Source organism: Rutidosis leptorrhynchoides, chromosome 3, assembly GCF_046630445.1.
Source record: "Rutidosis leptorrhynchoides isolate AG116_Rl617_1_P2 chromosome 3, CSIRO_AGI_Rlap_v1, whole genome shotgun sequence".
NCBI lineage: Eukaryota > Viridiplantae > Streptophyta > Magnoliopsida > Asterales > Asteraceae > Rutidosis > Rutidosis leptorrhynchoides.
In genome coordinates, this window is record NC_092335.1 from 56,246,489 (window position 1) to 56,318,577 (window position 72,089).

Sequence of the window (72,089 nt, forward strand, 5' to 3'; positions counted from 1 at the left end):
TTAATGCAGAACCTGTGAAGGTATGCGTAGCGTACTTCACTTTGTCCTCTTCAGTACACTTACTTATGGCAAACACCGATTCAACCTTCTCGGTCCACCGTTTCAATCCGATCGGTCCTTCGGTTCCATCAAATTCCAAAGGTTTGCAGGCAGTGAATTCTTTGTAGGTGCATCCTACACGATTTCCTGTACTGCTAGATCCAAGGTTATTGTTGGTATGTAGCGCAGCCTGTACTGCAGCTATGTTTGAAGCTAGAAAAGTACGGAATTCCTCTTCATTCATATTCACGGTGTGTCGAGTAGTCGGTGCCATTTCCTTCAAAATAGTTAAATGGAACAAGTTAATCATACAGAATATTAAGAGTAGTTAATAGTATTTCGTAGCATAATATGAACTCATTTATAAAAGCTTTTTCTTCATATTAGCGTTTTATAAGTTTAATTTCGGGTAGTACGTACCCGTTAAGTTCATACTTAATAGCTAATATACAATTCAACTACTACAATTCTATATGAAAAACTGATTATAATAATATTTCGTGTTCAAACTTTTATACAATATTTTACAAACTTACAATACCGCTTATTTTACATAAAGCATGAAATATAGCACACAATAACTTTGATACAAGATAGTTGTGAAGATAATTCTAGCTAGTACACAAGTCGTTCAGCAAAGGCAATAAAGACACGTAATTCATACGTCCAGAAACAAGTCATGCATTCTGGTTTTACTAGGACTACTTCCCATCCTTGGTCTTGTGGAACATAACCATTATGGCCGTTGATAAGACAGCGTGTTGTAACGTTGTCAAAGGGACGAGGGTTACGTAATGTCCAACAGTCCCGTAACAATCTAAAAACCTCATTTCTTACCCCAATTACCGACTCCGTCACTTGTGGAAACGTTTTGTTTAATAGTTGTAGCCCGATGTTCTTGTTCTCACTTTGGTGAGAAGCGAACATTACTAATCCGTAAGCATAACATGCTTCTTTATGTTGCATGTTAGCCGCTTTTTCTAAATCACGAAGTCCAATATTCGGATATATTGAGTCAAAATAATTTCTTAACCCGTTGCGTAAAATAGCATTTGGGTTCCCCGCAATATATGCGTCAAAGTAAACACATCGTAACTTATGGGTTTCCCAATGTGATATCCCCCATCTTTCAAATGAAAGTCTCTTATAAACCAAGACATTCTTGGAACGTTCTTCAAATGTCTTACAAACTGATCTCGCCTTAAATAGTTGTGCCGAAGAATTCTGACCGACTTTAGACAAGATTTCATCAATCATGTCTCCGGGTAGGTCTCTTAAAATATTGGGTTGTCTATCCATTTTGTGTTTTTATACTGTAAAATAGACAAGAGTTAGATTCATAAAAAAAAAAAAATACTTATTAATACAAGCAATTTTTACATATATCATAAAGCATAAGCACACTATATTACATATATTACACCACACGAATACAACTATCTTATTCCGACTTGCTTGTTTCTTCTTCTTCGGTTTTGGTTCGTTTTGCCAAGTTTCTAGGGATATATGATGTTCCCCTAATACGAGCCGTCGTTATCCACATTGGTTTAGAAAAACCTGGTGGTTTAGAGGTTCCCGGGTCATTGTTACAACTTAAGGACTTCGGGGGTTGACGATACATATAAAGTTCATCGGGGTTGGAATTAGATTTCTCTATTTTTATGCCCTTTCCCTTATTATTTTCTTTTGCCTTTTTAAATTCAGTTGGGGTAATTTCTATAACATCATCGGAATTCTCGTCAGAATCCGATTCATCGGAGAATTGGTAATCCTCCCAATATTTTGCTTCCTTGGCGGAAACACCATTGACCATAATTAACCTTGGTCGGTTGGTTGAGTATTTTCTTTTACTTAACCGTTTTATTATTTTCCCCACCGGTTCTATTTCTTCATCCGGTTCCGATTCTTCTTCCGGTTCCGATTCTTCTTCTGGTTCCGACACTTCTTCCGGTTCCTCTTCGGGAACTTGTGAATCAGTCCATGAATCATTCCAATTTACATTTGACTCTTCATTATTATTAGGTGAGTCAATGGGACTTGTTCTAGAGGTAGACATCTATCACATAATATCAAACGCGTTAAGAGATTAATATATCACATAATATTCACATGTGAAAAATATATAGTTTCCAACAAAATTTGTTAAGCAATCATTTTTCAAGTAAACAAGGTCGAAGTCCAGACTCACTAATGCATCCTAACAAACTCGATAAGACACACTAATGCAAAATTCTGGTTCTCTAAGACCAACGCTCTGATACCAACTGAAATGTCCCGTTCTTATTGATTAAAAACGTTCCATATTAATTGATTTCGTTGCGAGGTTTTGACCTCTATATGAGACGTTTTTCAAAGACTGCATTCATTTTAAAACAAACCATAACCTTTATTTCATCAATAAAGGTTTAAAAAGCTTTACGTAGATTATCAAATAATGATAATCTAAAATATCCTGTTTACACACGACCATTACATAATGGTTTACAATACAAATATGTTACAACAAAATAAGTTTCTTGAATGCAGTTTTTACACAATATCATACAAGCATGGACTCCAAATCTTGTCCTTATTTTAGTATGCAACAGCGGAAGCTCTTAATAATCACCTGAGAATAAACATGCTTAAAACGTCAACAAAAATGTTGGTGAGTTATAGGTTTAACCTATATATATCAAATCATAATAATAGACCACAAGATTTCATATTTCAATACACATCCCATACATAGAGATAAAAATCATTCATATGGTGAACACCTGGTAACCGACATTAACAAGATGCATATATAAGAATATCCCCATCATTCAGGGACACCCTTCGGATATGATATAAATTTCGAAGTACTAAAACATCCGGTACTTTGGATGGGGCTTGTTGGGCCCGATAGATCTATCTTTAGGATTCGCGTCAATTAGGGTGTCTGTTCCCTAATTCTTAGATTACCAGACTTAATAAAAAGGGGCATATTCGATTTCGATAATTCAACCATAGAATGTAGTTTCACGTACTTGTGTCTATTTTGTAAATCATTTATAAAACCTGCATGTATTCTCATCCCAAAAATATTAGATTTTAAAAGTGGGACTATAACTCACTTTCACAGATTTTTTTACTTCGTCGGGAAGTAAGACTTGGCCACTGGTTGATTCACGAACCTATAACAATATATACATATATATCAAAGTATGTTCAAAATATATTTACAACACTTTTAATATATTTTGATGTTTTACGTTTATTAAGTCAGCTGTCCTCGTTAGTAACTTACAACTAGTTGTCCACAGTTAGATGTACAGAAATAAATCGATAAATATTATCTTGAATCAATCCACGACCCAGTGTATACGTATCTCAGTATTGATCACAACTCAAACTATATATATTTTGGAATCAACCTCAACCCTGTATAGCTAACTCCAACATTCACATATAGAGTGTCTATGGTTGTTCCGAAATATATATAGATGTGTCGACATGATAGGTCGAAACATTGTATACGTGTCTATGGTATCTCAAGATTACATAATATACAATACAAGTTGATTAAGTTATGGTTGGAATAGATTTGTTACCAATTTTCACGTAGCTAAAATGAGAAAAATTATCCAATCTTGTTTTACCCATAACTTCTTCATTTTAAATCCGTTTTGAGTGAATCAAATTGATATGGTTTCATATTGAACTCTATTTTATGAATCTAAATAGAAAAAGTATAGGTTTATAGTCGAAAAAATAAGTTACAAGTCATTTTTGTAAAGGTAGTCATTTCAGTCGAAAGAACGACGTCTAGATGACCATTTTAGAAAACATACTTCCACTTTGAGTTTAACCATAATTTTTGGATATAGTTTCATGTTCATAAAAAAAATCATTTTCTCAGAATAACAACTTTTAAATCAAAGTTTATCATAGTTTTTAATTAACTAATCCAAAACAGCCCGCGGTGTTACTACGGCGGCGTAAATCCGGTTTTACGGTGTTTTTCGTGTTTCCAGGTTTTAAATCATTAAGTTAGCATATCATATAGATATAGAACATGTGTTTAGTTGATTTTAAAAGTCAAGTTAGAAGGATTAACTTTTGTTTGCGAACAAGTTTAGAATTAACTAAACTATGTTCTAGTGATTACAAATTTAAACCTTCGAATAAGATAGCTTTATATGTATGAATCGAATGATGTTATGAACATCATTACTACCTTAAGTTCCTTGGATAAACCTACTGGAAAAAAGAAAAATGGATCTAGCTTCAATGGATCCTTGGATGGCTCGAAGTTCTTGAAGCAGAATCATGACACGAAAACAAGTTCAAGTAAGATCATCACTTGAAATAAGATTGTTATAGTTATAGAAATTGAACCAAAGTTTGAATATGATTATTACCTTGTATTAGAATGATAACCTACTGTAAGAAACAAAGATTTCTTGAGGTTGGATGATCACCTTACAAGATTGGAAGTGAGCTAGCAAACTTGAAAGTATTCTTGATTTTATGAAACTAGAACTTTTGGAATTTATGAAGAACACTTAGAACTTGAAGATAGAACTTGAGAGAGATCAATTAGATGAAGAAAATTGAAGAATGAAAGTGTTTGTAGGTGTTTTTGGTCGTTGGTGTATGGATTAGATATAAAGGATATGTAATTTTGTTTTCATGTAAATAAGTCATGAATGATTACTCATATTTTTGGAATTTTATGAGATATTTCATGCTAGTTGCCAAATGATGGTTCCCACATGTGTTAGGTGACTCACATGGGCTGCTAAGAGCTGATCATTGGAGTGTATATACCAATAGTACATACATCTAAAAGCTGTGTATTGTACGAGCACGAATACGGGTGCATACGAGTAGAATTGTTGATGAAACTGAATGAGGATGTAATTGTAAGCATTTTTGTTAAGTAGAAGTATTTTGATAAGTGTCTTGAAGTCTTTCAAAAGTGTATGAATACATATTAAAACACTACATGTATATACATTTTAACTGAGTCGTTAAGTCATCGTTAGTCATTACATGTAAATGTTGTTTTGAAACCTTTAGGTTAACGATCTTGTTGAATGTTGTTAACCCATTGTTTATTATAACAAATGAGATGTTAAATTATTATATTATCATGATATTATGATATATAATATATCTTAGTATGATGTATATACAGTTAAATGTCGTTACAACGATAATCGTTACATATATGTCTCGTTTCGAAATCATTAAGTTAGTAGCCTTATTTTTACATATGTATTTCATTGTTAATACACTTAATAATATATTTACTTATCATTTAACATAATTAACCAAGTGTATCAATATCTTAATATGATTCATATGTACCTAGTAAGACGTTGTTATAACGATAATCGTTATATATATCGTTTTCGAGTTTCTTAAATTAATAGTCTCATTTTTATGTATATAACTCATTGTTAAAATACCTAATGAGATACATACTTATAATAAAAACATGTTAACTATATATATAACCATATATATGTCATCGTATAGTTTTTATAAGTTTTAACGTTCGTGAATCACCGGTCAACTTGGGTGGTCAATTGTCTATATGAAACATATTTCAATTAATCAAGTCTTAACAAGTTTGATTGCTTAACATGTTGGAAACATTTAATCATGTAAATATCAATCTTAATTAATTTATATAAACATGGAAAAGTTCGGGTCACTACAGTACCTACCCGTTAAATAAATTTCGTCCCGAAATTTTAAGCTGTTGAAGGTGTTGATGAATCTTCTGGAAATAGATGCGGGTATTTCTTCTTCATCTGATCTTCACGCTCCCAGGTGAACTCGGGTCCTCTACGAGCATTCCATCGAACCTTAACAATTGGTATCTTGTTTTGCTTAAGTCTTTTAACCTCACAATCCATTATTTCGACGGGTTCTTCGATGAATTGAAGTTTTTCGTTGATTTGGATTTCATCTAACGGAATAGTGAGATCTTCTTTAGCAAAACATTTCTTCAAATTCGAGACGTGGAAAGTATTATGTACAGCCGCGAGTTGTTGAGGTAACTCAAGTCGGTAAGCTACTGGTCCGACACGATCAATAATCTTGAATGGTCCAATATACCTTGGATTTAATTTCCCTCGTTTACCAAATCGAACAACGCCTTTCCAAGGTGCAACTTTAAGCATGACCATCTCTCCAATTTCAAATTCTATATCTTTTCTTTTAATGTCAGCGTAGCTCTTTTGTCGACTTTGGGCGGTTTTCAACCGTTGTTGAATTTGGATGATCTTCTCGGTAGAATGTAGTTTCACGTACTTGTGTCTATTTTGTAAATCATTTATAAAACCTGCATGTATTCTCATCCCAAAAATATTAGATTTTAAATGTGGGACTATAACTCACTTTCACAGATTTTTACTTCGTCGGGAAGTAAGACTTGGTCACTGGTCGATTCACGAACCTATAACAAATATGTACATATATATCAAAGTATGTTCAAAATATATTTACAACACTTTTAATACATTTTGATGTTTTAAGTTTATTAAGTCAGCTGTCCTCGTTAGTAACCTATAACTAGTTGTCCACAGTTAGATGTACAGAAATAAATCGATATATATTATCTTGAATCAATCTACGACCCAGTGTATACACGTCTCAGGCTAGATCACAACTCAAAGTATATATATTTTTGGAATCAACCTCAACCCTGTATAGCTAACTCCAACATTACTGCATATAGAGTGTCTATGGTTGTTCCAAATAATATATATACATGGGTCGATATGATATGTCAAAACATTTACATACGTGTCTATGGTATCCCAAGATTACATAATATATTAGAATACATGTATAATACAATATAAGTTAGCTAGGATATGATTTGTATAGAATTGTTAATATTTCCCGTAGCTACAAAAATAAAAAAAATATCCAATCTTGTTTTACCCATAACTTCTTCATTTTAAATCCGTTTTGAGTGAATCAAATTGCTATGGTTCCATATTGAACTCTATTTTATGAATCTAAATAGAAAAAGTATAGGTTTATAGTCAGAAATGTAAGTTACAAGTTGTTTTTGTAAGAGGTAGTCATTTCAGTCGAAAGAACGACGTCTTGATGACCATTTTGAAAAACATACTTTCACTTTGAGTTTAACCATAATTTTTGGATATAGTTTCATGTTCATAAGAAAAATCATTTTCCCAGAAGAACAACTTTTAAATCAAAGTTTATCATAGTTTTTAATTATCAAACCCAAAACAGCCCGCGGTGTTACTACGACATCGTATGTCCAGTTTTATGATGTTTTCATGTTTCCAGGTTTTAAATCATTAAGTTAGTATATCATATAGATATAGAACATGTGTTTAATTGATTTTAAAAGTCAAGTTAGAAGGATTAACTTTTGTTTGCGAACAAGTTTAGAATTAACTAAACTATATTCTAGTGATTTCAAGTTTAAACCTTTGAATAAGATAGCTTTATATGTATGAATCGAATGATGTTATGAACATCATTACTACCTCAAGTTTTATGGATAAACCTACTGGAAAAGTGACAAATGGATCTTGCTTCAAAAGATCTTGGATGGCTTGAAAGTTCTTGAAGTAGAATCATGACACGAAAACAAGTTCAAGTAAGATTTCTACTCGAAATAAGATTGTTATAGTTATAGAAATTGAGTCAAAGTTTGAATATGAGTATTACCTTATATTAGAAAAATATCTTACTGTAAATAAGAAAGATTTCTTGAGGTTGGATGATCACTCTACAAGATTGGAAGTAAGCTAGCAAACTTGGAAGTATTCTTGATTTTATGAAACTAGAACTTGTAGAATTTATGAAGAACACTTAGAACTTGAAGATAGAACTTGAGAGAGATCAATTAGATGAATAAAATTGAAGAATGAAAGTGTTTGTAGGTGTTTTGGTCGTTGGTGTATGGATTAGATATAAAGGATATGTAATTTTGATTTCATGTAAATAAGTCATGAATGATTACTCATATTTTTGTAATTTTATGAGATATTTCATGCTAGTTGCCAAATGATGGTTCCCACATGTGTTAGGTGACTCACATGGGCTATTAAGAGCTGATCATTGGAGTGTATATACCAATAGTACATACATCTAAAAGCTGTGTATTGTACGAGTACGAATACGGGTGCATACGAGTAGAATTGTTGATGAAACTGAACGAGGATGTAATTGTAAGCATTTTTGTTAAGTAGAAGTATTTTGATAAGTGTCTTGGATTCTTTCAAAAGTGTATGAATACATATTAAAACACTACATGTATATACATTTTAACTGAGTCGTTAAGTCATCGTTAGTCGTTACATGTAAGTGTAGTTTTGAAACTTTTAGGTTAACGATCGTGTTAAATGTTGTTAACCAAATGTTTATAATATCAAATGAGATTTTAAATTATTATATTATCATGATATTATGATGTATGAATATCTCTTAATATGATATATGTACATTAAATGTCGTTACAACGATAATCGTTACATATATGTCTCGTTTCAAAATCATCAAGTTAGTAGTCTTGTTTTTACATATGTAGTTCATTGTTAATATACTTAATGATATGTTTACTTATCATAATATCATGTTAACTATATATATAACCATATATATGTCATCATATAATTTTTACAAGTTTTAACGTTCGTGAATCACCGGTCAACTTGGGTGGTCAATTGTCTATATGAAACCTATTTCAATTAATCAAGTCTTAACAAGTTTGATTACTTAACATGTTGGAAACACTTAATCATGTAAATAACAATTTCATTTAATATATATATATATATATATATATATATATATATATATATATATATATATATATATATATATAAACATGGAAAAGTTCGGGTCACTACACATACGCTAGTGATAGCACCTTTGGATTCAAGCATATTGTTTATATACTTACGCTATTTATAGCAACCGTGATTTTCAACTTATTATGTCGCGAGTTATTTCATTTATACTTTACAACTTTTGTAAACTCAAACTTGTTGTCGAACCGTTTGGTAAACTAAACTTTGTAAGTCTTGTACGTTTCAAATGAATGCGACATAATTTTGGTCAAACACGTCTCATTTAGGGACTATGACCACGTAACGGGACCTAAGTTAACGGTGCGGTCAATGACGATTTTGGCGGGTCGTTACATCAACCGCATTCTCCTTTTTTCTGGATCCGATCTTGTGCGGTTTTGTTGCTTCATCATGTGATGACCCGGAAATTTTCGACCAAATTTAAACTTGAACTTTATTGATTTCGACCACTATAAGCAAAGTCTGTAATGTTGAGTCTCAAAAATTTTGAACTGTTGCATATATTCAATTGACCTTTGACTGCTCTCGACGATTCACGAACAACTATTTGTAAATAGATACATATATATATTTAAAAATATAAATATATATATTAATTCAAAATATAATTTGAAATATTATATTATTTAGTTATTAGAATTAATTTTGTAAAATAAAATAATATAAGATATAATAAAATTTATTATTAAAATGAATCTATATATAAATATAAAAGTTTATTGAATACATTTATTAATCAATTGTGATACTCGGTTGACGTTTCGTTAATGTTTATATAGATCTAATACGAAATTATGAAGATTTAAAATGAAAGTTGAATCGTAAATTGATTACGAAGATTTTAGGTTTGATAAGAATATTTTTATCTTTTTATTTTAAATTATAATACTCCGTGCATATTATTTGGAACTGAAAATAAATATTAGACGCACCTTTTTGATCAGGTTTCAAACATTTAATGACCAAAATAAATAAATATATTTAATTTAAAAATTTGGGGATTTTTCGAAAGACTTTTAGATATTAACTGTTTAGCAATGGACCACGATATGAAACCCGGATTAAGGTGTCGGCAGACTAATAGTAAATTAATCCGTGATAATTGATTATTAGTTGTGGATCACTGTTGTGTATAGTGAGTGCTATGTTTGTTATTTATCAAATCACAGATTTTATATATACATAGAATTGCATTAGACATACTAACACAAAAACCATCACTTTGATTTTCTTCTACAACCATCATCACTATCATGTCTCCCTGCTTCTACTCTTCAACCTAAACACCACCACCCTGCAACCATCTACGCCACCCACAACCACCAGAGTACCACCCCAACTTGATCACCTTCTATCACCACGAGCCACCACCATCATCACCTTAATATGTTACTTTTCATTTTCTGTTTCAATTTGAATAATCACAACCGACACCCTACAACTCTACTCAAACATCACCTTTTACCAACATCGAGATACCATCACACACTGCTATTTTTGCAGCTATAAACCGCCACCCTAAACTACCATTGACGACTGAAAACACCACCAATACACCACCAGAAACCGTCTATCTTGTAGCTTCCCTTGTTACAGCTGTTCGTGTGCATCATCGCCACTGAACACCACTACGAACTACCATCAACCTTTACACCCTATCTCTCTCTCTTCGATATTGATTAGAAAATCGTCACCACTACCTTCATTTGAGAACCACCACCACTTCAGCCACCATTGCTACTGTTACAGCCACCATCAAACCACAACGGTTACTTATTATTATATACGGTTGTTGCTTCTACACTTCATTTTTTTTTGTTTTCTGTTTTAGGATTTAACAAAACCCACGATGAAACTGCTGGTATAATTCACTGATTTTGCTACGCTTAATTCGTTTCGGTTCCTATCTGATCACAACCATCATCAAACAACCACCATTAACCCGTTATTTATACTTGTTAACAGTCGAAAATCATCACTTTATTGCTCCCCATGACCAAAGAAACCCATCGGTTTACCTCCTGCTAACTTTCTGGTTCAATTCGACACCATCACCATCTTAGAACAATCTATTTGATCAGCATCGAAGAACCACATCAACCACCACCACAACTATCAACGAACACCACCATCACCGTGAACAAACCCTCAAACAATCGAGAACCAAAACCATCAATTACTAATATATGTTTAACGGAACCCTACTGCTGCTTTGTTTATTTTTTTTTATAATGGCGATATTTGATGAAAGATGATGATGGCTGACAATTTCTAAATAGACAAACCCCACTTGAAGATTTTTGAGTCGTTCATTTTTTTTATATTTGGAAATTCTTTGTAGTCGGGTAACATAACAGAGATCCCTTTTGATTTCCTAGTTGGGCCGAGGTAACTCATTATCGAGTAGTGGGCTGTGTTTCATTTTCCATTCGGGCCATTTACACTTGCTTATTGGACTGAAAATTTGATTGGGTTTAACTTGGGCCGAGTACTAGCTTTTTCTGTTGGGCCTATGTGCCGTTTTTTTTATCTGGCCGAGGAGGTTGGGACTGACTCGTTACCAGCTATTTTTTTTGTTACAGCAACGTTTATTTCATTTTTCTTTTATAAACAAAGGAAGTACATAGAATGATGGATGATGATAGTCATGTTCATAAAATTAATAATGATGATATGCACACATCATGATGATGTGAAGAAGAAGATGAAAATGAAACAGAATAGCGGGTTATATATTTTGGGGTGGGTTCGAGCCTAGGCGATGGCATTTATTCCTTTTTAGGCTTGTCTTAAAGGTAGTCTCTTTTATTATTATTATTATTTTTATTATTATTATTATTATTATTATTATTATTATTATTATTATTATTATTATTATTATTATGAACATAAGTATTATTATCATTATTATTATTACCATATTTTTATTACCAGTATTATCATTATTATTATTTTTGCAACAAATAAATATTATGCATATAAAATTATACTTATAATAATATTACATATAATAAACATATTTTTTTTATATAAATATTGAGTCGACTGCAATCGTCGATTTGATGGCGACTTGACTGACTCTTAGAGCCTAAATTAAATTCCAGGCAGGATTTAAAACCCATGGAAATTTGATTCTACCATTTTCATGGCGTCTATTATTATTATTATTTTTTAAAAATAAAACCTTTTTCCTACTTAAAGGCCGGAGGTCCTCTCGGAAGCAATCTCTTTATCCGTCGAATAAAGAGAGGGATGACTTTCTCTACTCTTGAGAGTGTTTCACTCTAGGTGGAAAAATGACTTATCTTTATTCTCGGATAGGGGAAGGATTGTCTACATATTACCTCCCCCATACACCACTCATGTGATATTGGGTATTGTTGTTGTTGTTGTTGTTGTTCATATATAACAAATGATGTATTTTTAATATAATATTAATTAATCATATATAAATATTAATATAACTATATAAATATTAGTCATTTTAAAGATACATACAAATTAAATATATATAATTTAAGATATAATAAATTTGTTCGATTACAAATATATGTATATATATATATATATATATATATATATATATATATATATATATATATATATATATATATATATATATATATATATATATATATATATATGTATATATATATATATGAATAATATAGGTTCGTGAATCCTAGGCCAACCATGCATTGTTCAGTTTTGTAATATGTATTTTTACTATAAAATACAATATGGTGAGTTCATTTGATTCCCTTTTACTCTTTACATTTTTGGGACTGAGAACACATGCGCTACTTTTACAAATGCTTTATTAAATACTTTTGAAATACATTTTGAACTGCGAATACATGAAATGCTTTTATAATTGTTTGATGAGATAGACACAAGCAAAACATTCCTCGAATGAATTATGTGGACGTGATAATTGCCACCATTGAATTATGTGGACGTGATAATTGCCACAATTGATATGAATATTTTTCCCCTGATTATTATTGCTTGGTAACCTAAGAATTAGGGAACATCACTAATTTTGAGAATTAGTGCACGCCTAATTGACGTGAATCCTAAAGGTAGCTACCGGGTTTAACACCCCCACTCAGAATGTTCACTAGACGGAAGGGCTAGTGGGCGTGGTGTTTAGTACTTCGAAGTTTATATGATTATTATACAGACGAGATGTTTTATTTTGGGGATATTATTATGCGCATTATATGTTAAGGTCGGTTACCAAGCTAAGCTATAAAAGAAATGAAAAGTGAATGTTATGTATCGAGAGAATGATTTTATACACATATTATGTGTATGTTATTTTTGTGCACGAGATATGTGTACCGTTACTAAGATTTATGAAAGATGATTTCGTACACGAGAAAGGTGTACTGTATTTAAAAGATATCGCATGTACATTACAGGTGGGTATAGGATTCGGGCCCATTTGTACCATGCAACATTTAAATCTTGTGGTCTATCAAAATGATGAATTTTATTGTTTTATGATAAACCTATGAACTCACCAACCTTTTGGTTGACACTTGAAAGCATGTTTATTCTCAGGTATGAAAGAAATCTTCCGCTGTGCATTAGCTCATATTAGAGACATTACTTGGAGTCATTCATGACATATTTCAAAAGACGTTGAATTCGAGTCGTCGAGTTCATCAAGATTATTATCAAGTCAATTATAGATGCATATATTATGAAAGGGTATGCATGCCGTCAACTTTTGATGTAAATGAAAGTTTATCTTTTAAAAACGAATGCAATGTTTGTAAAATGTATCATATAGAGGTCAGGTACCTCGCGATGTAATCATATGTTATTGTATTCGTCCCTATGGATTAGGACAGGTCGTCTCACTTCATGGACCTCCCTTCCGACCACTGGCATCTCGCCGGTGGTTCGGCCTTACTGCTTTTCGTTTCAATAAGGTACACCGTTCTTACTTCTTATCCCTTTTTCGGTGATGGTTATGGATCGTTAGTCACCTCCGGCCTCACTTATGGCGACCAGGCGGGGAATCTGTGTGTTCTTCATACGGGTTCTTGGTGCTTTTTGTGTTTTTAGGGTGTTTGTTGGGGTTGTTGCCGTTCCTGTGGAGTTGGGTTGGTCTCTAGGTTGTTTTATCTGTTCCTAGCCTCCGTTTTCTTCTCTTCTACGGTTGTAGGCGACGAGTTTCGGCGGAGCTCTATAACCCTCTAGGTCAGACTTCGGGTTGGTGTTGGTTCGGGGTCGATTCGGGTGGCTACAGGTGTGTGTGTTTTTTGTGTTGAAATCTGGAAGTTTTTGGTGGTTGGGCTGCTGTTGGCAATTACCGTAGGTTGGTAGCAGCTGTTAGCGGCCTTGGGTGGTTGTTAGCAGTTGGTTCCGGTTCATGGTGGTTGCGGGTGGTGGTGAACTAAGGTTGGCGACTGCTGTTCGTTCCCATTTGTGGTTGTTAATCGTCGGTGGTCGTTGGTGACCTAAGATGGAGCAGGTGGTGGTTATAGCTGACTCAGGTTTGCTGACTACTTGTATTTGGGGGTTTGTATATGTCCTTAGAAAATGGTGAAGATGACCGGTTCCTTTACGGTTTGATTCTGCATTTGGATTTGTTCGGTTGCCGCGAGTTTTGTTCTTTCATTTTATTTTTCCTGTCGTTAGGTCTTTTGTGGGCTTGATGTTGCCGTCGACGTTGTTGAGTTAGTTGATTATTCAGTGACTGTTTTCAGCTTTTTCCATAAACATATCAAAATATGCTATTAGTGAATTTTTTAACCTAAGATCTCACATATATATATATATATATATATATATATATATATATATATATATATATATATATATATATATATATATATATATATATATATATATATATATATATATATATATATATATATATGTATATGTATCAATCACTAAGCTATTTCTTGCCAACAAATAATACCAAAGATTAAATTAATATTTCTTTATAGAATGAACTAGTCCGGGTCCTGCCCGCGCGATGCGGCTGGGGCTTTCGGCCCGCGTATTCATATTTAACGTAGCTTTATGTATTTACAGAAGGGAAAACGCTCAATGTGTTAAGCGTCGTTGTTGGTGTTGTCGTCTTTACTGTTTTTTAAAATCTGTCCAGTTCGAACATAGTTAGTTTCGTTTTGTTGATAAAATTATATCGAGTCTGATGGTGCTGGCGAAAAAATATAACTCGCAGGGAGCAGGAAGATACGGGCTGTCGTTGTTTGTAGCTTTTTTTTAAAAAGTGTCTGTTTCAACCGTACTTTTTATCGTTGTTCATAAAATTATTTCGAGTATGGCGCTCTTGTCGAAAAAATTTAACTCGCGGCGATCGGAAAGATACGGGCTGTCGCTTTGTTTAGCGTTTTTTGAGAAGTGTCTGTTTCGCGTATAGTTAGTCTCGTTGGGTTCGTAAGATTTTTTCAAGTTGAACGGTGTACTCAGAAAAATTTAACTCGCACCGAGCGAGAAGATAAGACCCGTTATAAATTTAGGTGGAATTATTTTCTTTTATTTTAATAAAATTATATATTTACACTTTTTATCCATGAGAAAGTGTAAAGTTGAGGGGCATTTGTGTAAATATCACCGAAGTTGAGGGAGTAGTTATAATGTGAGTGCAAAATTAAAACTACAATCGATATTAACTAAAACTACAAAAATTGATACAACATTTAGTATGTAAGGGTTAATAATAATTAATTGACACAACATTTAGTATGTAAGGGTTAATAATAATTAATTAATGTGCGAAACACCTACGAATTTATGCATGTGAGTTAGCACTATCTTCGGAATAAAAAATATCTGAACTAAATGTAAATCTAAATTTGTTAATTATTGATTGCTACAATGTTGGTGACCTGCATGATCCTTATATCGTAATTCTTATTCTTAATATTATAAAATGAACTCGTAATATGAACTATAAACTACCTCATACTCAGAGGCGAAACTAGGATTTTTTTGACCGGGGGCAAAAAAAATTTTTTAAACCGTAGCAATTTTTTTGGATACAATTTGAAGATTTTGGGGCAAAAGTTGGAGATTTTGGGGCAAAATTTGAAGATTTTTGGGCAAAAGTTGAAGAATTTGGAGCAAAATTTGAAGGTTTTGGGGCAAAATATGTAGGTTTGGGGGCAAAAAAAAATATCCACCGGGGGCAAAGTCGAAAAACCCAAAATTTTTACACTGAAAAAAAAAAATCCACCGGGGGCGACCCCGCCCCCCCCCCCCCCCCCCCCCCCCCCCCCCCTTCATCATTTTCGCCTCTGCTCATACTCCGTGTATATTAAGATTATTTTCCACGAGTGTAGATAATACATGCAATCAGTGTTGAGCCAACGAACGTACATACAATTTTTATTTTTTGTTTTTTTAAGGGTAATCACCGAGTAAATATAACATACATACAATTTCCTAAAGCTTCTTGGTTAAAAAAAATAAATCTATCAAGTAGCAAAACAAACATAAACACTAAAAGTTTGGTTTGTTAACTATTAGTAAGACAATGTTATACATGGATTATTATTCGATTAATACAATATAGTTATGTACTCGAGACTTGATTAGTCAGCTAAACTGACGCTATATATTATTCGACCATTTCAACATTAAAAGTTGTCCAATCTTGCCAATATATTTTCAACATCATATGTTTTTTTTTACATGTACCATCAATCATCTATCCGTATAATTTTTATTTACCATATTTGACATTGAAAAATATAAATAAGAACTTCGACCATTCTTCAGCAAATCAAATCAAATGAAAAAGGATTTTTAATATACCTACTTAAAACCTTACACAATAACAACAGAACCCAATACTACATGTGTGATGTATGGAGGAGGTGAGATGTAGACAATCATTCCCCTATCATTGAATAAAGAAAAGTCGTTTCTCCACTTAGAGTGATACACTGTCTTCAAGAAGTAGAGAAAGTCCTCCCTCCCTCTCTTCGATGGATGAAGAGATTTCTCGCGAATGGACATTCAGCCAATAAGTAGAACATTTTTTAAATTAAAATATAAAAAATAAAACATGAGACGCCATGAAAATGGTATGATCAAATTTTCATGGGTTTTAAATCATGGACATTCAATTTAAGCTTTAAGTGGCACTTAAATCGCAAATAAATCGATGTTTACTGTTGACTAAATTAATAGGAACCATAAATACACAATAGAAATACATTTCCTATTTATTTATTTAACAACTACTACTACTACAACTAATATGGGCATTGGTAAAGGTTTCAAAGTTTGTATAATATCTATATTTTAATATATATATATATATATATATATATATATATATATATATATATATATATATATATATATATATATATATATATATATATATATATATATATCATAGGATAATTTATTTGATGTAATATACATGGATAATTTATTTTCAAATATAAGTAATTGAAATCTGATTTCTTTTACCAAATTGATATTTGCATATAAAATATCAAGTAAATATAGTAAATATAATTATTAATCTCTTAAATTGACCTTCCAACTGTTGGATATGATACAAACACAAAGCGAGCGGAGCATTTTTAAAACATTACAAAATCATACTCTACCAAGGACCATGTACAAAATTTTTAGCAAACAAAATATAATGAACAAGATAAGTTTAGATTACAACCTTTGTAGCCTTTTGAAGATCGGAGTTGAGAACCCAAAGAAGATTTCCTTTAAACGGTACACACCCAAAGTTCCAACTTTGTTCGATCTATACCTTTTACTTTAACGAATCCTTTCATCTTACTTTCAAAAATCACCAAAACACACCTTATAGAACTAGTTATTTTTAGTTATCAAGAAGAGAGAAAAGAGCAGGAGAGTTCCATTTTGAGATTGCATGCTCTTCTTCTTTTTAAATATGAGATTTGCATGCATGCAAGTTACACATGTCTTTAGATACTATGCATGCATGACACATTAGCTAGTTTGCATGCATGCATAACACATTAGCTAGCTAGTTTTCATGCATGCATGACACTTTAGCTAGTTGTAACTTACATATTAATTAATTTTGGGTTAATGAATTAACTAATTAATTAAACTAATCACAAAACTTATTTAATTTATTAAACCATTAACAAATGATTAATAAATTAATTTCCGATGAGAAGGTATATCAAACAATTAACGATTGGCCTTTGTGTGTGACCGAATATGATACATGGACTTTATATTATTTAATGTCATGGGCATACCTTCGGAATATATGTATCACGGTCAAACTATTAGCCAACCCGAGAACATATTTCCAACACCAACATCAAGTTCGTAATAATCGTTGTCGGTTTTGCCGAAAAATACGGACGTAATTTTAACGGAGAAGACGATTGTAGTTTTCAACGCCGGCGTAGGTCCGACGTGTTACTACGCCGTTGGATGTTAGAAAACGATGTTTAACGAACTGATCGGAGTAGTACTTGTGCATATTGTTTGGGTGTTTTTATGTATGAATTTGAAAAAGGAATTGATGAAGGTTACTAAGACCACACTTAACCATGACGGTCCGTCATGGGATCACTGACTGTCACATCAGCACCTCCTTTCCATCACTAACCCATCACTAAATTACTAACATCCATGACGGTCCGTCATCGTCACACCTTTATTTTTTTATATTAAACTTATATATTTAATAACTTATATATAACATTTAAATTCCTAAAAATTAAAAATTTTATTAATAAAAAATATATTACAAGGTCCTAAAAAATAAAATAAAAACCATTACAAATTCCTAAAAAAAAACCATTACAAATTCCTAAAAATTAAAAAAAAAAGATTACAAATTCCTAAAAATAAAAAAACCTACGAATTCCTAAAAATAAAAAAACATTACACGTTTAATACGACCCGATAGTATCGTCACTCACGTACCCCTCGTTGGTGTGGGGGTAGTCAGGCTGAGGACGAATGCAAAATTGTCGGGTCCAAATACCAATACAATACAACTCGATTCGGTTGCATTTGAGTAAGGATCTCCCGACAATTTCATGCCATTCTTTTTCGGTCGTGATAAACTCGAACTTATCAATTTCTGGATCACACCAAGCAAAATCCGAGGCCTCGAAGTCACCATGTTCGCGTATGTAGTCGATCAAACGGGCCGTGTCCAAGTAGGTAATATCGAGTGACTCGAACAACTTTTTCTGCCCGTCCAAGTACATCTTCCAATCTTCGCTTAGTGATCCTCCGTACCAAACATCCATCGAAATAAGACAACGAGCCATGGGTTTGATGTTTGAGTGTGTGTATTTTTTAACAGAATATAAGAGTGTGTGTGTATTTTATATATTTTTTTTTCGAAAAGCAGAATTAATTAAAAGCACGAGCCCGCTTAGGGGGGGGGACCCCTTACAAGAACACGAGGATTAAAACATGACTTTGGACAAAGACAAAGTCACACGACACAACACAAACGACTAAATTACAAGGCGAGAAGTTGCGGAGAGAGCAACTACTAGCGCTTACATTACACAAAACAAGACCATGGATCCGATATCCAACCTAGCCAATCTAACTTGTGCTTCTTGATACGATTAGAGATCCATTCAAATGACTTGAGTTAAATTTCCATTAGACCCATAGAACCGCTCCATGAAGAGTTAGAGAACACCTTTTGATTTCTATTATTCCAAATCATATATCCGCAAGTCCATTCGATTGATTGCCAAATCTTCGACATAAAGGGGGATAAGGAGCGGTTACAATTCCCACGAAACAATTCATTAATGCTCAAATTTGAAACCGCCCCTAAACCCCACCATTTGAAAACCCGGACCCAAATATCCATTGCGTGCCGACAAAATAACAAGGAATGCTCGATGGTTTCAACGTCGTCATCACATAAAGGGCATCTAACGGAATCCAAGTCTATACCTCTTTTATCAAGTTCGGTACGTATCGGGATCCTCCGTTTTAAAGCCCTCCATATGAAAATAGAAACCTTAGAAGGAACCAAATTATTCTTCAAAAAGCCATCTTGTGGTCTCGATCCATTGTTGAGAATTACTTCATCAATAATGCTTGCCATCTTTTTGGTAGTAAAAATCCCATTGCTCGCTAGGTTCCACATCCACGAATCCATAGCCCTATCTTGTTTGGTGTAAACGTTTAGAAGTGCCATAAGGGAGTCGAGTTCATCTAGTGCTCGACCCAATACGACTCGCCTCCAATTAAAATTACAAGATAACACCCCGTCGTTCCAATTAACTCTGTGATTAACTCGCGCATTCGAATCTTCGTCCAAATGAAAAAGTCTCGTGAACTTATGCTATAAAGGAAGACCGCCAAGCCATTGATCATTCCAAAATTCCGTATCCGTCCCGTCACCTATCAACTTCGTGAAGGAGCCTGCAAAGTTAATACCTATCTTTTCTAACATGACACCTGCACGAACAATGTTGGACCAAACACTACTCACCCCTGTCGGTCCCGAAAGACTTGAGGGGGGGAGTAGTCCGTTAGCACCGTAAATACCTTTTACAATTGAGACCCATAAAGTGTTAGGTTCGATTTTTGCCCGCCAAAACCACTTTCCCAAGAGTGCGAGGTTTTTCCCACCTAGCGACCCGATATTCAATCCGCCTTCATCATAAGGTTAAAGACAATCATACTATTTGACCCACGATAATTTAGACCCGTTACCCGAACCGCCCCAAAAAAAGTTTCTCCTAATACTCTCCAATTTTTTGATAACATTCAAAGGGGCACGAAAAAGAGAAAAATAATATAGCGGTAAACTACTAAGAACCGATTTAACAAGCGTTAACCTACCACCTTAAGAAATCGATCTAGCCTTCCAATTCGAGAGTTTTGAGTGGAACTTATCAATCACCGCATTCCAATTATGCTCATAACTCATGTTTTTGCCTACCGGGAGACCAAGGTAAGTAAACGGAAGCTCACCAATTTTACAACCGAACCGAGAAGCCAACCTAGTAATATCAACTTCCGCAACACCTAGCCCGTATAACATACTTTTATGGAAATTGATTTTGAGCCCCGAAATATTTTCATAGCATTTTAAAATTTTCATGAGATTACAGAAATTTTGATTATGCCATTCCCCGAGGAAGATCGTATCGTCCGCGAATTGTAAGTGCGACATATTGATCTTATCTTTCCCAATATCAACCCCTTTGAACAACCCTTCCCTACATGCCCTTTTGATAAGAAAGTTCAAACCTTCAGCTGCAATAAGAAACAGGAAAGGCGATAACAGATCCCCTTGCCTCACTCCCCTTTCGGTAAAAAACTCATTTGTGGGAGAACCGTTGACGAGTATAGAAATTGAGGCCGACTTGAGACATGCATGAATCCATTTTCTCCACCGAATTCCAAAGCCCATCCTTTCCATCATATCAAGTAAGAAATCCCAACTCAAGCTATCAAACACCTTTTCAAAATTGACCTTAAAAATGAGGCTTTTCTTTTTATTTCGCTTAAGAAAGTCAATAGCTTCGTTTGCCACAAGTGATCCGTCAAGAATGAATCTTCCCTTGAGATACACACTTTGCTCAAAACCAATGACAGAAGGTAGCACCTTCCTAATTCGAAACGAGAGAATTTTCGCCAAGATCTTGTAGAAACAACCTATCAAGCTAATAGGCCGATACTCACCAAGACTCGGAGGGTCATTCTTTTTAGGGACTAACGTAATGAAGGAAGCATTGCATCCTTTCGATATATATCCATTTTCCCAAAATCTGAGGAGTGCACCCATGAGGTCTTTTTTGCTCAAGTCCCAATATAATTTGAAGAATTTGAACTTAAAACTATCGGGTCCTGGCACCTTGGAACAGTCACATTCTTTGATTGCATCATAAACCTCATTTTCAGTGAAAATCCTTTCGATATCAGCTGCATCTGCCTCGCATATTTTGTTAACAGAAATTTGCTCAGCATCCTGTGCTATATGACCGACGGTAACAGCAGGACTAGGCCCTAGAATATTTGCGTGACCAACTTGTGTGGCTGAACTGGGACACAAGGAGTCTGACCCGATGCTACTGTTGGACTGAGCTGGTCAGAAAAAATTGAAATGTCCCGTTCATATTGATTATAAATGTTCCATATTAATTGATTTCGTCGCGAGGTTTTGACCTCTATATGAGACGTTTTTCAAAGACTGCATTCATTTTTAAAACAACCATAACATTTATTTTATCGATAAAGGTTAAAAAAAACAATACGTAGATTATCAAATAATGATAATCTAAAATATACCGTTTACACACGACCATTACATAATGGTTTATAATAAGAATATATTACATCAAAAATAAGTTTCTTGAATGCAGTTTTTACACAATATCATACAAGCATGGACTCCAAATCTTGTCCTTATTTTAATATGCAACAGCGGAAGCTCTTAATAATCACCTGAGAATAAACATGCTTAAAACGTCAACAAAAATGTTAGTGAGTTATAGGTTTAACCTATATATTATCAAATCATAATAATAGACCACAAGATTTCATATTTCAATATACATCCCATACATAGAGATAAAATTCATTCATATGGTGAACACCTGGTAACCGACATTAACAAGATGCATATAGAATATCCCCATCATTCCGGAACACCCATCGGACATGATAATTTCGAAGTACTAAAGCATTCCAAATTCCAGAATGGGGCTTGTTGGGCCCGATAGATCTATCTTTAGGATTCGCGTCAATTTGGGGGTCTGTTCCCAAATTCTTAGGCTACCAAGCTAAAAAGGGGCATATTCGGCTTCGATCATTCACCCATATAATGTAGTTTCATTTACTTGTGTCTATTTCGTAAAAAATTTATAAAATTGCATGTATTCTCATCCCAAAATATTAGATTTTAATAGTGGGACTATAACTCACTTTCACAGATTTTTACTTCGTCAGGAAGTAAGACTTGGCCACTGGTCGATTCACGAACCTATAATAAATATGTACATATATATCAAAGTATGTTCAAAATATATTTACAATATTTTTAATACGTTTTAATGTTTTAAGTTTATTAAGTCAGCTGTCCTCGTTAGTAACCTACATCTAGTTGTCCATAGTTAGATGTACAGAAATAAATCGATATATATATATATATATATATATATATATATATATATATATATATATATATATATATATATATATATATATATATATATATATATATATATATATATATATATATTATCTTGAATCAATCCACGACCCAGTATATACACGTCTCAGGCTAGATTACAACTCAAATTATATATATATATTTGGAATCAACCTCAACCCTGTATAGCTAACTCCAACATTACTGCATATAGAGTGTCTATGGTTGTTCCAAATAATATATATAGATGGGTCGATATGATATGTCAAAACATTTGCATACGTGTCTATGGTATCCCAAGATTACATAATATATTAGAATACATGTATAATACAATATAAGTTAGCTAGGATATGATTAATATAGATTTGTTACCAATTTTCACGTAGCTACAACAAGAAAAATTATCCAATCTTGTTTTACCCATAACTTCTTCGTTTTAAATCCGTTTTGAGTGTTTCAAGTTGCTATGGTTTCATATTGAACTTAATTTTATGAATCTAAACAGAAAAAGTATAAGTTTATAGTCAAAAATACAGGTTACAAGTCATTTTTGTAAAGGTAGCCATTTCAGTCGAAAGAACGACGTCTAGATGACCATTTTGGAAAACATACTTCCACTTTGAGTTTAACCATGATTTTTGGATATAGTTTCATGTTCATAAGAAAAATCATTTTCCCAGAAGAACAACTTTTAAATTAAAGTTTATCATAGTTTTTAATTAACTAACCCAAAACAGCCCGCGGTGTTACTACGACGGCGTATATCCGGTTTTACGGTATTTTTCGTGTTTTCCGGGTTTAAATCATTAAGTTAGCATATCATATAGATATAGAAAATGTGTTTAGTTGATTTTAAAAGTCAAGTTAGAAAGATTAACTTTTGTTTGTGAACAAGTTTAGAATTAACTAAACTATGTTCTAGTGATTACGAGTTTAAACCTTCGAATAAGATAGTTTTATATATATGAATCGAATGATGTTATGAACATCATTACTACCTCAATTTTAGTAGGTAAACCTACTGGAAGTGATAAGAAATGATCTAGCTTCAAAGGATCTTGGATGGCTTGAAAGTTCATGAAGTAGGATCATGACACAAAACAAGTTCAAGTAAGATTTTTACTCGAATTAAGATAGTTTATAGTTATAGAAATTGAATCAAAGTTTGAATATGAATATTACCTTGAATAAGAAAGATAACTTACTATAAATTACAAAGGTTTCTTGATCTTAGATGATTACTTGGAATGGATTAGAAAGCTTGGAAGTAAACTAGTAAACTTGAAAGGATTTTCGAAGTGTTCTTGAAGTGTTCTTCCTAAGATGATTATAGCTTGATTCTTGAAGTAATTTTTGATGAAGATGATGATTAGCTACTGTAAAAATTCGTTCATAAGTGTGTGTGTATGTGTTGAGAGAGAATTAGAAAGAGAATTGGAAGTGAAATGGAGTGAATGATGAGTGGTAAGTGGTGAGTGGTGAGTGGGGTTAAAAAGAGTTCTAGTTAGTTGACTAGTTCATGGTAGAAGTTAAAATTGATTAGTCATGCATGACATAATCAAGAGTGGAATCCCATGCTAGTTCCTATTGGTATATACCCATAGTAAGTACGTCTAGAAGCTGCGTATAATACGGGTATGAATACGACTAGAATTCTTGATGAAAAAAGGATGGGAATGTAACTGTAACCATTTTCGTTAAGTATGAGTGTTTTGATATATGTCTTGAAGTCTTCCAAAAGTATATTAATACATCTAAATACACTACATGTATATACATTTTAACTGAGTCGTTAAGTCATCGTTAGTCGTTACATGTAAGTGTTGTTTCGAAACCTTTAAGTTAACGATCTCATTTAATGTTGTTAACTCATTATTTATTATATCTAATGAGATGTTAAATTATTATATTATCATGATATTATGATATATTAATATATCTTAATATGATATATATACATTTAAATGTCGTTACAACGATAATCGTTACATATATGCCTCGTTTCGAAATCCTTAAGTTAGTAGTCTTGTTTTTTCATATGTAGTTCATTGTTAATATACTTAATGATATGTTTACTTATCATAATACCATGTTAACTATATATAAATCCATATATATGACATCATATAGTTTTTACAAGTTTTAACATTCGTGAATCACCGGTCAACTTGGGTGGTCAATTGTCTATATAAAACCTATTTCAATTAATCAAGTCTTAACTAGTTTGATTGCTTAACATGTTGGAAACACTTAATCATATAAATATCAATTTCATTTAATATATATAAACATGGAAAAGTTCGGGTCACTACAAAAATGGCGGCTGTTACAGCAGCCGAGGCTACCGAGATGCTGGCAGCCTGATCAGTCGAGTGGCCGTTAATCGCAGTAGGCTGCAAGCTTCTTGTAAATCGCATCCTATTTGCAGTCTTTTCCATGTATTGTGATTTGAAGTGCATAAAAACCGCTTGCTTGATAGTGAGAGGATCCTCACACCAAACACCATCAATACTCAAACCCCTAATGTTTCTTTTCGAATGCCTTCTTTTGAGAATCGAATGGAAGTATCTCGTATTTTCATCCCCGTCTTTGATCCACTTAACACGTGATTTTTGTCTTGCCATATTTGATCTTATCTTTTCTTTTTTGAACCATTTTTTCCTTATGTCCGTCCAACCTAACCTTTCAACATCACTTAGCACCCGGTTTTCCTCAATCAATTCCCATTCGGTTGCCTTGTTCTTAAGTTGCTCAATTTCTAAATCAAGATTCCCAAATGTGTTACAACTCCATTCTTTTAACGCGCGCTTAACATTTTTTAGCTTATCACGAAAGATGCAATCGAGCCTATTTCCTTCCACCTAACGATTCCACGCTTCCTCAATAATTTTCTTTGACTCCTCCCCGTCTAACCATTCATCAAACACTTTTGTTAGCTTCGGACCATAGTCTATTACTCTATCTCGTAAGATTATAGGACAATGGTCTGATAAGTTCCGTTCAAGAGCTATAGCCGAAACATTATCCCACATGGAGTTAAACTTTTCGGAGATGAGATATCTATCTAACTTGCTAAACTTCAAACCATTATCGCAAATACGCGTGAACTTTTTACCTCCTAATGGAACATCAATGAGTTGAGTCTTGTTGATGAACTCGTTAAACCACTTTGCACGCCTTTCAATAAACTCACAATTTTTTCTTTCACTTTGATCGCGCACCTCGTTAAAGTCTCCACATATCATCCATGCCACATCGTGCGTACCTATAAAACTTTCAAGACTCGACCACATATTTAACTTATTAGCATCGTCATGAGGGCCATAGATGTTTACAATGTATGTAAGTTCATCCCTCCCTTTCCACCTATCCGCAATTCCAATATAGAAATCACTAAAGAAGGATTGTTCCATCGCAAAGGCATGTTTGTTCCATATTAGTAAAAAACCACCCGAGTTACCTATCTTTTATTTTTGAATAAAGTCAAACTTGTGAGACCCCCAAAACAGACTTATCCAATTCGCATTAACATTATTTAGTCTGGTTTCTTGTAGTGCCACAATACAAGGGTTTTCACGAAGGATTAATTTCCTAAAATCCCCAATTTTACTAGATTTCCCCGACTCGAACCCACGAATATTAAGACAGAAGATCTTCATAAAAAATAAAGGAAACAAAATACAACAAAGGGAGGAACTTAGACCTGCTGGTGATCCGCCCACTCCAGACCAATTCGATTTGCAAAAGCTCCTAATTCCCCACTTCTTCCTGATGAATGGGATTTTGAGACACCACATCCCTCAATGTTCAGAGATCTTTGGGTGGTTGATTGACTGGATTTTGAGCCCGCTTTATTACATTTATCCCTTCTTGGATGGTCTTGAGATTCACTCTTTTTTTTTCCCTCTTTATGTTGAGAGCGAGCAAGGCATTTTGCTCTCATTATCATCGATGAAGCACGCCAATTTCCTATAATCGAGACATTATCATTCATGTTGATTCTGCTTCTACTGGGGGCTTGAATGTTAACCCCATCTTCTCTGATCCCAACATAGTCGACGCTGATTGAATCCTCGATATCATCCTCCCTTGTCACAGTTTTCCTCAATTTCTTCTTCTTTTTTCCTTTTTTATTCGAATTTATGCTATAAGAAGATGAGTCTGGTGTATCACTTTTTGATTCAGGAATTCGCTCATTTTCCATCCCACAATTTGATTCGATTTTATTGTGAAAACTCGAATTCTCCATATTGGTAGATTCTCCCTCAGATGGTTCACCTCTAGGTTTACTCTTGATGGAATCGTTTGATCCAGATAGCGTACAATCATCACTTTTGGGCTTGTCATTCATTATTGGCCCATTATTTATTTCAGCAACTACCGAATTGGGCTCCTCCATGGCTATGGGCCCAACGCAAACTTCTTCATTCCATATATTCTGATTTGAGTTGGGCTTATGATTTGATTTATTTGTTGGCCCATTCTCATCTTCGTCTATTAGGATAGGGTTTTGTGGATCCCTAGGTTGAGCCGTTGTATCAACTCCCTTGCCTGTTGGAATTCCAAAGTGTCCCTGCACGCTTGCTGTATCTTTTTCCTTGGGACCATCGATGGCATCATCATTACTTTTCTCTTTTCCCATGCTGGAGTTAATGAAGGCTGATGCTTCATCTTCCACTGATTTTTCTGATGACAAAGACTCGTCGGAATTTTTCTTTTCAGCCTGGTTATTCACCGGAGATTGACATCCATCGAAATTATCATCTTCATCTAAAGATTTCAGCGAATCTTCATCACTTTCTTCATCATCATCGTCTGAATCCTCTAAACAATCATCCCAATCGCTTCCTTGATCCCTTCCATGTCAACTTCAACAAAATCACTAACCTCTTCTATTACCCTGACATAAAAGATGCTTTTTCCTATTCTTAGATTCACTATTTCATTGATTCGGTTGATACCCCATACATTGATCATTACACGCCCAGAGATAAGGTTTTGATGACCTTCAAAAGAACCATTAGACGTTTCAAGGATTTCACCGCACCATCCAGCAATTTTACAAAATGTATTTTCCTTCCAATACTTAACAGGAACTCCGATAATGGTAAGCCAAGTTAACCTGCCTGAGACGACTTGTGAGTTGTCACCCTTTCTTAAATTAACCATCCATTTTGAGAGACAGTGATCGTCTTCCTTCGTAAACTTATCAATATTCGCATTGTCTTGAAGTAGGATTAGCATGCTAAGACCGCCCAAGTATTTTAATTCGAAGTTCCGTAAGCCCTCACCTTCACATATTGAACGAAAGTTTGTCAAGTATTCAAGTTTCTTGACTTCTCCAATGAAGGAGGATTTTAGTCTAAGGCTGTTGTCTTCTTCATCAGGGGAGATGGTCACTTCTCTTTCCTGCACTGTGTTGTTCATGTCTGCCTTTGCCTTTGTCTTGTTCAGAACCGTTTCTCGAAGGTCTTCATGTCAATTTGAATTCTTGTTTTTGTCCAGGAAATCTCGAAGGTCCTTTGCATGACTAGAGTTTGCTTGATTGACATTGGGCCATTCTTTACCTTTGCCCTTGCTTAGAACTTCATTGAAGCTTCTATCATCTCTTTCCTTCCATACGAACATGGGTTTCTTCATCTTCTCCCTATTGTTATTATTGTGATTTGGAGCCAGCCGAGCCCCACTTGTATCGTTACAACTCTTATTAGCCTCTTCGTGTTTGTCCATATCCTTATCTTTTCTGTCAATAGCCTTGAATATACGGAGCATCATTCCATCGATTTTGATTTCACGCAAATTTTCCAGCATCCTATCTTCATCTTCGAATCCCCCAAATCTCACGAAAGCAAACCTTTTCCCACAATTTAATCTTCTTCTTACCATATAAACATCTTTCACAAGGCCAAAGTTTTTGAACATTCTCCATAGTTCCTCAACATTCCACTCTTCGGGGAAATTGAAAAACATGAAGGATTTAATACGATTATCTATTACCCGCTTGTGTTCAATCCCGTAGTTACAGCTGTAAAAGTTCCTAACTCTATTCGTGCCCGTAGATTTTCTTTTCCTCACTTCTTGCCACACTCCCTCACCATTTTCGTGTTCCCTCTCAAGTGATTCTCTCTCTTGTGTTTCTTTCTCTACCCTCATTCTCTCTCACACACACAGTCTGCACATTTTATATATTGACAATGATTTGCAGTATGTTTGTGTTTGTGTACATATGATGTATATATAGTGAGAAATCGATCTAGCCGTTGTAATTTTTGAAAAATAACCGTTAATTCCATAACGAACCCGTGTTGCAGATTATCAATGGCTAGCAAATTGGAAGGCGGTCTTCAAACGGGGGGGAGCACTAGCTTTGCTAGTATCGGCGTGCTAGGAAGCATGACTCAAGGACGGTTCCAATCACGGAACCGTTACTAGTGCTCTAACGGCACGAAGACATATGCTTTTCTAATTTGAAAGAAAATTTGAAATGCTTAAATGATAAATGCTAGTCAATTACGTGGATATTGAAAGGACCCGTCCTAATCCATCCAGACGAAGTCCATATTGATTATAAACGATTCACAACAGTTGATTACATCGTGAGGTATTTGACCTCTATATGATACATTTACAAACATTGCATTCGTTTTTAAAAAGACAATCTTTCATTACATCGAAAGTTGACGGCATGCATACCATTTCATAATACATCTAACTATAATTGACTTAATAATAATCTTGATGAGCTCAAAGACTCGAATGTAACGTCTTTTGAAGTATGCCATGAATGACTCCAAGTAATTTCTCTAATATGAGCTAATGCACAGCGGAAGGTTTCTTTCATACCTGAGAATAAACATGCTTTAAAGTGTCAACCAAAAGGTTGGTGAGTTCATTAGTTTAACATAAATAATCATTTCATAATTTTAATAGACCACAAGATTTCATATTTCCATTTCTCCTAAACATACGTCCCATGCATAGAGACAAAAATATCATTCATATGGATTGAACACCTGGTAACCGACATTCACAATTTGTATATAAGAATATCCCCATCATTCCGGGATCCTCCTTCGAACATGATATAAATTTCGAAGTACTAAAGCATCCGGTACTTTGGATGGGGCTTGTTGGGCCCGATAGATCTATCTTTAGAGTTCGCGTCAATTAGGGTGTCTGTTCCCTAATTCTTAGATTACCAGACTTAATAAAAAGGGGCATATTCAGTTTCGATCATTCAACCATAGAACGTAATTTCGATTACTTGTGTCTATTTCGTAAAACAGTTATAAAAACAGCGCATGTATTCTCAGCCCGAAAATATAAAGGGTAAAAAGGCAAACGAAACTCACGTATATAATTATTGTAAAACAGTTAATAAAGCATTTGCATGTATTCTCAGCCCAAAAATGTAAAGAGTAAAAGGGGCAATGAAACTCACCTATTGTATTTTGTAGTAAAAATACATATGACGTCATTGACCAAGTGTAGGGTTGGCCTCGGATTCACGAACCTATATCATTTGTATATTTATTAAAACATATAATAGAATTTTATAATTTCAGTTATTAATTATATAAATTTTTATATGTTTGTAGTTATATGGGTTTTATTCTAAATTTCATTAAAAGTATATATATACTGTACTTATATATATTACATCTTATGTTGTATTTGTTTATTTTGTATGTAATTAAAATAGCTAATATCTATACATTTAGTTATATCACTATATCTATGTATATCTATGATTAGTATTAAATGATAAATTCAATAGTTTGTTGTATGAAAGTATTTATTTAACAATATGGTATGTTTGGTATATGGTTTTATTATAATTAGTGTATATGTATTAAGTGTATTTTGTGTCCAAAATATTTATTTGTTAAAACGGGTAGTCTTGGTAATTAATAATGATGATATTAATAATCTTATTACTTCATAGTAATACTTATTTTGATAATAATATTTATAACAATCTTATTATTATTGGTAATCTTGATAAAAATACTTTTGTTAATAATAATCATCATTGTAACTAGAGTTATGATAATAGTAATAATAATAGGTAACTAATACTTGTATTAGTAATAAAAATAATACTGATAATCATAATACACTTAAAATAATAATAATAATATCAATAAGATTAGTAATGATAATTCTAATACATTTTTAAATGATAATACTAGCGATAATAATGTTAATATTCTAAATTATATTAATAATCACTTCTTTAATAATAATAAATAACATAATAACAATAATAACAACAACAATTTATAATAACAATAATAATCATAATAATCATATTAATAATAATAAGGGATAAATGGTATCATTAATAATTATTATACTAATTAGTATAACAATAATAATATTAATAATTTTTGGTAGTGAGATATACCTTCAAAAGCGTTTGTAGAAAAAAATATGCCCTCAACGGGGCTCGAACCCGTGACCTCCCGCTCACCCACACTACCTATTAACCATCCTTCTGATCCGTCCTTTCTGTTTTTAATTCCTATACTTTTCTATATAATTCGATTAGGTTTATGTTCTACCTTTCTTCTTCATTCCAATTTTCAGTCGACCCATAATCAATCCCAAATTCGAATTAATGTTTGTCCAATACATATAAACACTCAGCAAATATATATACATATATATATGGGTTCTCGATTAATAATAATAAAAACGGAAAAAAAAGAAAAAAAGAAAGAGACCAGTCTGCTGTTCGTTGTCGATAAAAAAATAATTGATTTTATAAATGAGAACATTTTAGATAGATCTTTCAATACGAATTGTGTTTCACATGACTCCTATAAACTATCTGACTTCTTAATTAACTCCAAAACATAACAGAACGATCGAATTTTATGAAGAACATAATGTTTGACTTTTTGAGCTTGAACTTTGACTCCAAAATTGGAACCCGATACGAACAATTGAGATTTGAAACTTTCCAGGCAGTTTAAATAAAAGATTTTGAACAGAACTGCATTAATATAATTTTAAATGAAACAAGAATTCGAGGTTTTGGAAATTTGGAACACGTACAGAGCTGCTACTTGTTCTTCTTTCTTTTTTTTGATTAAATTCGCCCATGTATAAGAAGATAATTGAAAAGTATGAATTTTTATGGATGATAGGAGGTCGTATTGTTTGAATAACACTGAAGTTGTTTAGATTATATATGAATTGCAGCCGACAGTTTAACTAGATCAGAAATAGAAGAAAACAAATAAAATTAATAAAGCAGATGTAGATTTTTAACTGATTTTATTTTTAATTGATTGTCTTAAGGTGAAGAGGAATTCGATTTTTGTAGACAGGAAGAATCAAAATCAACTGCAGATGATTTATATGTGTACTGAATCTGATATTGATGTTATGTATATATGTTAAATAATTAATAATTACAATTATATTACAAATAATAATAATAGTAATAATAATAATAATAGTAGTAATAAATAATACTAATTTCCTAAATATCTATATCTGTATATCTCCCAATATATATATATATATATATATATATATATATATATATATATATATATATATATATATATATATATATATATATATATATATTTGTATTTACGTATCACAGTATTTGTATATCTATTATATTTATTTATTTTCTATATAAATTGTAATTAGTCTTAATATTAAATCTAACTATAATAATAATACTCTTAATATTAAAATAAGACAAATTTATAATAATAATATTACTAATGATAATGATAATAATTAACATCAAATGCATAACTAATATATATTGTTAATAACAATAATGCTAATATTATTAATATCAATAATATCAATAATAATACTTTATCAATCTATATATATTAAGTTCACATTTATAATTTATTAATAACATAAATATTGATATTAATATTGGAAGTAGTAAAAGTATTATTATTATATAGTCTAAATTTATATATATATATATATATATATATATATATATATATATATATATATATATATGTTATATTAACTTATGTAATACAATTATGTTATATATATATATATATATATATATATATATATATATATATATATATATATTACTTATGTAATATATGTTATATTAACTTTCATTAAATATTTGTTATTTATATAATACAATTAATAATAATTATACAAAATATATTTTTAACTTGTAATTGCATTTATATACATATACATATTTATTTACAAACAATAGTTCGTGAATCATTGGAAATGGTCGATGTCAAATAAATCTATGTAAACAGTTCAAAAAAAATTTCTTAAGACTCAACGTTTCAAATCTTGCTTATCGTTTAGGAAACATATAAAGATTAAAGTTTAAATTTGATCAGAAATTCCCGGGTCATCACAGATATCACTTCAATAATTATCAAAACATCTATTTTTATCTTTTGATTTAAATAAATAAATCTAATATATCACGGATAAGTTAATATATTTTAATAAATAATATGTAATGTAAATATATCTAAAACCTTTCAAATACAGATAATTAAAATTTGTTTTTTTTCTAATAGATGAAAATGTATTCAATTTTTAAAATATATGCTAATTAAAGATGTCACGTAAAAAGTTTAAAACCTTGTGATTATATAATGTATATATATATATATATATATATATATATATATATATAGATAGATAGATAGATAGATAGATAGATAGATAGATAGATTACCAATACAAAATTCTATGAGGATTAAAAATATTAGACCATTCACATCGGAGCGTGGTTGGGGCCGCTGTTGCATCGACGCCGATGCTAGCGGCCGCCGTTGGGGCGTCGTTGCATCCACCGCCCTGGAAAATGCAATGTAACAACAATTTGAAGGACGTTGGATCGATGGATTTTTTATTAATTACAGATGAAAGGGAGAAGGGGACGAGTATTTATGGAGTATAGGACTAGATCGAATTGATGAATTGAATTGAAGATTGGGAATTTTAGGGCTAAAGCGAATAAAAGGGAGAAGGGGACGAGTATTACAGAGCATATTTATTTACTGTTATATATATTATAATCCTTTAAAAATAATTATATATATTACATTAATATTTAAAATAATAATAATAATCATAAAAGACGTTTAAGAAAAAGAATAATAATCAAATAAATACAATAATAATAATAATACTACTAATAGTAATAATAATAATAATAATAATAATAATAATAATAATAATAATAATAATAATAATAATAATAATAATAATAATAAATAAGGATAATAAAATAATTAATATTGGAAGTGGGTCAATGTGATGCCCCGTACAAAACCATCGTGTACGAATCATCAACAACAGGATCATTACAAGGTTAAGTACTATATGCTGTAATAAAAGAAGTTGCATTCACGATAAAAAGATGACGTCATAACCGACGTCAATTGTTTTACACCAACAGTATGCTTCTACGAATAGCAAGCACGAATAAATGTATATGACCCTTAGGTCATTACAAAACATAGTTCAAAAGTATTAAAGTTTGAATGCAAGATAAACAATTCATGCGGTGATAACACTAGAGCAGCGGGTGTCTACGGCAAGACTAGCACGACAGCGGAAGCAAATAACCTTAAGCACCTGAGAAAAACATGCTTAAAAACGTCAACACAAAGGTTGGTGAGCTATAGTTTAAGTATAACAGTAGGTAAGGTAGGCCACGAGATTTCAGTGCTACAAAGAGCGTTTCAAAATAGTATGATAAAGTATATGTTAACCGTGGGCACTTGGTAACTAACTTAACGTTTATACCCCCTGAAAGTACACTTGGCAAGTGCGTATATCTACGAAGTATTAAACACTCTGTAAATGCTAGCGCGACTAGCCCGAGTGGGGATGTCAAACCCTATGGATCCATATCTAAGATTCGCGTTCACCAGTTCAAAAACCAATGACTAAACGTTACCGAGCTAAAGGGAATGTTTCTGCAGTTATATAACCCACACATATATAAGTTTAAGTACTCGTGCCTAGTATGTAAAACATAAAATCCGCATGTATTCTCAGTTCCCAAAATAAGTTAAAGTAAAAAGGGAATGCTATAACTCACAATGATAAAGTAGCGGTAAAGTATGACTCGGAAAGTAAGCAAGTAATGAAGGTTGTCCAAACGGGTCCTCAACCTAAGTCAAATAGGACTAAGTCAGTAAATCATCCAAATAGGTTTAAATGTATGTAAATAAGGTCTTAAGGGTCATCATCATTCATCATTAAACAAAAGGTGTAAAGTAAATTTCGTTCATGAAAGTAGTTTAAAACCAAAGCTGATTTCGATCAGTCACCACGGCGTCTACCCTTACTGAAATAAGGTGAGACCAGTGGCAATGGCTCTGTATATGAGTCCTTTAAGTGTGGTAAAATTTACAGAAGCAAACTCGTCTTTGTTTGACCGTGGCGACGGTCTAAGTGCGAGTAGGTCAGAAATTTCTGCACAACGTTAAAAGGACATAGTGACGATCGGAGGGCCATAAATCCTAAACCGTAACTCGGATTAAGACGAGTCCTATATGAAAAGTTATCTACTCGAACAGAGATATTTTAAAATCATAATCACAACAGCCCAGGTCTTACTGATCAGACCCAGAATACAGAAAACAGACAGGTCAGTAGGTTCCGGTGGTTCTTGGTGTTCGATGCTTATCACGGTTCTCATCCTTGATGCATGTAGCTTCGAGTGTACAACTCGTTGATGTGTTTGCATCATTTTCACCAAGGTTTGACCATCAAAACCCAAGTGTAAGTCTAAGACATGAAGCACAACTCACTTAAGTGTTGCAAGTGTTTTGATGAACCAAAGTTACATCAAAGTCTTAAATCTAACATATACATGAACTTTAAAACTAATAATAAGTTACAAACTTGAAAGTAAACTTATGAAATCAAGATCTTGAGTTGTAGAACATAGTTCTTAGTTTGATCTTGAAGATCCAAGACTCAAAAGTCTAGATCTAACATAAGTGTACTAAGTTATAATTAAAAAGTTTCATTTACATGTTCTTGAACTAGTAAAGTTAACTTTTAGTTCAAGAGAAATGAGATCAAGGTTAACTAGTAACACTTGACCAATAATAACCAACAAACATGAAATTAAAGTGCATAATATGAAGTAACAAACTAAATAAACAAGTTAATTGGTCATGGTTGTTCATACTTTAAAGATTCAAACCAAAGTTTGATCTTTAAGAAAGTAAATTTTAAAGTTTACTAACATGAATTACAAGTATGAGTTTAACAACTATGAACTTACAAACTTTTGAAACAATAAATGTAGAATCATAAACTAGTAAGTTTATGTTCTTGTGTTCTTGAAAATTCAAGATATTATGAAGAATCAAAGTAATAAGTTTGATTCTTGAAAACAATAAAGAACAATAACAACAACTAGTAATTAAGCAACAAACAACAACATGAACCAAGTAACAACAAACAACAAAGAATGATGATGATAAAGGGTGTCTTGGTTTCGGTTTTACAAGAGAAAAAGGAAGGATATTAAGTTTTGTTACTTACAATTTTAGAGAGAAAAGAGAGAAAAAGTTTGAAGTGTGTGAAGAGTGAATGAAGATACAAGTGAACAAGTAAACAAAATTTGAAAGCAAACATTCCCTTGGGAGCCTCCTAGCCGACGGTCTGCAGTCCACAAGGGGGAAGGGAAGAATTTGTTGGTCACTAGCATGAAAAGCTCTTTAAAGTTGGTTATTAGGTGTTAGTTCATGGGGATTATGTGCAAGTAACATGGTAACTAGATTCCATACAAGTTAAGTCATCTAGTTAAGTCTTAGGAGTAATACTTACATACAAAAATGGGCTAACTAATTCCTTTAAGATGTAGGGTGGGCTTATAAGCCCATGTTCAAGAGTCCATAACATTAATCAAGCCCAAGTTCAAGTAGTTTAACAAATAAATCCAATTAAAGCCCAAGTAACTAACTAATCACCATAGTTAATTAAAATGATTAATAAAATTAATCATGAATGTAAATAATACTTGAAAATATTATTCGGGTAGGTTTCGCGTGTCACAAAGACGTTTCGGGCAATTAAAGTCAAGTACGGGCAATCATGACAACATGTAAATGTAATAACATACATTCGTTTAATCACACGTATTAATAATAATAATTATTAATAAATAAACGTTGGAAAATCCAAGGTCGTTACATTACCCACCTGTTAAAGAAAATTTCGTCCCGAAATTTAAGCTGAGGTAGATGGAGGAGTCAGGAAAAGGTGAGGATACTTCCGCATCATTTGATCCTCTCACTCCCAAGTAAACTCAGGTCCTCGTTTGGCATTCCATCGTACTCGGACGATTGGAATCTTGTTGCGTTTCAAAATTTTGATCTCACGATCCATAATCTCAACTGGTTCTTCCACAAAGTAGAGTTTGTCATCAATAGTAAGTTCTTCAAGTGGTATGATAAGTTCTGGTACAGCGAGACACTTCTTTAAGTTTGACACGTGGAAGGTAGGATGAACTGAGCTCAATTGTGCTGGTAGATCCAAACGGTAAGCAACGGGTCCAACACGTTCCAAGATTTCAAAAGGACCAATGTATCGTGGGTTTAACTTTCCACGTTTTCCAAAACGGATCACACCTTTCCAAGGTGCAACCTTCAACATTACACGGTCACCAACGTTGAATTCAAAGTCCTTACGTTTAAGATCAGCATAACTCTTTTGGCGATCACGGGCCACCTTGAGTCTGTTTTGAATCTGAGCAATCTTCTCTGATGTTTCATGGACTATCTCGGGTCCGGTGAGTTGCACTTCGTCTAGCTCGGCCCAACAAAGAGGAGAACGGCACTTGCGGCCATACAATGCTTCAAAAGGTGCAGCATTAATGCTCGAGTGATAACTGTTGTTGTACGAGAATTCGGTAAGTGGCAAATGCCTTTCCCAGGCCTTTCCGAAGTCAATAACACATGCACGCAACATGTCCTCCAAGGTCTGTATCGTTCGTTCACTTTGTCCGTCAGTCTGAGGGTGATATGCAGTACTCATGTCAAGACGAGTTCCCATGGCTTCTTATAAAGAACGCCAAAATCTAAAAGCAAAACGGGGGTCGCGATCGGAGATGATCGATAAAGGTACACCGTGTCGTGATACAACCTCTTTAATGTAAAGTTGAGCAAGCCTCTCCATTGTATCGGTTTCTTTCATCGCTAAGAAATGTGCAGATTTGGTAAGGCGATCAACAATAACCCAAATGGTATCGTATCCGCCCACCGTCTTTGGTAGCTTGGTGATGAAATCCATGGTTATCATCTCCCACTTCCATTGTGGGATTTTCGGCTGTTGAAGTAACCCAGAAGGTCTTTGATGCTCGACCTTAACTTTTGAGCAAGTCAAACACTTACTAACATAAGTTGCAATGTCTTTCTTAAGGTTCGGCCACCAGTACTGTTCTTTAAGATCATGATACATTTTGCCCTCTCCGGGATGAATCGAATATCTAGACTTGTGAGCTTCATCAAGTATGAGGCTCCGTAGATCTCCATAATGTGGTACCCAAATTCTTCCGGCATAACATCGGAGTCCAGACTCCCTAACCTCGAATCGAGAGACAAGTATGTTCAAATGTTCGTGAGATATATTCTCCTCCTTGAGAGCCTCATCTTGGGCTACTCTGATCTGGCTGTTGAGGTTCAAATGGATGGTGATGTTTAGAGCCCTAACACGAAGAGGTGTCATCCTCTCCTTTCGGCTTAAAGCGTCAGCTACTACATTGGCCTTGCCAGAATGATAACAGAGTTCACAATCGTAGTCGTTGAGCGTCTCGATCCATCGACGCTGTCTCATATTCAGTTGCTTCTGATCGAAGATGTGCTGGAGGCTCTTGTGATCGGTGAAGATAGTACTCTTAGTTCCATACAAATAGTGTCTCCACAATTTGAGTGCAAAGACAACGGCTCCAAGTTCAAGATCGTGAGTAGTGTAGTTCCGCTCGTGAATCTTCAATTGGCTGGAGGCATAGGCAATAACCTTTGATCGTTGCATCAGTACACAACCAAAACCACTTTTCGACGCATCGCAATAAACAACAAAGTCGTCACTGCCCTCAGGAAGTGATAGGATAGGTGCGGTGGTTAACTTCTTCTTCAAAGTTTGAAATGCTGATTCGTGTGTGGGTTCCAAAATGAACTTTTTGCCCTTGTGAGTCAGCGCGGTCAAAGGATGCGCAATCAGAGAAAATCCTTCAATGAACCTTCGGTAGTAACCGGAGAGACCTAGGAATTGGCGAATATGCGTCAGAGTAGTGGGGGTTTCCCACTTGCTGATAGCTTCAATCTTGGCGGGATCAACTTTGATACCCTGGTCGCTCACAACATGACCCATAAATTGGACTTCCTTCAGCCAAAATTCACACTTGGAGAATTTGGCGTAAAGTTGCTCTTGTCTCAAGAGTTCAAGTACTAATCGGAGATGTTGCTCATGTTCTTCTTCGCTCTTAGAGTAGATGAGGATATCATCTATGAAGACGATAATAAACTTATCCAAGTACGGATTGCAGACATGATTCATGAGGTCCATGAACACGGCAGGTGCATTTGTCAAACCGAATGGCATCACGAGAAACTCATAATGACCATAACGGGTTCCGAATGCAGTTTTCATCACGTCACTTTCCTTCACCCTCAACTGGTGATAACCGGATTGCAAATCGATCTTTGAGTAAACGCTCGATCCTTGTAGTTGATCAAAAAGATCGTCAATTCATGGAAGAGGATACCGATTCTTGATTGTCAATTTGTTGAGTTCACGGTAGTCGATACACATACGGAAGGATCCATCCTTCTTCTTCACAAACAACACAGGTGCGCTCCAAGGCGAGAAACTTGGTTGGATAAATCCACGGTCAAGTAGTTCTTGTAGTTGACTCTGTAATTCTTGCATCTCGGAAGGTGCGAGTCTATAAGGTGCGAGAGCTACAGGTGCAGCTCCTGGCACTAAATCAATCTGAAACTCTACTGCTCTCTGCGGCGGCAATCCAGGCAATTCCTCTGGGAAGACATCGAAAAATTTGTTCACAATTCGAACATCGTTCACGCTCTTCACCTCAGTTTCTACTGCTTTCACATGTTCTAGGACAGCAAAACGTCCCTTCTTCATAATCTTTTGTGCCTTCACGCAACTAATGAGGTTCAACTTCGAGGTACATCTCTCTCCGTAGATGATCAGTGACTCACCATCTCCTTGCGGTATGCGAAGTGCTTTATCACCACAGATAATATCGGCCTTTATCTTGCTCAACCAATCCATACCGACGATCACGTCAAAACTTCCCAGTTTGATAGGTATCAAGTCAATTTCGAAATCTGCACCAGCTATGTTGATAATAGCTCCACGACTAATATGGTCAACCTTTTCAAGTTTTCCATTGGCGACCTCGACAAGCATACTCTCTTTTAACGGGACTAATGACCAATTAATCTTATCGCAAAAATGTCTACATACATAACTTCTATCCGCACCAGTATCAAACAAGACAGAAGGTAAAAGGTTGTTGATTTTGAATATACCTGTCACCAAGTCGGGGTTTTCTCGGGCGTCCCTTGCATTAACTTTGAAAGCTCTACCACGGGGTGGTCCACCGTCTTTTCGCTTGTTTGGGCACGCATTTCTGAAATGGCCTGTCTGCCCGCATTCGTAACACTTCCTTGGCCTTGTGGGGTTCGGCTTCCCATTCAAAGTGGTGACCTTGCAGTCTTTTCCAACATACCCAGACCGTTGGCACTTCTCGCAGACAACATTGCAATACCCAGTGTGGTGTTTTTAACACCTCTTACATTGAGGTAGGGTTCCCTTGTAGTTCGGGTTGGAGTTGGCATTGTTGTTGGGGTTGGGGTTTCCACCGTTGTTGTTTCCTCTGAAACCCTCATGTCGTTTCGCCGGGTTCTGTTCATAGTTTCTTCCCCTGTTGTTGTTGTTGTGGTTATCCCATTTGCGCTTCTCACTAGTACCCGCTTCAGACTTAGTTTTCTCCGGTTCATCGATGGTTATTTGATTCATTAAAGTATGCACCATGCGCATCGCTTCGGGAACATTTGGTGGTTTGGATGAGGTGACGTTTCCCTTAATGCTCTTAGGGAGTCCCCAGAAGTATCTCTCCATTCGCTTGAATTCTAGGGTGACCATTGTCAGACACATCAGGGCTAACTCCAAAAATCTCCTGTTGTAACCATCAAGGTCGTTCCCAACGGCCTTTAACTGCATGAATTCCATTTCCATCTTTTGGATTTCGGTTCTCGGAGAATACTCCTCAATCATGGCACACTTAAATTCTTCCCATGGCGTAGCATACACCTCATCATTGCCTTGTGCCTGTGCCATTGTGTTCCACCACGTGAGCGCACCATCAGACAGCGTGCAAGAAGTAAATTTGGTTTTGTTGTCCTCCGAACAGTTGCTAACTCGGAATACTGATTCAAGTTTCTCGAACCATCTGGTGAGACCAACCGATCCCTCAATGCCGCTGAAGTTGTGTGGTTTACAGCTCTGGAATTCCTTGTAAGTACACTCATTTCGAACGAGTTGCATAACCGGTGGTGGTGGCGGTGGCGGTGGAGCTTGGGGTTGCATTTCCGCAATGGCTGCGGCTACACGTTCTTGGATCATCTCTTCAATTTGAGCAGCAGTAGGTGTGGATCGACCGTTAGCCATGGTGTTCTATACAAACATTTTGACTCAAGTCAAAATCCAGCATTCAATATATAATAATATAGTTTATAGCAACCAACATGTAAACAACACAACAAATATTAATTAAGTAACGCAAGTTGATACAAGTACCGCAAAACACCATACAGTAACGTAAATAGAATACTTGTACAAAAAGTAACATCACAAAGTTTCCATTCATTAATAATAAGTTTCATACATCATGATAGATTCGTACAATACATAAGTGAAATATGAAATTACAACTAGATTACATCATGAAATCTAATACAAAAGGTCCTACGGTGAAGGTGGGTGTAGGATGTCTAAAACCTGAGCCAACTTCTCCTCGAGCTCAGCTACCCGAGCTCGGAGGATCTCCACCTCCCTTGTCAATTCCTCGACTGTGGGAGATGGTGGGGCAGGCGGTGCCTGCGGTGCAGGTGGTGCCGGTGGTGCTGGTGGTGCAGACCTCACGAAACAAGGTGCAGACGTTCCGGCTCCAGAAATAGTCAGTACGTAATGGGGAACCTTACGTATCTGTGGGTCGGCAGGGTACGGCACAAGCCGCTTATGAGCAGTAACCCTACGACGTCGACCAAACGCGTCAGTGAAGGCTCGTCCTCCGTTGATCCCCAGAATGATGGTACCGTCGAAGCAATACCGCTTCTTCGGCGGGGTGGAGGGTGGCTGAATAGGTATATCAGCAGGGTCCTCATCATCACTGGAGTCGTCTGAGGAGGTGTTGTCGGTTGAAGCATCAGTGGATGACGGGTCGTCCGAATCATGTGGTGACTGTACGGGTGGCTGAACTGGACGTCCGTGGGCGGCCATCATCTTTCTGTATCTGCCTGGCGGAATCGGCACTAAACGTCCATTAGGAGCGCGTCGGCACGGCATGTGCATATGGTTACGGAATGGCCCTTCCCCGAACTCCGCGGGAATCACAACACCACCGATGCGGGGCTGTGGCTCCGAGGGTCCGGGAGCAGACGGAGCTGGAATCTCCGTAGGGTCCACGTGTCCACCAATAGTAGCCACTGGTGCCGGCGCACTACTACTAGCTCCGGAAGACGAAGCGCTTGGGTCATGGGTGCGTAGTGGGATCGGTCTGTCGGCAGCAGCAGCAGGTGGGGTGGCTGACGAGTCTAAACTGCCCAAAACGATAGCAGGTGGAACATCCGACATCTGAACAAGGAAAAATAAATTTTCCATGTCAGTAAGTCATAAAGCAAGCACGTATTAGGCCAACAGTTTAAATCATGTATAACAATAAGTAGCATGGCAATAATAATGAATCGTACAGAAGTAGCATGCAATCGAAAGCAAGTAATATCATACAGTAGTGAAATCATGCAGTAGCAAATGGCATATAGCAGTAAAAGTAAGTAGCAGCATGTAGTAAGTCAGCGGAAACAAGTAAACTAGCAAGTTGTAGATTAGTCCTATTAGTGAATCCTAATCGGGTCGGTCTTAGACTCACTAATGCAACCTAATTCCCTACAACCAATGCTCTGATACCAAATGTGATGCCCCGTACAAAACCATCGTGTACGAATCATCAACAACAGGATCATTACAAGGTTAAGTACTATATGCTGTAATAAAAGAAGTTGCATTCACGATAAAAAGATGACGTCATAACCGACGTCAATTGTTTTACACCAACAGTATGCTTCTACGAATAGCAAGCATGAATAAATGTATATGACCCTTAGGTCGTTACAAAACATAGTTCAAAAGTATTAAAGTTTGAATGCAAGATAAACAATTCATGCGGTGATAACACTAGAGCAGCGGGTGTCTACGGTAAGACTAGCACGACAGCGGAAGCAAATAACCTTAAGCACCTGAGAAAAACATGCTTAAAAACGTCAACACAAAGGTTGGTGAGCTATAGTTTAAGTATAACAGTAAGTAAGGTAGGCCACGAGATTTCAGTGCTACAAAGAGCGTTTCAAAACAGTATGATAAAGTATATGTTAACCGTGGGCACTTGGTAACTAACTTAACGTTTATACCCCCTGAAAGTACACTTGGCAAGTGCGTATGTCTACGAAGTATTAAACACTCATTAAATGCTATCGCGACTAGCCCGAGTGGGGATGTCAAACCCTATGGATCCATATCTAAGATTCGCGTTCACCGGTTCAAAAACCAATGACTAAACGTTACCGAGCTAAAGGGAATGTTTCTGCCGTTATATAACCCACACATATATAAGTTTAAGTACTCGTTCCTAGTATGTAAATCATAAAATCCGCATGTATTCTCAGTTCCCAAAATAAGTTAAAGTAAAAAGGGAATGCTATAACTCACAATGATAAAGTAGCGGTAAAGTATGACTCGGAAAGTAAGCAAGTAACGAAGGTTGTCCAAACGGGTCCTCAACCTAAGTCAAATAGGACTAAGTCAATAAATCTTCCGAATAGGTTTAAAAGTATGTAAATAAGGTCTTAAGGGTCATCATCATTCATCATTAAACAAAAGGTGTAAAGTAAATTTCGTTCATGAAAGTAGTTTAAAACCAAAGCTGACTTCGATCAGTCACCACGGCCTCTACCCTTACTGAAATAAGGTGAGACTAGTGGCCATGGCTCCGTATATGAGTCCTTTAAGTGTGGTAAAATTTATAGAAGCAAACTCGTCTTCGTTTGACCGTGGCGACGGTCTAAGTGCGAGTAGGTCAGAAATTTCTGCACAACGTTAAAAGAACATAGTGACGATCGGAGGGCCATAAATCCTAAACCGTAGCTCGGATTAAGATGAGTCCTATATGGAAAGTTATCTACTCGAACAGAGCTATTTGAAAATAATAGTCACAACAGCCCAGGTCTTACTGATCAGACCCAGAATACAGAAAACCGACAGGTCAGTAGGTTCTGGTGGTTCTTGGTGTTCGATGCTTATCACAGTTCTCATCCTTGATGCATGTAGCTTCGAGTGTACAACTCGTTGATGTGTTTGCATCATTTTCACCAAGGTTTGACCATCATAACCCAAGCGTAAGTCTAAGACATGAAGCACAACTCACTTAAGTGTTGCAAGTGTTTTGATGAACCAAAGTTACATCAAAGTCTTAGATCTAACACATACATGAACTTTAAAACTAATAATAAGTTACAAACTTGAAAGTAAACTTATGAAATCAAGATCTTGAGTTGTAGAACATAGTTCTTAGTTTGATCTTGAAGATTCAAGACTCAAAAGTCTAGATCTAACATAAGTGTACTAAGTTATAATTAAAAAGTTTCATTTACATGTTCTTGAACTAGTAAAGTTAACTTTTAGTTCAAGAGAAATGAGATCAAGGTTAACTAGTAACACTTGACCAATAATAACCAACAAACATGAAATTACAGTGCATAATATGAAGTAACAAACTAAATAAACAAGTTAATAGGTCATGGTTGTTCATACTTTAAAGATTCAAACCAAAGTTTGATCTTTAAGAAAGTAAATTTTAAAGTTTACTAACATGAATTACAAGTATGAGTTTAACAACTATGAACTTACAAACTTTTGAAACAATAAATGTAGAATCATAAACTAGTAAGTTTATGTTCTTGTGTTCTTGAAAATTCAAGATATTATGAAGAATCAAACTAATAAGTTTGATTCTTGAAAACAATAAAGAACAATAACAACAACTAGTAATTAAGTAACAAACAACAACATGAACCAAGTAACAACAAACAACAAAGAATGATGATGATAAAGGGTGTCTTGGTTTCGGTTTTACAAGAGAAAAAGGAAGGAGATTAAGTTTTGTTACTTACAATTTTAGAGAGAAAAGGGAGAAAAAGTTTGAAGTGAGATGAAGTGTGTGAAGAGTGAATGAAGATACAAGTGAACAAGTAAACAAAATTTGCAAGCAAACACTCCCTTGGGAGCCTCCTAGCCGACGGTCTGCAGTCCACAAGGGGGAAGGGAAGAATTTTTTGGTCACTAGCATGAAAAGCTTTTAAAGTTGATTATTAGGTGTTAGTTCATGGGGATTATGTGCAAGTAACATGGTAACTAGATTCCATACAAGTTAAGTCATCTAGTTAAGTCTTAGGAGTAATACTTACATACAAAAATGGGCTAACTAATTCCTTTAAGATGTAGGGTGGGCTTATAAGCCCATGTTCAAGAGTCCATAACATTAATCAAGCCCAAGTTCAAGTAGTTTAACAAATAAATCCAATTAAAGCCCAAGTAACTAACTAATCACCATAGTTAATTAAAATGATTAATAAAATTAATCATGAATGTAAATAATACTTGAAAACATTATTCGTGTAGGTTTCGCGTGTCACAAAGACGTTTCGGGCAATTAAAGTCAAGTACGGGCAATCATGGCAATATGTAAATGTAATAACATACATTCGTTTAATCACACGTATTAATAATAATAATTATTAATAAATAAACGTTGGAAAATCCAAGGTCGTTACAGTCAATGTGGTGAGTGTGATGAATGTAGTTGAGAATGTGATTGAAAGAAGTTGTTGATGTGACAGCAGTTTGGTTCCATGACGGATGTCATGGATAAGAGTGGTCTTAAAGAAAACAAACTCGGTTTTTTAAGCTCTGATTAAAAAACTCTTTTAAAGTTTATCCAATGTTTGTCTTTTGTCCCTCTCCGTGATAACATTACTTATTTAATTAATTAAACTTTAGAATTGCATTACGCTTAGTTTTAGTAGTGCAAATCCAACATTGATCTAGTCACACGATTTTTATTTTATTTTTTTTATTTATATTTTGAACTATTTTGGTTCAAATAATTGTTCATACTTCAAAATAACAAATTATTATTACTCTTAATATTTTGATTAAATAGTTCCAAGCCTAAAAATTATACAGATGTGTCAAATGCCTTTACATAAGAAAAATGAGGACGTTTCATTTTTTTTACCAGCAAAATTGAATTTATATATTCTTATAAACCTCTAAAATGATAATGTCAACATTTCACTAATTATTTTTTAATTTTTATAATAATGATTTATTATTTTATATATTAATTCTACTTAATTAAAATAAAAAAATACAAAATAAAAAAAAATATTAATAACAATAATATATGCATGCCGATTTTGAAGGCAATAAGGTTTTATCACTTTATAATTTTAACTTATATAATATATATAAAATAAAAACAAATAAAAACCGATAATACCTCCATATTCTATGCCCATACAACTCTCATGCATGGGCTAATGTTCTTTGTAATCTTTCCTGTTAATAAATTTTTGCCTTCAAAAAAAAAAAAAACCTATAATACCATTTTACCGATTTACAATATAAAATTAATTCTAATTAAAAAAAGACACAAAGTCAAAGCAAACAAATACCCAGAATATATAAATACCCTCATGACTATATGTACAAACTTTTAACAATTTGTACAATTTTTTAACCCTTGAACACATGTACAAACTTTAAACCATATTGTACAATTTTCATATAATAATTGTATTTTAAGCTTTAAAAAAATTTCAACAGTCATTTGTTATTACGCATAATTATTATTACAAATATAAATACTCAATTTTTAAACAAGTTTTATTATTATTTATTATTATAATTATATTATTATTATTATTATTTAAATATGAGTTCGGGATTAATTACGATATCTCATGTATATCAATAAAAATTAAGTCAAAAATAACGTACAACTTGATTTTGGAGTCTAGAGTAGCATGCCACGAATCAAATCAAGAGATTGAGTCCCACCAATTAAAAATCGAAATCTTGAATCGCTACAATATTATTTATTATTGATTTTGGACGTTTCATTTTACTATATTTATAAATTAATATTAATAAATTAATTAATTGAAGCTGTGCCGTTACTGTTCACGCCTTATTTTAATTACTTTTTTACACTTTTTTTAAGAGTTAAATATTACTCCGTATTAACGTTGATCAAAATACAAACGTCCCTTTCTCTTGGATTGTTTGCATCCCTTCATGTGAATTTCAACTGTGATGGTTCGAATCTTAGCAAGGTTTTTTTCTCTCCCGAATTTGCCCAATTTGGTGCTTTCCACCTAACCCCCTTTCTTTCTCTAATAATTTGTTATTATTATCTATGTAATTAATTATGTATAATCAATATTGATCGATGCGTTGATTAGAAATAAATAAACAAGTGTACGTGACCTAAATATCCCGTAATTAAGATATAAGATTGATATGTCCAGAAAGAAAACTATTAGACTCCTAAGAAAGTGATTATACATATAATCATGCGTGCACATGAATGCAGCTAACACGCTCCATGTGTGTTTCAAAAGTGACCCGTTTTTTATGATTTTACCTATTCCTTTTGATATCTCGATGTGAAAATTCAAATAAAGGATGTTATCACACACTATTACATTCATTTACCCACATGCATGTATTTTATGCAGCGGCGGAGGGAGGGGGTCAAGTGGGGTCAGCCGCCCCCGACGATTTCGAAATTTTAGTGTAAATTTTTTCGGTTTTTCAATTTTGCCTCAGGTGGAATTTTTTTTTGCCCCAAACCCTTCATATTTTGCCCCAAGACCTTCATATTTTGCCCTAAAACCTTCGTATTTTGCTCAAAAGCCATTAAATTTTGCTCAAAAAACTCTATATTTTGTCAAAAAAAAGATTCCTTACGTTTTAAATTTTTTTTTGCCCCCGGTGAAAATTTTTTCTGGATCCGCCACTGATTTTATGTAGGATTAATGTGCAAGGTACAACATATAACTATATGATCAACTTCATTTGAGCCTTCGGGGTCACACACATATACACCGAGACGTCAAATAAAAAATATATATATATAATGTATATATATTACTCAAGTAACAAAATAGTAAATCGAAATTAATTCATTTACTATTCATATGAATAGTAAATGAAACGAAATTAATTAATTTACTATTCACATGAAAGTGACATGATAGAAATTATTAATTATAAGTTACATAACATACCCCTAAAGTATTTGAGAAATACGACTTTTTAAAATCAAATCAAGCGAATTAATTGATTGATATGAATTAATTAATTAATTTAATATTTATAACATGCCAAAACATGTTAAATTAAATCAACTTGATCCAATATTATAATATATATATATATTGGATATATTTTCAAAGAAAGGAGCTGTTGAAAAGAAAGTTGAAAGAAAAGTTGAGAGGAGCAGTTGAAAGAAAACCAATATAAAACACACACATTATTGCTATTATCTTTTAAAACTACGACTGCATTAATTCATAACATCTCAAAGCTTTAATTTGATTATCTTTGGCAACAAGTTCTTGTTATAAAGTATTAATATATATAGTTGATTAATATAATCTGATTATATTAATCCGTTACTTGGGTTTGGACTAGCATCCATTGACGGTTGTTTGAAGTGTAGTGTGGACTATCCTAAGAGACGGTAATATTTTTGATCGTAGATTTCTCTCCTTCAATTAGTTTCTTCAAGAAAGGTATATCGTTTACTCACTTTGTGAATTACATATTTTGACAATTATTAGTGGTGTAACTGGATTTTTGGGATCGTTAATCATGTGCATGTTTTATTAAATTTAAATATATAAATATTTAATTTTGTAAATGGTTTATAAAATAATAATTGATTATTATTTTAACTATCCGCTGCGTTAATCTGATTTAAAAGTACACACGATTTTCCATCAGTGGTATCAGAGCCGCTTTTACACCATCTTAATTGTCGTGTGACTATTCTTTAGATTTAGCTTTGTGGTATATTTGGTGAAAGTCGAAACCTTTTTGGTTTTTAAAGTCAACTCGGTTGATCTAGACTTAACCTCATGACGCACAAATATGATTGAAAGAATATCACTATTTTAAATTGTAGATTTAATTGTTATGGCTTAAATATTTATTATAATTGTTGATTGTTTTATTCCATGGTTATACACATGCATTGTAACCATGGAAGAGCCATATGTAGGTTTTAATAATGTAGTCATTAAAATTGTGATTGCACACATAGCCTATAATGCCCCGACCTATGTGTTTGATTATATGTGATTGTTACGATTGTTGATTACGGCAATATTATGTCATGTTGATTATTTATTTTTTATAAGAAAGACCATTTTGAAGCCAAAGTTGTATTATATTTATTTTTTATTTTCATAGTATTGTATTTAAGTTTATTCTAAATTGTAAAAGTATTAGATTAGTCATATTTTTTAATTTTAAATAAATGTAATAAGATGAAGATTAAAGATAAAGATGCAACGTGGAGTTTGACGTAGAAGATGGCGAACAGGTCAAGTTGACAACGATGGCGTTTGTCAAGTTTTCACTAGATTCTTGAATTAAGTGGGAGCTACGATATTACCCTTAGTTTGACCTCTTGATCCCATGTCGGCTCATGGGATCAAGCATATGATTTTTGGGCTAGGATATGTGTGTGTGATGCATGGTTGTATTTTAATTTTGCATTTATATATAATTGTTGATTAGAATATATATGCTAAATGTTTTTGATGAAAACATTAAATAAAACCGGTAACGAGTTTCAATTATTAAAATTGTTGATTTTAAAAAGTTAAACTCTAACGAGTTTAAAGTTAAATAATTTTAAGACTTAGATTATATATATATATATATATATATATATATATATATATATATATATATATATATATATATATATATATATATATATATATATTACGAAAACATTAAATAAAACTCTAAATGAGTTTCAAAGATTAAAATTGATGATTTTAAAATAAGTTAAACTCTAACGAGTTTAATGTTAAATGATTTTGAAAGTGAAATAATATATATGGACGACATCTTTTAAAACTGTTTTAAAACGATACACGTTTGTGTATTTGTTATTTTTATGTCCTATAAATTAAATAACAAATTAGATCACAAACATAATCGACATATACAATTGGTTAAAATGTTTTTTAACTAATAGTGTAGCGAATCTTGTGTACATGCATTATTCGTTGACACAAACTTTTTCCAAAATACCCGTCAAATTTAAGTCATGCCATCCAATGAGCTTGCAAACACTCCTCGTTATTTTTCTGATCTAGTGAGACTAGGCTGAATTATAGCCACGAGGTGGATTTTTCGATCTAGTGAGACTAGCGTGAATTTTCACTGTTTTCAAATTGGACGACTTAATCGTATTCACGGTGAGACCTGAGTTCGAGGCAATGATGGGACAAACATGCCATTAGATAATAGTGGTTTGTTGGACTACATATATCTCTAGGTCCCATAAAGATCTAAAAGTTGTACTTGTAATGCAATTGGTACCCGCTACCTACCAATAGACTCCATAACTGCTAGCTGATCAACAAATGTGGCTATGGAACCTCTATGTGGATCTTAGGCTTTCGTAGATTAATTATTTTTTAAAAATATTATAAAAACTTAGGTAGTTAATTTATTAAAGCTCAATGTTGAAAATACTAAATTGAATCTTATATTTGTTGTAAATGTCAAATAATCAAAACATAAACCAAAATACACTTCCTTCTTTGTTGGAGAAGGATAAACTCAATGTTCAAACTTCCTAAACTGGCACTGCTGAAATGTCCCGTTCATATCGATTATAAACGTTCCATATTAATTGATTTCGTTGCGAGGTTTTGACCTCTATATAAGACGCTTTTCAAAGACTGCATTCAATTTTTAAAACAAACCATAACCTTTAAAATATTACGACGATTATCAAATAATGATAATCTAAAATATAGCGTTTTCACACGACCATTACATAATGATTTACAATAATATTACACAACAATATATATGTCTTCGAATGCAGTTTTTAAACAATATTATACAAGCATGCTGACTTCAACTCTTGTCCATAAATTAGCATGCAACAGCGGAAGCTCTTAATAATCACATGAGAATAAACATGCTTTAAACGTCAACAAAAATGTTGGTGGGTTATAGGTTTAACCTATATATCAAATTGTAATAATAGACCACAAGATTTCATCTTTCAATAACATGCAATCTGCATAAAAATCATTCATATGGTTGAACACCTGGTAACCGACATTAACAAATTCATCTAGAATATCCCCATATATAAATATCGAAGTACTAAAGCAGTTCAAATTCTCTGACTGAGGCGTGTCAAAGCCCATAGATCTATCTTTAGAATTCGCGTCAATTGGTGGCAATTATAATAAACACCAATTCTTAGGCTACCAAGTTCAACAAGGACGATATCCGGTATAACGATTCAACATAGAATGTAGTTTCAATACTTGTGTCTATTTTGTAAATCATTTTCAAAACTGCATGTATTCTCATCCCAAAAATATTAGATAGTAAAAATGGGACTATAACTCACTTTCACATATTTTCACTTCATCGAAAAATTAGACTTGGCCACGAGTCGATTCACGAACCTATAACAAATATGTACATATATATCAAAGTATGTTCAAAATATATTTACAACATTTTTAATACGTTTTAATGTTTTAAGTTTATTAAGTCAGCTGTCCTCGTTAGTAACCTACAACAAGTTGTCCACAGTTAGATGTACAGAAATAAATCGATATATTATCTTGAATCAATCCACGACCCAGTTTATACATGTCTCAGGCTAGATCACAACTCAAAGTATATATATTTTTGGAATCAACCTCAACCCTGTATAGCTAACTCAAACATTACTGCATATAGAGTGTCTATGGTTGTTCCAAATAATATATATACATGGGTCGATATGATATGTCAAAACATTTGCATACTTGTCTATGGTATCCCAAGATTACATATTATATTAGAATACATGTATAATACAATATAAGTTAGCTAGGATAAGATTTGTATAGATTTGTTACAAATTTCATGTAGCTACAACAAGCAAAATTATCCAATCTTGTTTTACCCATAACTTCTTCGTTTTAAATCCGTTTTGAGTGATTCAAGTTGCTATGGTTTCATATTGAACTTAAGTTTATGAATCTAAACAGAAAAAGTATAAGTTTATAGTCAAAAATACAGGTTACAGTCATTTTTGTAAAGGTAGTCATTTCAGTCGAAAGAACGACGTCTAGATGACCATTTTGGAAAACATACTTCCACTTTGAGTTTAACCATGATTTTTGGATATAGTTTCATGTTCATAAGAAAAATCATTTTCCCAGAAGAACAACTTTTAAATCAAAGTTTATCATAGTTTTTAATTAACTAACCCAAAACAGCCCGCGGTGTTACTACGACGGCGTATATCCGGTTTTACGGTGTTTTTCATGTTTTCAGGTTTTAAATCATTAAGTTAGCATATAATATAGATATAGAACATGTGTTTAGTTGATTTTAAATGTCAAGTTAGAAGGATTAACTTTTGTTTGCGAACAAGTTTAGAATTAGCTAAACTATGTTATAGTGATTACAAGTTTAAACCTTCGAATAAGGTAGTTTTATATATATGAATCGAATGATGTTATGAACATCATTACTACCTCAGGTTTTATGGATAAACCTACTGGAAATGAGAAAAATAGATCTAGCTTCAAAGGATCCTTGGATGGCTTAAAAGTTCTTGAAGTAGAATCATGACACAAAAACAAGTTCAAGTAAGATTTCCACTCGAAATAAGACTGTAATAGTTATAGAAATTGAATCAAAGTTTGAATATGAGTATTACCTTGTATTAGAAAGATATCATACTGTAAATAAGAAGGATTTCTTGAGGTTAGATGATCACTCAAAATGGATTTGCAAGATTGGAAGTAAGCTAGCAAACTTGAAAGTGTTGTTGGTGTGTTCTTGAGTAGTTATTTTATAACTTGGTTTATGTATGGATTTATGAACAAGATTGAGCTATATTTTGATGAAGATGATGAAGAGCACTTAGAAAAATGGAAGAACACTTGAGATAGATGAGTTTGATTCAAGAAAAATTGAAAATGAAAGTGTTTGTGTGTGTACTCCTTCACGTGAATATGGGGTGTTCATAAAGGCTCCATTAGTTTGTAATTTTGTGTAATCATTCATGCTAGTTGTCAAATTATGGTTCCCACATGGTTAGGTGACTTACATGGGCTGCTAAGAGCTGATCATTGGAGTGTATATACCAATAGTAAATATGTTTAGAAGCTGTGTATTGTACGAGTACAAATACGAGTGCATACGAGTAGAATTGTTGGTGAAAATGAATGAGGATGTAATTGTAAGCATTTTTGTTAAGTAGAAGTACTTTGATAAGTGTCTTGAAGTCTTTCAAAAGTGTATGAATACATATTAAAACACTACATGTATATACATTTTAACTGAGTCATTAAGTCATCGTTAGTCGTTACATGTAAATGTTGTTTTGAAACCTTTAAGTTAACGATCTTGTTAAATGTTGTTAACCCATTGTTTATTATATCTAATGATATGTTAAATTATTATATTATCATAAAAATATGATGAATTAATATATCTTAATATGATATATATATACATTTAAATGTCGTTACAACGATAATCGTTACATATATGTCTCGTTTCGAAACCCTTAAGTTAGTAGTCTTGTTTTTACATATGTAGTTCATTGTTAATACACTTAATGATAAGTTTACTTATCATTTATCATGATTAAACATAGTGTATCAATATCTTAATATGATTCATATGTATTTAGTAAGACGTTGTTATAATGATAATCGTTATATATATCGTTTTCGAGTTTCTTAATTCAATAGTCTCATTTTTGTGTATATAACTCATTGTTAAAATACCTAATGAGATACATACTTATAATAATATCATGTTAACTATATATATATCCATATATATGTCATCATATAGTTTTTACAGGTTTTAACGTTCGTGAATCATCGGTCAACTTGGGTGGTCAATTGTCTATATGAAACCTATTTCAATTAATCAAGTCTTAACAAGTTTGATTGCTTAACATGTTGGAAACACTTAATCATATAAATAAAAATTTCATTTAATATATATAAACATGGAAAAGTTTGGGTCACTACAGTACCTACCCGTTAAATAAATTTCGTCCCGAAATTTTAAGCAGTTGGAGGTGTTGACGTATCTTCTGGAAATAAGTGCGGGTATTTCTTCTTCATCTGATCCTTTCATTCCCAGGTGAACTCGGGTCCTCTACGAGCATTCCATCGAACCTTAACAATTGGTATCTTGTTTCTCTTAAGTCTTTTAACCTCACGATCCATTATTTCAACGGGTTCTTCGATGAATTGAAGTTTTTCGTTGATTTGGATTTCGTCTAACGGAATAGTGAGATCTTCTTTAGCAAAACATTTCTTCAAATTTGAGATGTGGAAAGTGTTATGTACAGCCGCGAGTTGTTGAGGTAACTCAAGTCGGTAAGCTACTGGTCCGACACGATCAATAATCTTGAATGGTCCAATCTACCTTGGATTTAATTTCCCTCATTTACCAAATCGAACAACGCCTTTCCAAGGTGCAACTTTAAGCATGACCATCTCTCCAATTTCAAATTCTATATCTTTTCTTTTAATGTCAGCATAGCTCTTTTGTCGACTTTGGGCGGTTTTCAACCGTTGTTGAATTTGGATGATCTTCTCGGTAGTTTCGTGTATTATCTCCGGGCCCGTAATCTGTCTATCCCCCACTTCACTTCAACAAATCGGAGACCTGCACTTTCTACCATAAAGTGCTTCAAACAGCGCCATCTCAATGCTTGAATGGTAGCTGCTGTTGTAGGAAAATTCTGCTAACGAAAGTTGTCGATCCCAACTGTTTCCGAAATCAATAACACATGCTCGTAGCATGTCTTCAATCGTTTGTATCGTCCTTTCGCTCTGCCCATCAGTTTGTAGATAATAGGCAGTATTCATGTCTAGACGAGTTCCTAATGCTTGCTGTAATGTCTACCAGAAACTTGAAATAAATCTGCCATCCCTATCAGAGATAATAGAGATTGGTATTCCATGTCTGGAGACGACTTCCTTCAAATACAGTCATGCTAACTTCTCCATCTTGTCATCTTCTCTTATTGGCAGGAAGTGTGCTGATTTGGTGAGACGATCAACTATTACCCAAATAGTATCAAAACCACTTGCAGTCCTTGGCAATTTAGTGATGAAATCCATGGTAATGTTTTCCCACTTCCATTCTGTGATTTCGGGTTGTTGAAGTAGACCTGATGGTTTCTGATGCTCCACTTTGACCTTAGAACACGTCAAACATTCCCCTACGTATTTAGCAGCATCGGCTTTCTTACCCGGCCACCAAAAATATTTTTTGAGATCCTTGTACATCTTCCCCGTTCCAGGATGTATTAAGTATCTGATTTTATGAGCTTCTCTAAGTACCATTTCTCTCATATCTCCAAATTTTGGTATCCAAATCCTTTCAGCCCTATACTGGGTTCCGTCTTCCCGAATATTAAGATGCTTCTCCGATCCTTTGGGTATTTCATCCTTTAAATTTCCCTCTTTTAAAACTCCTTGTTGCGCCTCCTTTATTTGAGTAGTAAAGTTAGTGCGAATCATTATATTCATAGCTTTTACTCGAATGGGTTCTCTGTCCTTTCTGCTCAAGGCATCGGCTACCACATTTGCCTTTCCCGGGTGGTAACGAATCTAAAAGTCGTAATCATTCAACAATTCAATCCACCTGTGCTGCCTCATGTTCAGTTGTTTCTGATAAAATATGTGTTGAAGACTTTTGTGGTCGGTATATATAATACTTTTGACCCCATATAAGTAGTGCCTCCAAGTCTTTAATACAAAAACAACCGCGCCTAATTCCAAATCATGCGTCGTATAATTCTGCTCGTGAATCTTCAATTGTCTAGACGCATAAGCAATTACCTTCGTTCGTTGCATTAATACACAACCGAGACCTTGCTTTGAGGCGTCACAATATATCACAAAATCATCATTCCCTCCAGTTAATGACAATATAGGTGCCGTAGTTAACTTTTTCTTTAACAATTGAAACGCTTTCTCTTGTTCATCCTTCCATTCAAATTTCCTCCCTTTATGCGTTAATGCAGTCAAGGGTTTTGCTATTCTGGAAAAATCTTGGATGAACCTTCTGTAGTAACCAGCTAGTCCTAAAAATTGGCGTATATGCTTCGGAGTTTTCGGGGTTTCAATCTTTGCTGGATCCACCTGAATACCTTCTTTGTTCACTATGTGACCGAGGAATTGAACTTCTTCCAACCAAAATGCACACTTTGAAAACTTAGCGTACAGTTTTTCTTTTCTCAGCAACTCTAGCACTTTTCTCAAATGTTCTTCATGCTCTTGATCATTCTTCGAGTAAATAAGTATGTCATCGATGAAAACAATGACAAACTTGTCAAGATATGGCCCACACACTCGGTTCATGAGGTCCATGAACACAGCTGGTGCGTTAGTCAATCCAAACGGCATAACCATAAACTCGTAATGACCTTAACGCGTCCTAAAAGCAGTCTTTGGAATATCATCCTCCTTCACCCGCATTTGATGATACCCAGAACGTAAATCAATCTTTGAATAAACCGACGAGCCTTGTAGTTGATCAAATAAATCGTCGATTCTCGGTATTGGGTAGCGGTTCTTGATGGTAAGTTTGTTCAACTCTCGGTAGTCGATACACAACCTAAATGTACCATCCTTCTTCTTGACAAACAAAATAGGAGCTCCCCACGGTGATGTGCTTGGTCGAATGAAACCACGCTCTAAAAGTTCCTATAACTGACTTTGTAATTCTTTCATTTCGCTGAGTGCGAGTCTGTATGAAGCACGAGCTATTGGTGCAGCTCCCGGTACAAGGTCTATTTGAAATTCAATGGATCGATGTGGGGGTAATCCCGGTAATTCTTTCGGAAATACATCGGGAAATTCTTTTGCGACGGGAACATCACTGATGTTCTTTTCTTCAGGTTTAACTTCCTCGATGTGTGCTAGAATGACGTAACAACCTTTTCTTATTAGTTTTTGCGCCTTCATACTACTAATAAGATTTAATTTCGTGTTATTCTTTTCTCCGCACACCATTAAAGGTTTTCCTTTTTCACGCACAATGCGAATCGTATTTTTGTAACAAAAGACTTCTGCTCTCACCTTTTTCAACCAGTCCATGCCAATTATTACATCAAAACTCCCTAACTCGACTGGTATTAAATCAATTTTAAATGTTTTGTCAACCAGTTTAATTTCTCTATCCCGACATACTTTATCTGCTGTGATTAGTTTACCGTTTGCTAATTCGAGTAAATATTTATTATCCAAAGGCATTAATGGACAATTTAATTTGGCACAAAAATCTCTATACATATAGCTTCTATCCGCACCCGAATCAAATAAAACATAAGCAGATTTATCATCAATAAGAAACGTACCCGTAACAAGCTCCGGATCTTCCTGTGCTTCTGCCGAATTAATGTTGAAGACTCGTCCACGACCTTGCCCATTATTATTCCCTTGATTAGGGCATGCTTTGCTGAAATGGCCCGGCTTTCCGCATCCGTAACAAATAATGGAATTATTTGTTCTGTTATTTTTATATGCCTTTGGTCCATAGACATCACACTTCGTTACACTATGTCCGGTTCTATTACACTTGGTACACACTACTACACAGAACTTATCTGGATGATACCCTCCACACCTTAGACATTTATTGTTCTGATTGTTGTTGCCATTATTGTTATTGATTTGGTTGTTGTTGCGATTGTTATTGTTGTTAGGACGGTTATTGTGGTTGTTGTTGTTGTTGTTGTTGTTGTTGTTGTTGTTGTTGTTGTTAGGATAGTTGTTATTGCGAAAAATGGGGCGATTGTAGTTGTGATTGCTGTGTTGGTTGTTGAGGCGATAGTTACTGTTGTTTTGTTGGTGACTCTTGTCACTGTTTTCTTCCCACTTCCTCTTGACTTGTTTCGTGTTGGCTTCTTCGGCCTCCTGCTCTTTAATTCTTCCCTCAATCTGATTTATGAGTTTATGAGCCATTCCACTTGCTTTTTGTATGGAGGCGGGCTCGTGTGAACTCACATCTTCTTGAATCCTTTCTGGTAACCCTTTTACAAATGCGTCGATTTTCTCTTCTTCATCTTCGAACGCTCCCGGACACAATAGGCACAACTCTGTGAATCGTCGTTCGTACGTGGTAATATCAAATCCTTGTGTTTGTAACTGATAATGCTAAAAACGAACATATATTTCATAGCATTATCCTTCAAAGAAGACAAGCTTTTAGTTGCAATTGTTCTATTTACAAGTGATATTCGTTTAAATAATAAAAGGTGAAGACAAAAGACAGATTCGACGATTTGAAGACGCAAACGACCAAAAAGCTAAAATGTGCAAAATACAATTCAAGTGGTTCAAATTATTGATAAGAAACGTCTAAAAGTTACAAGAGTACGAGCCGCGAAACGCAAAGTACAAGATATTAAATCGTACGAAAGGACGTTCAAAAATCCGGAACTGGGACATAAACCAAATATCAACGCGCGACGCAACGGAGCTAAAATGACAAGTCAACTATGCACATGAAATATAAATAATTATTAAAATTATATATATATATATTATATTATATATTAAAAACCGTCGGCAAACTAGCAAACAAGTGAATGTGGTCTGATCCAGCTGGCCATGCGATCGCATGGCTTGGAAGAGCAATTTCCATACGATCGCATGGCTGTAACAGTGTGGCCACATCTATAAATTGAAGCGTTTTTCGGACGAATGATGTACACAGATATCCATCAATTATCATCACTCTCTCATTATATATATTTATATTTATTTTATAATTATAATTTTAATATTAAGTTAATAATAATAAGGTTATAGTGGCGAATGTTTTAAGTTTGTAAGTCGAAACTCTGTCCGTGTAACGCTACGCTATTAATACTCATTGTAAGTTATGTTCAACTTTTTAAATTAATGTCTCGCAGCTAAATTATTATTATGCTTATTTAAATCAAAGTAATCGTGATGTTGGGCTAAATATTAAAGACGGGGTTATTGGGCTTTGTACCATAATTGGGGTTTGGACAAAAGAACGACACTTGTGGAAATTGGACTATGGACTATTAATGGGCTTTATATTTGTTTAACCGAATGATAGTTCGTTAATTTAATATAGAGATTTACAATTTGACGTATCTATAAATAACCATATACACTCGATCGGACACGATGGGTGGGATATTTATAAATATTAATAATCGTTCATTTAACCGGACACGGGAATGGATTAATAGTCAATGGACTCATTAAAACAGGGGTGGATTACATACAAGGACACTTGGTGTAATTGATAATAAAGTATTAAAACCTTATTATAGTTTAAGTCCCCAATTAGTTGGAATATTTGACTTCGGGTATAAGGATAATTTGACGAGGACACTCGCACTTTATATTTATGACTGATGGACTGTTATGGACAAAAACCGTATGGACATATTGAATAATCCAGGACAAAGGACAATTAACCCATGGTAATAAACTAAAATCAACACGTCAAACATCATGATTATGAAAGTTTAAATAAGAATAATTCCTTTATTTTATATCTTATCGCACTTTTAATTATCGTACTTTTTAATTATCGCAATTTTATTTATCGTCATTATATTTATCGTACTTTAATTTATTGCACTTTAAATTATCGCACTTTTATTATCGTTATTTACTTTATGCTTTAAATTAAGTCATTTGTATATTTAATATTTTACATTAGGTTTTAATTGCGACTTAAGGCATAAAATCGAAAAACCGGTCATTAAACGGTAAAACCCCCCTTTTATAATAATAATAATAATAATATTACTTATATATATATATATATATATATATATATATATATATATATATATATATATATATACACAAATATAGTTTAAAATATATAGAGCGTTAAACTTGGCTAGTTCCCTGTGGACGAACCTTGCTACAACACTATTGGCTAGTACCTAATCGTAAAGTGCAATAAATTAAAGTACGATAAATATAATGACGATAAATAAAATTGCGATAATTAAAAAGTACGATAATTAAAAGTGCGATAAGATATAAAATAAAGGAATTATTCTTATTTAAACTTCCATAATCATGATGTTTGACGTGTTGATTTTAGTTTATTACCATGGGTTAATTGTCCTTTGTCCTGGATTATTCAATATGTCCATACGGTTTTTGTCCATAACAGTCCATCAGTCATAAATATAAAGTGCGAGTGTCCTCGTCAAATTATCCTTATACCCGAAGTCAAATATTCCAACTAATTGGGGACTTAAACTGTAATAAGGTTTTAATACTTTATTATCAATTACACCAAGTGTCCTTGTATGTAATCCACCCCTATTTTAATGAGTCCATTGACTATTAATCCATTCCCGTGTCCGGTTAAATGAACGATTATTAATATTTATAAATATCCCACCCATCGTGTCCGATCGAGTGTATATGGTTATTTATAGATACGTCAAATTGTAAATCTCTATATTAAATTAACGAACTATCATTCGGTTAAACAAATATAAAGCCCATTAATAGTCCATAGTCCAATTTCCACAAGTGTCGTTCTTTTGTCCAAACCCCAATTATGGTACAAAGCCCAATAACCCCGTCTTTAATATTTAGCCCAACATCACGATTACTTTGATTTAAATAAGCATAATAATAATTTAGCTGCGAGACATTAATTTAAAAAGTTGAACATAACTTACAATGAGTATTAATAGCGTAGCGTTACACGGACAGAGTTTCGACTTACAAACTTAAAACATTCGCCACTATAACCTTATTATTATTAACTTAATATTAAAATTATAATTATAAAATAAATATAAATATATATAATGAGAGAGTGATGATAATTGATGGATATCTGTGTACATCATTCGTTCGAAAAACGCTTCAATTTATAGATGTGGCCACACTGTTACAGCCATGCGATCGCATGGAAATTGCTCTTCCAAGCCATGCGATCGCATGGCCAGCTGGATCAGACCACATTCACTTGTTTGCTAGTTTGCCGACGGTTTTTAATATATAATATAATATATATATAATTTTAAGAATTATTTATATTTCATGTGCATAGTTGACTTGTCATTTTAGCTCCGTTGCGTCGCGCGTTGATATTTGGTTTATGTCCCAGTTCCGGATTTTTGAACGTCCTTTCGTACGATTTAATATCTTGTACTTTGCGTTTCGCGGCTCGTACTCTTGTAACTTTTAGACGTTTCTTATCAATAAATTGAACCACTTACGATTAGGTACACTGTCTATAGTGTTGTAGCAAGGTTTAGGTATATCCACTCTATAAGTAAATAAATAACTTGTGTAAAATTGTATCGTATTTAATAGTATTTCGTAGTAAAAATATAACTATTTCGTATACACCTCGCATAACATCAAGTATTTTTGGCGCCGTTTCCGGGGACTTCAACAACGCCGAAAGCGACACGCTATAAAAAAAATTTTATTAAGTTTTTTAAACTATTTTTGTAACAATATAAAAAGTTTTAAGTATAAAAATTTAAAAACATAAAAAGAAAAATATATTTCTATATTTTTAAGTGTTTAAATTAAAAAGTTTATATTTTTTATTTCTTTTGTTAAAAATTAAAACTAATAAGTAAATTTTTTTAGTTTTTATTACATTTTATTTTTTATAAAATATAAAATAGAAAAAAAGTAAAAAGTATTCGGGCCTACACTGTAGCAGCCCAACATTTGATCTGGAATTCAGGCTCATGCGGCCGTATGGATCGGACGACTAAAACTCATGCGATCGCATGAGTTAGTCTGACAGCAAACCTAGTACGTAATAATTACACAGTTAGGCTTTAAATAAATTATTATTATTATTATTATTAACCTAATTAGGGTTAGTTTAAATAATAATTAGTTTTAGGTTTTATTTAAATTGTGTTTTTAAGTTTTAATTAAGTTTTTGTTAATACTTTTATAAAATAAATAATATTAGAATAATATTTTCATAAAAATTGTATTTTTAAAACTTTAAGTTTTATTTTTATATTCTCATATCTTTTTAATCATTTAAATTGTATATTTATCATTCGTAATTAGTTTTAAGATTAGTTTTTGCCGTAGTTTATTTTTATTTCTATATTTTTAGGCTTTGCCGTAAAATCCCTTAAGTGCTTTTTCTTTAGACTAAGATTTAGGTGCTTTAGAATTTTGCGACGCTGTTTTAAAATTTTAGTACTTTTTAAGTTATTGCCGTTTTGGATATAGAATTCCTTTTAAGCTTTAATACCTTTAGACGTAAGTTTTAATTTTTAGTTTTTAGACTTTTAAGTTTCGACGCTTTACCTTCTTATTATTATTTTTTGACGTTTTTCGACGCACTCTTTTATTTCTCGACACTCTAGTTTTTAGGACATAGAATTTTCTTTATTTTCTTTAAATTTCGACGAAAAATTATTTTAAGCGGTTAAATTGATAGACATCCAAAATTTTCTGGTTCGTAGTAATAGTTGGATTTGTTAGTGGCGAGTTGTGGGCTTTCGATTTAAAGGGTCCTGGCTACCTGCTGCATCTATTGGCTATTCTAAACATGGACAAAATCAGAAAAGTCTATTAATTTGATAGTGTGACGACCCGAAAATTTCCGACCAAATTTAAACTTGAATCTTTATTCGATTCGACACGATAAGCAAAGTCTATTTAATTGAATCTCAAAATTTTTGAATTGTTTCATATATTCAATTGACCTTCGACTGCTCCCGATGATTCACGAACCATTGCTTGTAAATATATGGATATATTTAAATATATGTATAATATATATAATAACATGAACATTAATAAACTATTATATACATTTATTGTTATAAATAGATATGTACAATAAAATACATTGTAATAAAAACTATTATTTTATATGTATATATCTTGTATATATATATATATATATATATATATTGTAATATTTAATTTAATTATTTAATATATATTTATGTGCGTAGTAAATTTTTGTTATTTAAAACTATTTATATATATACATAGTGTATATTAAATATAATTAATTTTGAACTTAAATGGTAAATGTCTGTAACTTTCGGTTGACGTTTAATTATTTTTAAAATAGGTCTATTATATATATATATATATATATATATATATATATATATATATATATATATATATATATATATATATATATATATATATATATATATATATATATATATATATATATATATATATATATATATATATATATATATGAAGTTTTAAAATAAAAGTTGTTTCAAAATTTGATTAAAAAGATAGTAGTTTTGATAAATATTTTTTTTACCTTTTCAATCTAAGTTTTTGTACTCCGTACATATAAATTGGAACATAAAAGAAATAATTATCGAATCTTTTTGATCAGGTTTCAAACAGGTAATGACTGAAATAAATAAATGGACTTAATTTTAAAATATGTGATTTTTCTGAATTAAATTATCCGTAACTGTTTAGCAATGGACACACCCCGTGAAAACTGTCGGTAGTTAAATGACAAATACTCCAGCTGCTAACTGTGTTAAATTGTGTTAATTGATTCCTTCTTTGACTTTTGTGTATGTTATTATATATTATATTTATATTTATATATATATTGTTTATTATATATTATATTATATATATATATATATATATATATATATATATATATATATATATATATATATATATATATATATATATATATATATAAGTAGAGAGATGCTCGATCAACCATCTGGTATATCTGTTTTGGTTTCTATTTCCATTTCTATTCGAAGACAATTCAAGTCATCCTCGTTTTTTTTTTTTATGTTTTTATAATCACCATCGACCAACAACTAAACCACCTCCTTTTTTTTTTTTAAATCCTGATTTCGGTAACCAAACAAACCATTTACAACATTCTTGCTACTACTCAATTTCAACTACAAACCATCATCGTCAACCTACAACACGGCTATGAAACCATCGGACTTCACTAAACCATCTACTACTCAACCACCGTCATGGCTACCTTTCGGTCACCATAAAACCCAACCACCCTCGAACCGTTTTGTTTTCCTGTCTCATTTGCTAATCCTCAAACCAAGAACCAAACCCACCACCACAACACCCCAAGTTCGCTGCTATGTTTAACTGTTTCTATAAACCATTCGAACACCCCAAGTTGCTACTGTAAACCTTCACCATAACCACTTCACCATCATTAAAAAAACCACTTTGCACTACTACCAATGAAACCCATTTATGATCATGTTTTGTGTATACTTACAAACCATCGTAAACCACTCAGACCTCCATCACAAACAACTTCTACAACAATTAAGTGTCTTTTTTATATTAGCTCACGCAAACAAGATCACAACCATCACCACTCATTCGAACCCCAACTCATTTTTTTTAAACACCACAACGAACCCACCATCTTTTATATCTTTCGTTCTCTTTTTCTTCGAGAAACTCACCAGCTGCTGTCCATCTGTTTATTCTTCCGGTACGAAACTACAGAGTCTGTTTACTACTACAGCAACGACTACAATGGTGATTGAATGATAAAGGTGATGAGACGAATTAATGGTGATACTTGTGATCATGCTTAAATAATTATTATTTATACATAGCTTTATATGAAATTGTCGGTAGTCTAACTATTTAGTATGGTAATGGAGAATGACATTTGGATGATGTCAGTCATAATTTTTGTGAGGAATCAAAAATATCAATAAAGATGTTACGTGACCTACTACTGCTCGATCATATCATTCCTTGTTTCAAATTTTGGGCCGTGAACCTTTAGCTTATGCATTGGGTCGATGAGTTAGGATTTGGGCCACTATGATCCATTTTATATCTTGGTCGTGTTTGTCTATATTGTTGGGCTGCTGGATTTTGTTACTATGTTGGGCCAAGCCTATCGGTTTAAAAACAGAAAAATTGAATCAAGTGATATTAGGATAATGATAATAAACATTTCTGTTTCCAATTCTGCTTCTATTTCTATTCCAATTTTTTTTCATGGTGATAAAGACAATAGTGATTATGAGTTGATGATTAGGTTATTATGAAAATGAGGGTTATGGTGACTAGTACACAATGATCATGTTATGATGATAATGGCGATTAGGATTTTATAGATGATGGTAACGATGATGACACGAGTAAAAGATGATGAACATGATTTGATAATCATGATGACGAGGAGTGTTGACAGCGAATTTAGATGATGATAGAGATGATATTAGTTCATAGCAATGACGATTGATGAATGATTAAACGATGTTAAGTGATAAAGAAGAAAACTGTCAATAGGTGGGTTATATAGTTCTTAATCCGATATTAAAACAGAAAATGAAACGGTTGGAGGAATGGTTAGAAGGGGGTGTTGGGTTAGCGAGAGGTTTTGAGTTCGAGCCTGGTCTTTGCAATTCCTTTTTAGGAAAGTTTTCAAGTTAGTCATACATCTCTTATTAGTATTATTATTATTATTATTACTATTATTATCATTATTATTATTATTATTATTATTATTATTATTATTATTATTATTATTATTATTATTATTATTATTATTATTATTATTATTAACATTATATTTATTAGTATTGTTATTATTATTATAATTATTATTATTAGTCTAATTATTATTATCATAAAAAGATACAACTTCTTATTTATTATTATTAATATTATTTTATCAAATAACTATTAGTTATATAAAACTATACTTAATACATATAATATAACTATATTTTAATTTATTTAAAGTACAAAAAATGAATACATTTATGAAACATACAAGTTATTAATATAAAACGATATCACTAATAAATATAGATATAAACTTGTTCGATTACAAGTATATGCTTTAATAGATATATGAATAATATAGGTTCGTGAATCCGAGACCAACCCTACACTTGTTCAATTACGTCATATGTATTTTTACTACAAAATACATTATGGTGAGTTTCATTTGCTCCCTTTTTAAATCCTTTTGCAATATATATTTTTGGGACTGAGAATACATGCGCTATTTTTATAACTGTTTTACGAAATAGACACAAGTAATTGAAACTACATTATATGGTTGAATGGATCGAAGCTGAATATGCCACTTTTAGCTTGGTAGCCTAAGAATTAGGGAACAGACCCCCTAATTGACGCGAATCCTAAAGATAGATCTATCGGGCCCAACAAGCCCCATTCTGGAATTTGGAATGCTTTAGTACTTCGATTTTATCATGTCCGATGGGTGTCCCGGAATGATGGGGATATTCTATATGCATCTTGTTAAGGTCGGTTACCAGGTGTTCAATCCATATGAATGATTTTTATCTCTATGCAGTTTGCGAAATGCCTGATATGAGATGTTACTTATGAAAAATGAAATCTTGTGGTCTATTAAAATGATGGAAATGAATGTTTACGATAAACTAATGAACTCACCAACCTTTTGGTTGATACTTGAAAGCATGTTTATTCTCACGTACGAAAGAAATCTTTCGCTGTGCATTTGCTCATTTTAGAGATATTACTGGGAGTCATTCATGACATATTTCAAAAGACGTTGCATTCGAGTCGTCGAGTTCATCAAGATTATTATTAAGTCAATTATAGTGGGATGTATTATGAAATGGTATGCATGCCATCAACTTTCAATGTAAAGAAAGTTAGTCTTTTAAAAATGAATGCAATGTTTGTAAAATGTATCATATAGAGGTCAAGTACCTCGCGATGTAACCAAATGTAATGTATTCGTCCAGATGGATTAGGACGGGTCGTTAGAGATAGCTTATATAATTTTTATCTTTATAACTAATAGGATATTCAGTGAATGCACCGAGCAAAACGTTCACCACCTTTCATACGTTCACCACCTGTAAATCGATCAAGACATTTAGCCAACATTGTCGCCGTTGATTTTTCTTTAGAATCGTCATCTAGTCGACCAAGTACTCCAATTCAAATTTCCGATAATCCATTTTTTGAACCCGACCTCACAATTGAGAATCCGGAGGATATTCAGGGACAATTCAGAGATCCTGAACCACTAATCATTCCTCCTAAACCACAAATCACTCATCCAGAGATTGTCGAGGAAGAAACCATTAAGTCAGAATCCTCTATTGATTCAGATTCAACAAATTCAATCATGAAAAACCTGGAATCTCTAAGTATGGAAGACCGAATGAGAGCTAAACGCACTGGCCAAGGTCACACAATTACTCAACCAGACATTAATGCGCCAGATTATGAAATCAAAGGACAAATCCTACACATGGTAACTAATCAATGCCAATTTAGTGGTGCGCCGAAGGAAGATCCAAACGAACATCTTCGAACCTTTAATAGGATATGTACTCTATTCAAAATCAGAGAAGTTGAGGATGAATAGATCTATCTCATGTTATTTTCCTGGACTTTAAAGGGAGAAGCCAAAGATTGGTTAGAATCGTTACCTGAAGGGGCGATTGATACATGGGATGTTTTAGTTGAAAAATTTCTTAAACAATTCTTTCCGGCATCTAAAGCCGTGAGACTTCAAGGAGAAATAGTTACGTTCACACAAAAGCCAAATGAAACCTTATATGAAGCATTGACAAGATTTGGAAAGTTGTTGAAAGGATGTCCTCAACATGGTTTAGACACTTATCAAATAGTACAAATATTCTATCAAAGATGCGACATAGCTACAAGAAAAAACATCGATATAGCAGCTGGTGGCTCCATTATGAAGAAAACCGCAACTGAAGCTTACAAAATTATTGATAATACTGCTTCCCACTCACATGAGTGGCATCAAGAAAAAGATATTGTTAGATCATCTAAAGCGGCTAGAGCCGATTCTAGCCATGACTTTGATTCCATTTCCGCAAAGATAGATACTTTCGAGAGACGAATGGAAAAGATGACTAAGGATATTCACGCAATACGAATTAGTTGTGAGCAGTGTGGAGGACCATATTTGACAAAAGATTGTCTCAGTATTGAACAAACAATGGAACAAAGAGAGAATGTTTCATACATGAACCAAAGGCCTGGAAATAATTACCAAGGTAATTATCAACCGCCAAGACCAAATTACAATCAAAATTAGAATTATAACCGAAATGTTCCATACAACAACCAACAAGGTCCTAGCAATCAACAAATATCTAACAATACTTATAATCAGCAAAGACCTATTTTTCCAATTAAACCACCAAAAACCGATGATAAAAAGCCAAATTTAGAAGACATGATGTCGAAGCTAGTTGAATCTCAAACTCAATTTTTCACATCTCAGAAACAAACCAATGAACAAAATGCTCAAGCATTTAGAAATCAACAAGCTTCTATTCAAAATCTGGAACAAGAAGTAAGCAACCTAGCAAGGTTAATAGGTGAAAGAAAACCGAGAAGTTTACCTAGCGATACAAATGCTAACCCCCGGAATGAAACAGCTAAAGCCATTACCACGAGAAGTGGTATTACACTTAAACCACCTGAAATACCTGTAATTTCTGATGACTCTATTCCTACTACACAGGCACTACAGCCTGAGCAAGATAAGGAAACAGAACCGGTAGTTGAAAAGGTTAATGAAGATAACACAGTTAAGGATAAACCTTATGTTAAACCATACCAACCACCACTTCCTTACCCGAGTAAAATGAGAAAAGAAAGACTTAAAGCCAAGCAATACAAATTCTTGGATATGCTTAAACAAATAAATGTCAATCTTCTTTTCATTGATGTGATTTCAGGAATGCCTAGATATGCCAAATTCTTGAAAGATCTAATCATAAATAGAAAGAAAATGGAAGAACTCTCGACTGTTACTATGAATGCTAATTGTTCTGCAGTACTATTAAATAAGCTACCAGAAAAACTCTCTGATCCAGGAAGTTTCACAATTTCATGTTTTCTGGGTAGTCTTAGTTCAATAGAAGCATTGGCAGATTTAGGTGCTAGTATAAATTTAATGCCATATTCATTATACACTAAACTAGACCTCGGAGAATTGAAACCAACACGAATAAGCATACAACTAGCCGATCGATCAGTACAATATCCTAGAGGGATAATGGAGAGCATGCTAGTTAAAGTTGGTACTTTAGTATTTCGAGTAGATTTTGTTATTCTGGACATGGAAGAAGATTCTCGAGTTCCTCTCATATTAGGAAGACCATTCTTAAACACGGCTAAAGCAATAATAGATGTGTTTGGTAAGAAATTGACCCTAAGTATAGAGGACGAGAGTGTTACCTTTTCTGTTGATAGAGACATGCAACAACCGCAATCTGCAGATGATACGTGTTATTATATTCAAACTATAGATTCACATACAGAATTGTTAGAAGAATTTCCAGAATTACAAGGAACAGGAGAATGTTCTTTAGGAGAAGGAACTGAACCAATTGATGAAGCTGAAATGTTAGCTACACTTATGGCTAATGAATACGAACCAACAACAGAAGAACTTCAAATGCTAAAAGAAGAAGACAGATATCGATACAAATCATCGATAGAAGAACCACCGACATTAGAGTTAAAGCCACTTCCAAACCATTTAGAATACGCTTATTTACATGGTGAATCTGAATTACCTGTAATAATATCGTCTTCTCTTATGGAAAATGAAAAATCTCAACTCATTTCTGTGCTAAAAGCTCATAAACCAGCTATTGCATGGAAGATACATGACATTAAAGGCATAAGTCCTTCGTATTGCACACATAAAATCCTTATGGAAGAGTGCCATAAAACCTATGTGCAACGCCAACGAAGACTAAATCCTAATATGCAAGATGTTGTTAAGAAAGAAATTATTAAACTGCTCGATGCAGGTTTAATTTATCCAATCTCTGATAGTCCATGGGTAAGCCCAGTTCAATGCGTACCTAAGAAAGGTGGCATGACTGTCATCACAAATGAAAAAAATGAGCTTATTCCTACTAGGACTGTAACGGGATGGCGTGTTTGTATTGATTATAGAAAATTAAATGACGCCATCAGAAAAGATCACTTTCCCTTACCTTTCATTGATCAAATGCTGGAAAGGTTAACCGGGAATAGTTACTATTGTTTTCTTGACGGTTACTCCGGATGCTTTCAAATTCCAATAGCACCCGAGGACCAAGATAAAACCACATTCACGTGCCCTTATGGTACTTTTGCTTACAAACGCATGCCATTTGGACTTTGCAACGCCCCTGCAACCTTTTAAAGGTGCATGATGGCGATTTTTTATGACATGATAGAAGAATGCATGGAAGTTTTTATGGATGACTTCTCAGTCTTCGGTGATACTTTTGAATCATGTCTAGTTAATCTTGAACGAATGCTTATTAGATGCGAACAATCAAATTTAGTACTTAATTGGGAGAAATGTCATTTCATGGTTAAAGAAGGCATCGTTCTTGGTCATAAAATTTCAAAGGAAGGAATTGAAGTGGATAGAGTTAAAGTAGATGTAATTGCTAAACTTCCACATCCCACCAATGTTAGAGGAGTTAGGAGTTTTCTAGGGCATGCCGGTTTTTACCGACGTTTCATAAAAGATTTTTCTAAAATTGCCACTCCTATGAATAAACTCCTAGAAAAGGATGCTCCATTCATCTTTTTGGATGAATGCATCAAATCTTTTAATATTCTTAAAAAAAAACTCACTAATGCGCCGGTCATGATAACTCCAAATTGGAATTTACCATTTGAACTTATGTGCGATGCAAGTGATTTTGCAATGGGAGCCATTTTAGGACAAAGGATTGAAAAACAATTTCAACCTATTTATTATGCTAGTAAGACGTTACAAGGAGCACAAACGAATTACATAACTACTGAAAAAGAACTCCTTGCTATTGTCTTTGCTTTTGACAAATTTTGTTCATATCTCGTTCTAGCAAAAACGGTGGTCTATATTGACCATTCTGCTCTTAGATACCTATTTTCAAAACAAGATGCTAAACCACGATTAATCCGTTGGATCTTACTCTTTCAAGAGTTCGATATTGAAATCCGAGACAAAAAGGGAGCAGAAAATCTCGCCGCTGATCATCTTTCTCGTCTTGAAAATCCTGAATTAGAAGTTCTAAATGAATCGACCATACAATACAACTTTTCTAATGAATATCTTTTGAAGATCCATTATAATGAAATTCCATGGTTTGCAGACTATGCAAACTACTTAGTATGTGGATTCCTTGAAAAAGGGTTATCGTACCAAAAACGAAAGAAATTCTTTAGTGATATAAAAAACTATTTCTGGGAAGATCCACATTTTTTTAAAAGTTGTCCCGATGGAATAATACGCCGATGTGTATTCGGAGATGAAGCTAGTCAAATCTTAAACCATTGTCACACAGGACCAACAGGAGGGCATTATGGGCCTCAACTCACAGCAAGAAAAGTCTATGACGCTGGATTCTATTGGCCTAC

At 33.5% G+C, this 72,089-nt stretch overlaps 1 protein-coding gene and 1 non-coding gene across 2 annotated transcripts; both read right to left on the bottom strand.

Moving 5' to 3' along the window:
- Nucleotides 1–19,485: 19,485 nt before the first annotated feature.
- On the bottom strand, nucleotides 19,486–20,046 carry LOC139899996 (uncharacterized). The gene has a single exon (XM_071882814.1). The coding sequence runs from the start codon at nucleotides 20,044–20,046 to the stop codon at nucleotides 19,486–19,488; it is 561 nt and encodes a 186-aa protein (XP_071738915.1).
- A 48,159-nt stretch (nucleotides 20,047–68,205) lies between these two features.
- Nucleotides 68,206–68,312, bottom strand: LOC139903250 (small nucleolar RNA R71). Its single transcript, XR_011778085.1, has one exon. It is a non-coding gene; the product is annotated as a small nucleolar RNA R71 (small nucleolar RNA).
- Between the last annotated feature and the right edge of the window lie 3,777 nt (nucleotides 68,313–72,089).

What these genes read in the sequence shown, in the direction of transcription:
- LOC139899996 (XM_071882814.1), bottom strand. Translation starts at nt 20,046, where the DNA reads ATGGCACTTCTAAACGTTTACACCAAACAAGATAGGGCTATGGATTCG.